Source organism: Varanus komodoensis, unplaced genomic scaffold, assembly GCF_004798865.1.
Source record: "Varanus komodoensis strain SLA01 unplaced genomic scaffold, ASM479886v1 scaffold46_1, whole genome shotgun sequence".
In the NCBI taxonomy this organism is placed as follows: Eukaryota; Metazoa; Chordata; class Lepidosauria; order Squamata; family Varanidae; genus Varanus; species Varanus komodoensis.
This window is the reverse complement of record NW_025336043.1, coordinates 45,913-110,808: the sequence shown is the minus strand read 5'-3', so window position 1 is coordinate 110,808 and position 64,896 is coordinate 45,913. Positions and strand designations below refer to the sequence as shown.

The 64,896-nt window shown below is 50.3% G+C and overlaps 3 protein-coding genes across 12 annotated transcripts in view; 2 read left to right on the top strand and 1 right to left on the bottom strand.

The window, feature by feature from the left end:
• Window positions 1-4,285: 4,285 nt before the first annotated feature.
• On the top strand, window positions 4,286-31,354 carry TP53BP1 (tumor protein p53 binding protein 1). Of its 8 annotated transcripts, XM_044444857.1 has the most exons (24): window positions 4,286-4,314; window positions 5,098-5,259; window positions 7,750-7,807; window positions 8,792-8,976; window positions 11,047-11,152; window positions 11,600-11,691; window positions 12,024-12,154; window positions 14,834-15,962; window positions 16,345-16,464; window positions 16,813-17,040; window positions 17,420-17,465; window positions 17,995-18,087; window positions 19,225-19,663; window positions 20,236-20,388; window positions 23,064-23,341; window positions 24,203-24,379; window positions 24,513-24,922; window positions 25,050-25,241; window positions 25,538-25,735; window positions 26,112-26,306; window positions 28,581-28,675; window positions 30,183-30,382; window positions 30,547-30,692; window positions 31,022-31,354. In XM_044444857.1, the coding sequence occupies exons 2-24, from the start codon at window positions 5,196-5,198 to the stop codon at window positions 31,204-31,206; spliced, it is 4,920 nt and encodes a 1,639-aa protein (XP_044300792.1). In that variant the 5' UTR covers window positions 4,286-4,314; window positions 5,098-5,195; the 3' UTR covers window positions 31,207-31,354. The 8 variants fall into 8 exon arrangements, 7 of the variants coding, with proteins under 7 accessions (XP_044300792.1, XP_044300796.1, XP_044300795.1 ...); XM_044444856.1 differs by lacking the exon at window positions 4,286-4,314 and having other exon boundaries at window positions 4,611-5,259; window positions 12,027-12,154; XM_044444855.1 differs by lacking the exon at window positions 4,286-4,314 and having other exon boundaries at window positions 4,612-5,259.
• A 2,065-nt stretch (window positions 31,355-33,419) lies between these two features.
• Window positions 33,420-50,844, bottom strand: TUBGCP4 (tubulin gamma complex associated protein 4). Of its 3 annotated transcripts, none has more exons than XM_044444897.1 (18): window positions 50,711-50,841; window positions 50,424-50,609; window positions 49,946-50,050; window positions 47,919-47,972; window positions 44,730-44,786; window positions 44,101-44,180; window positions 43,664-43,764; window positions 42,348-42,431; window positions 40,904-41,028; window positions 40,615-40,665; window positions 39,611-39,716; window positions 39,145-39,252; window positions 38,673-38,811; window positions 38,335-38,512; window positions 37,937-38,071; window positions 36,746-36,862; window positions 33,979-34,118; window positions 33,420-33,635 (listed from the first exon to the last, which is right to left on the bottom strand). In XM_044444897.1, exons 1-18 carry the CDS (start codon window positions 50,789-50,791, stop codon window positions 33,620-33,622), a joined length of 1,863 nt encoding a protein of 620 aa, XP_044300832.1. In that variant the 5' UTR covers window positions 50,792-50,841; the 3' UTR covers window positions 33,420-33,619. The 3 variants fall into 3 exon arrangements, with proteins under 3 accessions (XP_044300832.1, XP_044300830.1, XP_044300831.1); XM_044444895.1 differs by having other exon boundaries at window positions 42,266-42,431; window positions 43,563-43,764; window positions 50,711-50,840; XM_044444896.1 differs by lacking the exon at window positions 36,746-36,862 and having other exon boundaries at window positions 42,266-42,431; window positions 43,563-43,764; window positions 50,711-50,844.
• A 1,979-nt stretch (window positions 50,845-52,823) lies between these two features.
• The window catches only part of IQGAP1 (IQ motif containing GTPase activating protein 1), a 50,999-nt gene continuing 38,926 nt past the window's right edge, over window positions 52,824-64,896 (top strand). Inside the window, exons 1-2 of the mRNA XM_044444823.1 lie at window positions 52,824-52,975; window positions 54,767-54,866. Of these exons, the coding sequence (XP_044300758.1) occupies window positions 52,921-52,975; window positions 54,767-54,866 (155 nt within the window). The 5' untranslated portion in view covers window positions 52,824-52,920. The remainder of the gene's footprint in view (window positions 52,976-54,766; window positions 54,867-64,896) is intronic.

The following is a 64,896-nucleotide window of genomic DNA, read 5'->3' as shown; positions in this document are numbered from 1 at the left end:
CGGCCCGGCGCCGCCCACCGGCCGCGCCGCCCGGCACCAGAGCGCGCGGCCGAGGGGCGGCCTCGGACGGGCCCTCCCGGTCCTGCCTCGGCTCCCGGGAAGTTACCCGTCCAGGCGCCGCCTCTGGCGGGCCCGGCCTGCCCTCCGCGCGCTCCGGCTGCCGTCGCAATGCGGAGGCGCGAGGCGAGGCGAGGCGCGGCCGGCCTGCCTGGCCTCGAAAGCAGCTGGGGCGGACACTGCAGCGCGCGGGGAGCGGCGCGGCGCGGCGCGGCCCCTCGGCCGGGAAGCCCACCGCGCTCGGGGCCGTGGAGCGCGGCCGCTCCGGCGCTGCCCGGCAGGCCGCCCTTGAAAGGCGCTGGTCCCAAGACGAGGGGGAGCCGTTCTCCACCGGTGGCCGTGAATCTGCAGGCGCCCGGTCCTGGGATCGAGCGCGACGAGGCCCTCTCGCCAGACTCCTCGGCGGAAAAGAGGGGCGGGGGCCCCAGACCCCAGTTCTGCTTCCGACCACCCCAGATAGCAGGACGCACCATGCAGATGCCGTGTACGTGGTGGCACCTTCAGCCCAATCATTTCTTTTGAGGCTGGGCACTGCTATGTGATACCCCGAATGGCTGAAATGTGTGGAAATGATTGAAAATTTAGGCTGTGCTCGTGTTGTTACGCCAGATCATTCCTGAACACTTCTCTTACTTTCCCCATGGCAGTATAAAGGGATATAACAACTTGATTGTTGCGTCCTTTGTGAGAATAATTGTTTATCAAATTAGTGTGGGAGTTTTGCTATTACAAACCAAGGATGGTTTAAATGTACCAGGAATAAAAACCTCAATTTCTAAGGGTTAAAAACCTTTAGTTTCCCAGGACACATATTAAATCTACATTTGAGTGCCAGGAGGGGTCTATTCCAGGGTTTGCCTAGCCAGGCACCACGCCCCATGAGAAAGCACAGCCGCTTTCAGGAAAGGCCTGCATGCCAGATACCCTGTGTGCCCAATTGAGACTGGAGTCTGCCTCCAAATGCCCTCCCAGGGGGAGGCTTGGCTGGTGGCACCAAGACGGAGAGGTGTCTCTGTGGTAGCCCCCTAATTATGGAAGAAGTTCCCCACTGAGGCCCACCTGCTAACAACCCTGTCTTGGACGCCCAATTAGGAGCATCCCCTATGACAAGGCATTTAATCAGCTCCACATCAGATTTGGGGTGTCATGTCTTACAGGCCTTGTGATTTTATTTGTGTTAGCTGTTGTAGCAGTTTAAATCTGGTTTTTAAATTTTGCAGCATAATTTTACAATGTTTTTACTGTTATCTGCATTTGTATATATTTTTTTATATGCTGGTGTAAACTACCCAGAGAGCTTTGGCTATTAAGTGGTACAGAAACAAAATGAATCCTCCTCCCAAGGGGGACAGGTTCAAAATGCTGGCTGTGTAGTAGGAAGAGTGAGGGCTGGAAAGCGAGGCACAGGAGGTACAGAGAAGGTGGCAGGGGGAGAAATTAGGAAGTAAAGTAGAAGGGAAATTTGAAGGAAGGAACTGGTATGTCTGAGAATTGGAGGTACAGGCAGGTTTGAGGGTGGAGATCAGAAGAAGGGACTAAATGTATCTGCACCATACTCCTCCTAAACCATAGGGTTGTTCATTAGCAGGCACAAGAGAAACAACAGAGTCACTATTTTCTTTCCTTTAGTTTAGTAGTATGGAGTTCAAAAGTTTAGGGTTTTTGTTTATGAGAGCCAGCTTTCCCACTGTACAACAGGAGGATAGAAACACAGATTCAGTAACGATTCAGTAACTATTCATAGGCACATGAGATGATACAGATCACAATTCAGAAGTCATGGCACTTAAGCTGTGAAGTTATAAATAGTTAACTTGAAAGCTGATAGCCCATGGCTTCGAAGGAACAGCCCAGAAGCAGGTACATAGTCAGAGACTTAACTCTTAGAAATCTGGGTGCTTCCAATAGCAAAGGAGGTTTCAAAGTTGTGAAAATAGCAGGGCCAAAGAAACACAGAAGGACAGGCAAAAAACAAAAGGTGACAGGAATGGGGTCAGAATCCCAAATACAACTTTTCAGCAATTATCATGTAGAGACAAAAACAACTATTACAATGGCGAAAGAAACAGAAGAGAACAACAGAAGAGGAGTCCCCTTCCAGTAGATCCAAGAAATCAAAGGGAAATTCAAACCTAGGTGGAAGGAATATACAGAACTATACAGAAGATATTAAAAGATGACAGACTCCTTTGTGCAGAACCTTATGAAGAAGAGCCTACAATATTAGAAAGTGAAGTTAAGGCTGTTCTGAAAGCATATGCAAAGAATAAAGCACCCGGAGTAGATAAGATAGCAATAGAACTATTCCAAACTGCTGAAAACGAATCAGTCCAAATCCTAACAAAAATGTGTCAACAAATATGGAAAGCAAATCAATGAGTATGGAGAAATGGAATGGTTTCCCACGGGCCAAGGTGTCAGACAAGGGTATATTTAATTTCCCTGTCTGTTCAATTTGTATGCAGACCATAAGGAAAACTGGATTAGGATCAGAAGGAGGAGTAATCATTGGTGGAAGGCACCACAATAATTTAAGATAGATGAGAGTGAAAGAAGTGCAGAAGCATGACTGCAGCTGAATATTAAGAGAAAAAAATGACTTCAGAAGTATGGAACTTTACAAGGAAGACACTGAAACTGTGAAGGATTTTGCATACCTTGACTCAGTCATCATTAGTTCAAATGGAGACTGCAACTGAGAAATTCAAAGATGTCTGAGATTTGGAGGGGCAACAGTGAAGGGACTAGAAAAGAGCATTAAGTGAGATGGCAGTGTGGTACAGTGATTAGGAGCACAGGTCTGGGACTCAGGCAATCCAGGTTCTAGTCCTGCCCAGCCATAGTGGCAACTGGATGACTTTGGGTCAGTCAGAGCCTCTCAGCCCAACTTATCTCACAGAACAGGAGGAAGAGAGTGGTATAAGCCACTTTGGGTTCTTTAACAGAAAAAGGTGAAATATAAATCTAGTAAACAAACAAATAAAAAAGTGTGGTGACATTTTCCTGGAAACCATGTTCTGCAACTGCTGTAACTTTAGCATGGGAACACAGTCTGTGTTCATGTTCAAAGAGCCAGAAGGCTTTGCTGCATTTTTGTAGTTAGAAGGTTTATATTGCAGCTTGCCATGGAGGATCAAAGAGCCAGAAGAGACCTCAGATATCATCTAGCCCGGCACCATTCCCATAGCAAGCGCTGCACCGCAGGGTCCGTCTGTTGTCCGCTTAAATACCACCAATGAAGGTGAGTCCGCCATCTTGCAATGGGGAACAGTACTCTAAGGGGAACAGTTCCTTCTGTTACGAAGTTTCTCCCTGCAGAAAGCTGGAATCGGCTTCCTTCCACTTTCCATTCACCGATTCTTTGTCCTGCCCTCAGGAGTCTGCCCCATCTTTGCCGTATGGCCCCCTGGGTATCGCAAGGCAGCGATCGCGTCTCCCCCGGCTTCTCCTGTCAGGGCTTCGCCATGGTGCTCCATCCAGCGACTCCAGCTCTGAAGCCGCCACTGAATCCTGCGGGGGGGGGCAGAGGGGGTCTCCTGCGCGCCGCCGTCTCGGGTCCCGCTGGCAGCGCAGGCTGCACCGTCACATCCAGGCAGGCGCGAGCAGGGCCCCGGCGAGCTGCCTCTCATGCCGGCCTGTCTTGCAGGGCCGCCGTGCGAGTCGCGCGTGACGCCACTTCCGGGCACGCCCCGGGGCGCCGGAACCCGGGGGGGCGGGCTGGGCGCGCTCCGCCTGGCGCGTGCGCCGTGTGCGTGGCGGCGCCGTCGCGATCGCTCCCGCTCCCGCTGCCGTCCCTCCGGAGACATGGAGCCCTCCGCCAGCCCGCTCGAGCTGGGCTTCTCGGCGCCGACGCCCTGCCTCATCGTGGAGGACTCGCAGCCGGAGCCGGGCTCCCCCGGGAGCGCCGGCCCGCCGATCCTGCCCGGCCTCGGCGCTGTCGAGGGGGCGCAGGCCGCCCCACAAAGCGGCTCGGCGGAGCCTCGCGGAGGCCTGGCGGAGGCCGGGCCCGCCGAAGCCGCGCGCTGCCCGGGCTGGGCGCCAGTGCTCCCCAGCCCGGTCCTGGCGCAGCTGCCGCCGCCCGCCGCGCGCAGCAGCAGGTGGGTCGCCGCCGCCGCCGGGGGGGGGCAGCCCCGCCGGCGCCGGGGGGGGGCGGGCCCGCCGGGCCGCGCCGCGCAAGGCTGACTCGGGCGCGCGGCGCCTCTTGTTCTTGCAGGGCGGCGGCGGCGGACGCCCGCGAAGGCTCGCTTCAGGCCGAAGGTGAGGTGCTGCGGGCCGGGACTCGCCCTCGGGGCCGGGGGGGGCGCGGCCGCGGCGGGGGATGCCAGGCCGCTGGTCGGGCTCGCGGGGCGCCGGAGCCCCTTCCGCCCGGTTGTTCGTCGGATCAGTGCACCTCGGCCTGCGTGTTGCCGCTGGACGGGGTGCCGCCGCCGCCTGCCCCGCCCCGCCCCGCCTTCCCTTGCCAGGCGCAGGTGGCTGTGCGCACCCTAAAGACGGTGCCGGGGGTCGGGAAGGGCCGGATGCGCGCTGGAGCTGTATCCGTCCTGCCCGGGAGTTGGTTGTGGGGCCTGTTCTAGGTGAGGCTGCCCCCTCCCGACAGCAGGGCCTTAGCGGGCCTAGCGTTTCCCTCGGAAGCTCTGAATGATTATGAATACCTGTAGGGCACAGGACCAAAACACAGTGCGCTACTTCAGAGACTAAAATTATACGTGCCCATTTTTCCACAGCCTGAGAAGACAGTATTTCTTAATTCACTTGGATTATTTTGGAAAGAGCTACTTTTGCTTCATCTCACTTTATGTATAAGGGAAAGCATGTTCTTGGTTGTCAGACCACAATTATGAAAGTGAGACTGGCACTGACACCATAATTGTTCTGTGCCAGTTCAAATCTTGAGTAGCAGACATTTTAGTTGGCGCTGTCTGTGCTATTTAAATTATATTGTAGTATTAATATGAAGGGGTCTCTTCACAGGTGAATGGTAGTTTAAATGCAATGGTATGTGATGATGTTAATGACAATGATCCCCTTTGTGGATGTTAGACTCAGGCACATCACAACTGGGCTTTGGCCTAGTGCTCTCCCAGAGCCAGGATCTAGAAGGAGATGTGACAGAACCTGATGCAGGCCACCTGAAGCAGATGCAACCCCCAGTAGTTAACACTGGCTTGGAGCAAGAGGAGGAGGAACAGGACTCTAAAGATGGTGCGTTCTCTGTGCAGAGGGTCGCTTGCTTACCAGTTTGAGGCAGGATGGGATGCTGTTTGTTCATGTAAAGCATTTTATGCTGTTCTTCAGGTGAAAAAAGAGTCCCAGAGCAGGTAAATACCACTTAATAGCAGCTTTTGAGCAGAACTAGTGCTTTCAAAACAAAGGCCAGAAGTGAGTGGTAGTCCCGTTTGTGAGATTCATTTCATAAACAAGCATTTTTTGTTTATGCACCATTTCATAAACAAGCATTTCCACCAGTTTTTGATAGCTTTGGGAAGGGCAGGTTCCCATTGCCTCGTGGTAGGTCCCACTGGTGTGCAGATAGTATTGGATGCTAGCCCATGCTTCTCTTATCAGTATACAGGCTTTTTGCATAAGGAATACACAACAGTTTCTAAATAAATGAGCATGATTTGTTGATTCTCCCTCAGCACTTTCTGTTTTGGGGGGCATTGCAGTAATACTGATTACTGGCATTTCTTTCCCTGTGAAAGCAACAGAAGAGGGGCCCATTCAGTTGCGTATAAGCAGATTTCAGAGGATGAAAATGCTAGGTAAATAATAAACCATTTTAAAAGAAATTATTTTTAGAGTTTGGCCAAGTTATACTGTGGGGGAATACAGTAAGTTGTTTCACCAGTCCAACATATCCATCTTCTTTAGTAAAATGCTGATTATTCTGGATAGGCAAAGTTGTTTTCTCCCTCTGGAATTGTACCCTTCCAAACAATATGTTTTGAGGAGTTCAGAGGAATTGTTTTTAGTCTTTGCACGGCACGACTACCCTTTCCAGAAACGTCCAAACAAATATCAATTGGCTGAGGCCTGGAACCCTGCTCTCTGTTCATTAAAGCATCTTTTAAGAAAGGAAGTTGATGGAGAGCATGGGGTATACCATGCTTTAGGTATTAGCTGGATAATGTGCTTTATAGACACAACTGGAGGGTTTTCATTTTTCTGTCATTATTCTCTCAAAAATATAGCAGAAATACTATACATATTTTACTTACCTAATACAGACTTTATAATTAAAAAGATGTTCTGTCTAATGTCTCTGAGTACATTGCAGTTGGGAAAGGCGTTCCATCAAGTATTGTGGTCCCAAGCTTGAATGGGCTTGGAAGTATTTAGGGAGCCAGTGCAAGTGACCCAAAATAGGTGTTGTTTGTTTGGATCTTCTGGTTCCTTGTATTAATGTGGCTGCTTCATTTTGTCCAAGCTGTAGCTTCTGAACAGTCTTCAAGGGCTGCCCCACATAGAGTCCACTGCAGTAATCTACTGTAGAGATGACCAAAGCATTGATTACTGAAACCAGGAAGATCTTCTTAAGGTTCAGCTGGAATCTGGCTTCCCATAATTTGAACCCATAAACTTTGACCATACCCTTTCTTAAAGAGGCATTGATTATTTCCCTGGTGCAGCTACCTTTCCCTCCCTGCTAGCTTCTATTAGTCAAGAGGGGCAAGCATCCAGTATGGACACAATAGCACGTACCTGTCCAAGCTCCTTGTCAACATGCTCATTCGCTGTACTCTGAAGATCTCACCTGACTGATCTGCAATAACAGTGGAATCTAAATCCTGGCAGTTGCAAGAGGTTTTATCCTGGAAGTGCCTAGCAAATACACTGTAGCAGGCCTTAGATGTCCATGGGACCATTATGCAGTAGGCCTCAGATGATCCTAGAAAGCGATGCTGGCAGCAAAGAGGATTGACTAGAGCATGGGTCCTCAAACTTGCTGGGGGCGCATGCGCAGCTTGCTCATGTTTTGGACTAGCTCGGAGAAAACGATCTCCTCACAAGCAAGCTGGCGTCTCGCCCCATGCACCCCCCCATCCCTGCCTCGTGTGCACATGTGTGTGCCCCGCTCCTTCACCGGCCCGCCCCCCCGCCCCCGCCAGCACCGCCTTGGCGGCCCGCGCCCACCATTGGCACCTGTCAACTGGCCTCCTTTAGAAAAAGTTTGAGGACCCCGGACTGGAGGTTAGTAAAATACTGTTTTTTGCCACCCTCACTGCCATGAAATGTATCTGCTTATAGGCACTTGATTGCATCCTCTAGGAACTTCCCTCCATCTGCTTTAAAGCCATCTCCTTGTTTTGTTTCATTACTTTCAGGAAACGGTGCGGTCATTACCTGCCTGGGTTGTGATGCCCTTACCTGACTAGTATGCCGTGTATCACCATTTGTCTTATGTTAGGCTAACTCAGAGCTCCCACAATAGTGTGTCCACTTTTTAGTTTTTTAGAACCCCTTTTCAGCCAAGATGGTAAACATGCAAACTCAAGTACAACAAAAGTGGTTGATGTTCAAGCAATGGAGTCTATGTTTATTTACATCCTTAAGGTGAAAGGTGTGACGGTGGTGTAGAGGTGTAGATTAATTTTTAAGAGGGATACAGATAGCTCCAGGTCTGGGCGAAGGTCTAGGCAATGGGTGAAGACAAGCACCAGTTCCTGATTATTTTTCTGTTTATACCTACAGTTGAAGATGTAACAGCACAGTGTGAAGAGGCAAGATCGGAGAATGCCTGTTCTGAAACGTAAATATTTACTTGATCAATTGTTAAGTCTGAGTCAGCAGAAGAGACCAAAACATCTTGGCCTCAATGACAAGGTGTTGCGGCAAAAAGCAAATAAAGCATGCACGTGCATTCAATACTTGTCTGAGGAAGATAGGTCTGAGGATTATAGCTCCCAGGATTATAGCTTTATCTGATGAGTCTGGATCTGTCTGACCTTAGAAAGTGTTCCTAGAATAACTGCTTTTCATTCTCAACAGTACCAGCTTGGTTAATGAGCAGTTTCAAGGGAGTTACTGGAGAGTAGGTGGCTTCCTACAGAAGTGGTAGTATTGGAAAAAATGATTTTGAGTTTACTACTAATTCTTGTACACTGTTCTGAGAGCTAGTTGCTGACTGAATGGTTTATAAAAGCTTTCAGTAAATAAACAAATAACACAAAGACCAACAAAAAACCAGAAGCAGGAAACCACTTGGGAAAGTGATCGGTCAGTTGCATGATAATGGAGTTAAAGGTATGCTGAAGAAAGATTAGGAAATTGCAAGAAAGCTGAATGAAATGTTTGGCTCTGACTACACCATTTAAGTTAGATAGCTGTATCATACACAAGAAAGGAGTTTGAGGTAGTGATGTGCATAGCTATGACAAGAGATGACATTCTGGACCTAATTGGGAAATTGAAAACAATCACATCAACAGATGCAGGTGGTGTCCATCTGAAAGTTTGTAAGGGTCTTTCCACGGGGAAGGATCAAGCCATCCTTGGTTACTCCTCAGAACGTCTAGACAGCGCCTCCGTGTCAGAGGCAGCCTGCCTCCGGGTGCCAGCTTCTAGGAGGACAAGTGGAAGGGGTTGTCCTCGCAGGCTCCTCATGGGAGTCTGGTCTGGACTAGACCTGCCTTCACTTGCTGGCAAAGGTACTGCGTGGCCTGTTGACTCACTGGGAGATTCCTAGCTTACGTTCATGCTGTGCTGTATGTGCCACTCATGCTGCTGTTCCCAGGTCAGAGGCTGTGACCAGCGCCTTCCCTAGAACTCCACAGTTTCATAAAGGACCTGCCAGAAGCCCACCTTCCCCCTGCCATCCTGATAGAATCCCAGAAGTGAAGGATCCCGCAAGCTGGCATTCACAGGATCCTGAGTTCTTATCTACTCAGGAGGATATGTTTGGCCAGAGCAGCGCAACAGGTGAAGACGGACTGCATGACGCTGTGATGTCTGCCTTTTGTTTCCTACAGATAGAAGGAGAATGGCTTGCTGCAGTTTTACTCTTCTAGATATTCATGGAACAATGAATGTTGTTCCTTGAGAGAATTTAGTCATTCATACAGGCTTTCTGTGCAAGCCAAAAGATGGGTGGGTTGAAGAGGGAAAAGGTGGAATTCGGTGATGCTGATGAAGTCATTTTTTACCCAAATATGTTTCAGAATATCCATCCACACATCCCTCTTAATGCTGTTCTTGCTACTGTTGCATATATTTGTTTTTAATACCGCAATTTTCACCTCTTCTGCTCATGCCTTTGACTTTCATTATCTAGTAAAATGGATCGCCAGTGCTGAATGAAGTCACACGGGGCATTGAGAATCTGCTTTGGCTTCTTAATGGCTATTTCATCAGTGGTGCTATTGACTCTCTTAAAGCATCTTGAGAGTTCAGGGTTGCAGGAAAATCAGCTACCCACCACCAGAGCGTCTTAGCAATGTTGTGCAGCAGGAAGCAGTCCTCTGTTGTGGTCTCCAGGCACCTCACGTGGGGCAGTATGCCTGGGCAGAGCCTGATCTTCCAATGAGTTCATAGCTGAGAGATTTTGGTGGGAATTCCTCCTCTACCCTAGTAATTGGTCTCTATAGGAGGCGTTCCTCCTGTTCCTTCAGTTTTTCTTTGACCGTCTTTTCTGATGCCTCAGGAAGTTCTTGAGCTCTATTTGTCTTTGTCTCTCTTTATTTTTTCTCCTTGAAAATCTTACTCCATCTACCCACTTACTTTTTTCCATTCTGTGTTCTAGTTTGCTAGTCTGTCGCCCATTTACCTTCCTTCCTTCCACCAACTGCCCCCCCCCCCGGTCCTCTCATGCCCTCTGCCCATGTCCACCATATTCTTTTGTTTCCTGCTTTCCTCTTAGATTTCTGATGGCATTCAAAGTGTCTTCAAAAATGTACGAGGTGGAGCAGCAAACTCCCATCCTCTCTGACTGTTTTGCCTGGATGAGGGGCACCTTGCCAGTTCATACCCTCGTGGCCAGGCCCTCACTTTGCCCTGCCCTACCTGTCTTACCCTGCCTGGCTTTCTTACCCTGCCTGCCATGCCTTCTTGTTCCTGAATCCTGCCTGCTATCCTGTCCCAAGGTACCTACTGCTTGCTTTAACATCTTACTGGCCTTGCCCAGGAGCATCTGGTTCCTGACCTGGACCTGCTGTACGTCGGTGACTTGGACTTCTGTATCAGGAGTTGGGGAGTGTATCTGACTGTACCTCCTGCTCAGCAGTTGTCCCATCTCCTTTCTCTCCCTAGGCAGCTGCAGGCACCTGAGACCCTGTCCTTTCATTATATTAACTATATTGTTGTGGATATCAGTAATGCCACTGTATTTGTATACATTGTAATGTAATAAAATTTCTGTGAAAAGAGAAGAAAGGACACCCTCTGTCACCTCAGAGAGTGACTAGCACGTGAGTGGAGCAGACCATTTTCCTGGCTTACGAGCTACTAGTCTATAGCTCTCTGTGCGACCGAGAGTGGTTGTCTGTGCATTTACGCAGCCCACCCTCTGGCCCCTCTTCAGTGTCATCCTAATCCTACTTTCCTGTACTGAGACTGGGCTAGACTAAGGTTGAGGTCAGTCACAAAGGCAGTCTTGAAGGAATTAAGGGAATGCGTGGAAATGCTGATGTACCAAGCGCTGGAGTGGGGAGGAGTTTCTGCCAAAACTCTCGGCTATGAAATCTTCCTGACATCTGGCTTTACGGTGGCACGGAGCCCAAACCTGTGAGTGCAAGATGACTACTTGGAGAGTGACAGTTGCGCGTAAGCAGCCTGCCTTTTTTCTAGACGTGGAGATTGCACCAGACAGAGGTGCTCCTCAGGTTTAAGCAGGTGCAACAGGATGTGTGAGTTACCTTAAGGTTTAGAGAGAAGACAACTGAAGCCAGGATACACATGTCTAAGGCAGATAAAGTGTCTTGTGGATTGCTTGATGAAAGTGTATAGTAGCTCTCCTATTGAATTTTGCTAACCTCTTGTTTTGAATTGTTGTAGAGGGTTGCAGTGTTACCTCCAGAGAGGAAGAAGAAAGTTCTTCGGTATCTACGCCTGCTGATCCCCTACATGTTCTTCATCTCTCTGGACAGGGCCCGCCTTCCACGTAAGCGAGCAATTTGCTTAGATTGCTGGTGTTACCTACCCCGCAAAGTCACTGATGCTTCACCTCCAAAAGCCTCGCCTCTTGACTTCACGAACAGAGTCAGTTGCACAATTCTTTATCCATGTAGTGATGGCCTTCTTAAATGTATCTGCCCTTTGGAAGAATTGTTCCTTGGCAGGTCGGGGGTGGGGGCTGCTTTCCTTCTGCGCTCCTTGACGCTGGTTACGTTTCTTCTATTCCCTTTCTTTGCATTTCTCAAAGAGAAGCCCTTGTTATTCTTAAGGAGATACAGCATTTAAGCTGCATGGAGGCCAGATCTGTTTTCATATCTCTGCCGTTAATTTGCACAGATAGATTTGCTCAAGTGGAAGTTACTTTTCTGCTGTGAAGTTGTGCAGACAAAAGGAGCGGCCTATTTTCTATCTTTCTGATTACTTTACCTCATAGGTGTCCTTCAGCTCATGCTGCATCATCTCCTGGGGTCTTTCAACCTGTGCCTCTCATCATTCCAAGAAGTCCAACAAACGAGGAAGCAGAAGGTATCTCATCCTGTGTGCTGGGAACTGTTGGTTGGCCAAGTCTTAGTATTAACTGTGGGAGCTCAGTAATGAAGATACTCTCATTCCTTTCCTCTTAGTTCTTAGGGAGGCATGCCCTTTTCTTGAGAGCTGAAATAGAAGTGTAGAGACCCAGTCAGCACCATATTCATGGACTAGTAGAGTTGGGAGGAGCGTATAGGGTCACTGAGTCCACCCATTTGCCCGATGCAGGACCCCCCTCTTTTCCCTGTGGGATATCCCAGCAGTGGGAATAACTCGGCCCTCTTAGCGGAGGAGGCAATCTTCTGCTCTCCCATTATCCTCTGTTGCAGCAGGAAAGCAGGAAGAGGACTCCGTGGCAAGCTGTGCTCCAGGACAGGTGCAGGCACCCGCAGCTGTCTTTCAGGAGGCGCCAGCGTTTGCGCCAACACTGATCGTACCATCACAACCCGAGTTTTCCCATGTGAGTAGTCAGAAGGTGCTCAGCACAGAGACTGGCTTCTTGGGGGGCTATTTTGGGATGCATGTAGGTCATGGGGGGCACAACCTTGGCAGTTCAGGGATCTTGTCTGAGCTCAGATGTGGATCTTTACAATCCAGTGAGTCAAAGTATGACCAGTGTAAGAGATTTGACAGATTCAGTAATCGAATGAAACTAATCAATTAGTTAATTGGCATACAATGCCTAAAAATAATACCGTCACTTAGGAAAAATAGAAACTTGGATAGATATCACTAGCTAAAATATATCAATGCTCAGAGAAGGTAACAAGAAAATATAAATGATTAAGAATGACATAAGAATGCTATTGAATGGTATTAGCAAATAAATAAATAAATAATCAAAGCAATTCAAATAGTAATCTTAGCCCTATAGCATTCTCCAATCCGTGGCTTGAATATTATTAGACTATCCTGATGTGATAGTGAAAGTCATACCTACCAATTTAGTGTAGATATCTGCTGCATGTTGCTTCCCCTTTGGCGTGTTAGTAGATATGAACTGTTCTTTTTTAACTAACCTTTTATTGTAAGTTTCAATAAAGCAAGAACAAAATGCAAAACAATTGAGTCAGCAGTGTGATGTGGTTGTTAAGAGGGCAAACACCACCCTTGGTTGCTTAGCCAGAAGTGTGGCTTCTAGATCAAGAGAGGGATTACTACCACTCTATACGACTCTGGTGCGCGCACAACTGGAGTATTGTGTTCAGTTTTGAGCCCCTCCTTACAGGAAGGATATAGCCAGGTTTAGGTCAGTGCCACAAAGTTGGTGGCCGGTTTGCAGGGGATGCCACTGAGGGCTAGACTGAGGGAACTGGGTCTCTTCAGCCTGGAGAAGAGGAGATTCAGAGGGGATCTGTTGGCGACATGCAGGTATGTGAGGGGTTGTCACATGGAGGTGGGTAGAGACCTGTTTTCCCCTGCAGAGGAAGGCAGGACGCGCTCCAAGGGAGCCAAGCTCAGGGAACCCAGGTACCATTTAGATGCCAGGAAGCATTTCCTGACATTTAGGACCCCGAGGGTATGGAATGGGCTTCCACAGGAGGTGGTTGAGGGTGAGGGTGTTCAAAGATAGGCTAGACATGCACATGGTGGGCATGTCATGAGCGGAGCTGTCTGGAGCCAGGGGTCAGACTAGATGGCCTAGGAGGCCCCTTCTGTTTCTATGTTTGTAATATGGAGTATTACAGTTTTCTTACGTTAGATCTGCACAGTTCATTAAGTTATATAGATATGTAGCACGTACACAAGGGAATACCCCCCAAAAACAGGAATTTATTTAAAACGTGGGTATTTATTTTTACATATTCAGTACAACTTCAATAACCTTCAGAGTATTCTCTGATGCGATTCACCAATTGAGATGTTTTTTCCACTGCTCAAAACAGGTTTTGAGCTCATCGATTTTGATGCCTTTTAGTGCTTCTGCTGTTTTTAGTTGCACCTTTTACACATCGGCAAAATGGTTCCCTTTGAGGACTTTTTTCATCTGGGGAAACAAAAAAAAGTCACATAGGTGAGGTTGGGTGAATAGGGAGGGTGGGACACAGGGGCCATCCCGTTTTTGGTCAGAAACTGCTGAACACTCAGCTGAACAAAATGTCATCACCGCACATCGTTCGTGCAAATCAGCCATCGTGTATCGGCAAACATGTTGAAAAAGTCTCCCAAAAACCTCAGTGAACCCAAACGCAGCCTCTCACGGCGACCCAGCTGGGTGCACGGATGCAGATGGGTTGCTGTGCCTCCTGGTAATTTTGTGCAGTTGGAGAAATGGCAAACTGACCCTCATGATTGCTCATCCATTTACTTAAGGGTAAAGCAATTTGGTCCTTAAAATGTTTTTGTAGGAGGCTTAGGTGATCATTCGGCCTTGTATCAGCAGCTCGCTTAGCCTCCCATTAACAGACTATGAATTAATTGTGCCCTCATTATTTTAAGACTATTCATGTACCTTGGCAAAAATTTAATTTTTAAAATGCTTTTTATTTAACAAAGAAATAGTAAAATGCCAGAGACTAGTACACCTTGGTGAATTTGTAAATTGCAAGTCCAAAGGAATGGGAACATGATCTAAAATTACTAACTTTAAATCTTACAGTATTTACTTAAGTATTAATCTTTATTTTGATTTTTATATACCACCGCATTCCGTTAGGTTCTGGGCAGTTTACAAGAGATTTAAGCCAACAGCAATTAAAAAAGCAAGCATAATATGTAAAACCAGTTGGGGAACTAATCTAGGAAGGGCTGTCAGAAGAGAGACATGTTACTGCCCTCTGAAAGGGGCAGCCTGGGTATCTGATGCATCTCTCTCTGCAGGCCACTCCATGGTTTAGGGACAACCACTGTGAAGGCCCTTTAGGTGGTAGACAGAGGTAAGCTTCAGAAGATTATCTCCAGAGGCCTCAGTGGGTGAGGCAGAATGTGTGGTGCCCCGGAAGGTATTTTGGAGCTGAGACAGGAAGGGCTTTAAAGGTAATTGCCAGCACCTTGTACTGCATCTGGAATCATGCTGGCTTCCAGTACAGAGACTTTAGTCCTCCTGGCCTGTGCCAGGCTCTGTACCTGTAAGTGAGGGTGGCGGTAGCAGGCCTGGAGCATTTACATTCTGGACTGGCTTTTCTTTTTCTTGTTTCAGGATACCTTTCTCCCAACCCTGAGCTTGGAGGAAAGGACCAAGGCACAAGCAGAGAAAGGGGACCTTTCTGATGCTCGCCTGCCATCAGATGGCTCTCAGGTGCCCGAGGCAGCAGCGGTGGCCCCTTTCACGCAGGCCGTTTCTCCATTGCACTCGGGCGAGGCATGTGCTTTGGCACTGTCTGCGAGTGGATACAGCCAGTCCACGGAAGGGGAGGCTAGGGTGGCACATCCTGAGCAACTGACGGCAGCACCTCGCGGGGCCTCGGCGGAGAAGCTCTGCTCGGCTGACCACTGTGACAGGCAGCAGTTCGGTGAAGACCGCCGGTCCACGTCTGGGCAGCCAGCAACAGGTGCCTTCAGTCGCCAGGCTGGAGCGAGCGAGACCCTCAGAAATGAGGATGAGCTGCTGGCCAAGAGAGCCTCGCGGCCAGACTGCACAGCCGTTCCAGAGACGCCTCGTGAGGAACAAGAAGAAGCTACGTTGCCAAGCGGTGAAGAGTCTTCCTTTCACCTGCTGCGTTCTCAGGACAGAGCGGCAGTGCAGCAGATGGAACCGTGTGCAGCCAGGAGGGAAACTCAAGACGTGCCCCAGGAATCTGGAGAGCCAGTACCCGTGGAGCCCGCAAGCCTGCAGGGCGACTCCAGGGGCGATGCAGCGGAGGCCAGTCTGGAAGGGCACAGCAGGTCCCCGAGGGCCAGTCCTGCAGTGGTGCTGGAGCTGCCTGAGACCCAGCCCGAGTGGGAGTGCAGCAGGCGCCAGCAGCGGATGGGGCAGGGAAGCTGGCCCACGGGCGGGGAAGCAGTCTGGCCGGAGAAGAGCCCGCCTCTGCTGCCCTCGGGAGGAGAGGCAGATTCGCTGAGGGCGCTGGAGAAGAGGCACGCGGTGCTGCAGCAGCAGGGCGAGGCGGGGCCAGGCCCCCTTCGAGGGAGGCCGCCGATCCCCGGAAGCGAAGCAGCCGTGCCGGGGAGCCTGCCTATGTCTTACAAGGGAGGAGCGACCGTGCGCCAGGCGGCCCGTCTGGGGGCCGCGGAGAACCAGGGGGAGAGACCGCAGCAGCCAGTGGGGCTGCGGGGAGAGGCGCTGCTCTGCCAAGGGGCCCCTCCCACAGTGGCCGGCTTGCCCACGGGTGAGTTTCCTGGATCTGCCGGGGCCGGGGGTGCCGTAAGTGGGGCAACTGAGGCTTTTCCTCTGTCAGCCGTTTCTGTGACGCAGGACTGGGCAACACTGGGGTTGCCTGCCCCCCAGCTGCCAGTGCTGACTTGGTGGGGGTGGCAAAAAGGGTGGCTTTTGCTATAGATGAGGTGGGTGGGGAGCTGTCTTCCACCTCCTCACAGGCCGAGCCGCCAGCGTGGCAGCATGCAGGGATCCAGACAGGCCCTGGCTGCTGCCCAGTCCCCTCTGTGCCTGCCCAGGGCTTGTGGGGCGGCGGCTGCTGTGCTCAGAGTGCCCAAGAGCCAAGTGTGGCGAACTCCTGTGCTGAGCTCACCCTTGCTTGTGTCTTGCTACAGAAAGCCCCCGTCTTTTCCCCTTGGTGAAGGAGCGGGGTGATGCTCAGCCCTTGACAACCACCACTCCGCCTTTCATTGATCAGCTCAAGAAAGGGCCGAGACGACACAGCACTCCTATTGGTAGGTGGGAGATGAGGTCATGTCCTGTGCACCTCTGCTTTCCTTGGGAAAGGTGAGGGCTATAAGCTGGATGGCGGAGCACAGAGTTTCTGGGTGGAGGGAATGGAGCAGCTCCAAGAGAGATGCTTCTGCTAGCTGGCAGCTTGAAAACCAGCCCAAAGCCAGCTCGAACTTCCAAAGGTGGTGAAAAGAGCCCATCTTGGATTTGAAGCACTGCAGGATTAGGGGCCAAAGCATTTGCTGCCGCTGCTGCAGGGCCTAAGCCTGCTTCAGGGATGGGGAGATGCCTTCAGCGTTGTGAGAAACGGGGATGGCCACGGTGACAGCGGCACCCGCCTTTTCTTGCAGTGGCTGGAAGTTGTCCAGACAGCACCATCACAACCAGTGATGTCACAGCAGAGGACGCCGGTGACGGCACCGTGGAGAGCACTTTGGCTTCTGCCGAGATGGAGGAGGAGGCTCACGGGGGGAGGCTCGCGGTTGCTCGGGAGGAGGAAGGGAAGCTCTCGCTGCGGATGAGCCTCGTCATGCCTGTTTCTGAGGAGAGTGACGAGTCTGTGCCCTTCAGCCTGGAGAGTAAGTGCGTGCCTGTGGAGGAGGCCTCACTTTCCCGGGAACATTGCTCCAAAGAGAGCTGTTTTTGTCTTTGACCAGCAACCCCTTCATTCTCATGATACTTTTTTGCTGCCTGGGGCAGGGCGGGGGGAGCTGGGGAAACTTGGATTTGAAGGGCTTGTTGGGACAAGTAAGGTTGCTTGCCCATGAGAATGATTGAACGTAACCTCTCCCCAAACACATGGAGCTCCTGAGCTTGAGCAGTTTGAGGAGACCACCTGCTAAGGAAATGAGAAGGGGGCAAGTCTGCCCAATGACTCTGTTCCAGGGCTGAAGGAGGGCAGTGGGTGGAGGGCAGGTGCATCAACTGCCTCCTTATGCCCCTGTTCTTGCTCCTCAGAGCCTGCAGTCAGTGAGAAGAGCCCCGTCACAAGAACTTTTTCCAGGTAACGGATGCTTCTGGTATTTAATAAAAAGTGCCTCGTGGTAGAGATGGCAAAGATCATGCAGTGGGAAGGGCCTTCACTGCCATCTTCCTACCGAACAATGTAGGTCTGTTCTATTAGACTCCCAGGATCTCTGCATGTCTTGGGGAAGATAACCTGTTTTGGGAAAGGATGAAGGGTTGCAGCCAAGCAGAGGGGGAAGGGGCGCAGCCTCCGCCTCAGGACCGAGGCATGCAGGAAGGGAGGGGAAGGCGATGTGGTTGGGAACCTTGGTTGACCGAAAGGGCTCTTAGCCGCAGGTTTTCTCGACCCTGGAGAGACCTGCTGGAGCTGGTCCACTGCAGCTGTTGTATAGCAGGAGCCCTGCAGGAATGGAACCTGGCCCCCACCGCCAGTTGAGCCAGAGCTTTTGCATGTGCCTGGGTTGTTTGTGAGTCCCCGAATCCTGGCCAAGTTGCCTGGCTGTGGGCACTGCTTCTCATATGGGATGGAATGATTCCCTCTAAATCTTGTTCATGTTTGCCTGCAGCTCTCGAAAGATGACATCTGTGTTTTCTCATGTCTGTGAAGCCCAGCATGAAGACAAGGGCCAAGATCCTGAGCTCTCTCATTTATCATTGAGGCAAGTCTGCAGATGGCTGCCTGGGCAAGGCCTTTGGTTGCCTCTTTGTGCTCCTTGCAGCTTCCCCATCGTTCACTCCATGCGTACGACCTGCTTATACTAAAGGACTTTGTGAGCGGTGTACAAAAATGGCTTTGTACAGAAGGCAAAATTACCCTCTTGGGAATACTGGCTGGAAAAGATATGTTTTTAGTAGGTGCTGAAAATCCAGATGGGTTGTTTATGGGCAGATCGTAATGCGAAATATGGAACTCCAGACTCAACCCTGAGTGGGCTATTTGGGAAGAGGTCAAGGGGAAGTTAGGGGTAAAGTGGAAATTATAAACAAAATTATAAACCAGCCCATTTCTAAGCCAAAGTTAGCTTTTCGGGATGGATGGAAATACACTTTTCTCTCAACAACTGGTGGCAAGTTGCCCAAATGGCGAGAGATGGTTTAGTCCCAAGTCATGATTAGAACATGAATGCTGCTGGATGCGAATTTTATTTTTAATGCAGCCACCCCCTGAAAGTCGAACCTCAGAAGAGCTCCGCCGAAGGGAGCGAGTGCTACGAGTAGCGATGCGCTGTTGCCCTTGTCCTGCTTCAGACAAATAGTTCTTGCGGTGTGGCCGGCGGGGACCTGGGTGGTGGTGCAGGGAGCAAGTGGGGAACGGGGAGGGGAAGGGCAGGCGGTGCACCGGCAGGCTTTGCTGTGCGGACGCGTTGGGCTGTCGCTGGCGTTAGAAGGGGGAAGAGCCCCTTCCCTGCTGCTCCTGCAGCAAAGGTGAGCGGGTGCCGTTCGCAGGCAAACAGCTAAGTGTGGATCACTGGAAACCGGCCGGAGGCCAGCAGCGGAGGTGGCACGCCTGTTCCACGGTGCTGCTTCGGATTGCTGCGTGTGAGCAGTTGCTTTCAGAGAAGACTGAGCAGTCCTGGAAGAGAGGTCTGTGCATGCTGAATAATGCTAGCGGAGTACCTTTTTACTCGGAGAGCTAATTGCGGGGGCTCAACAGTGAAAGGCCAGCACCTCCATGCTCTGCTGCACACCTCTTCAACAGCCCGCTGCTTGCTAGTGGAAACAGGATGCTGGACTATGTGGTTGTTGTTTGGCCTGATCCAGCTGGCCAGCCCTTACGTCCTTCCGATTGGTTTCAGGAGTGACCCGTTTGATTTCCCACCTTCGAAGGAGGAAGAGGAGGAGGAGAAGCTGCCAGCTGGAACTGTGCAGAGCCGAGAGAGGCCTGCGTCATCGGATTGCAAACCTGTTGGGGACTCCGGGCTGAGTGCGGAGAGATCAGTGGGCTGCACAGAGGAGGAAGAGGCCATGGAGCTGGGCACTGTGTGGACGGCCCCAGAGAAGCCCAATTCACTTCTTACTGCAGAAGGGAGTGATCAAGGCCCCGTGGCAAAGGCTGGCTCCAGGAGCAGGGGTGTCCAGACGGGCGGAGAGCTGCTTCAGGGCCTGGCAGCCTTCATGACAGCGGCCACACAGACAACCTCTCGCAGCCAGGTAGAAGCAGGAACCAGCATGTTCGGGGTGTGGCCTGAGCAGCAGCATGCGAACGTGCAAACAGAAGACCCCGCCTGGAAGCCGGTAAGTTCTCCTGGGAATGCCGCAGAAGCCTTGCCCGAGCCAGTGAGCGGAGGCTGGGCCTAGGTTGCCCACGGGAGGAGGAGCAGGGTGCCTTTCTGGAGGCACACTCTCTGTGGCCGGCCTGGCCCCAGCTCCCTGTGCAATTGCTGTGGTGGCTGAGCCAGTACTACTGGCACTGTGTCATTATAAAGTTTTAAAACAAATTAGTAAACTCTAGGAATTTATTACGCCAGTATGTTCTTTTGAAGCAAAGGTGGCAGAATAAAGCACATGGATTTGAAATCCAACAATAAGCTCACGCCTGGAGGCTTATGCAGTCTTAGGTGCATTTCTGCTGAATGCAGGATTCTGTGGACCTGCTTACCATGTTGCTGCAATTGCAGCATCACATTCCAAAATGGGCAGTGCTCAGAATGTTCTCCTTCCCATCTAGGAGTGCTATAATTTTGGTACAAATTAGGTTCGATGAAGCATTTTACTAGACATAACTCACCTAGCATATCTTGAACACTGACTGAGGCTTACTGGGTTATTCTTCTGTGTGAATCTGTTGGGATTTCTCTTTTCTTCAGAGTGGGGAAGAATTTGATTTGCCTCACCCACCTGCAGGCAGAGTTCTGCGGCGTCATATGCGAACAATTCGTGAAGTGCGCACTGTTGTGACACGGGTCATCACAGATGTCTACTACAAGGATGGGGTAGAAGTGGATCGCAGGGTGGTTGAGGTAAGGCGCCCTCCTGACAGCCTCCCGGTGAGGATTTCTACACGTTGAACGTTCCTTCTGCCACGGTGCCAGCGATGACAAATGCTTAGAATTGCTACTCCTTGAGAACCTTATTTGGTGCTCCGATCAAACATTGGTGCTGCCATATTTCAGTGTTTTGAGGTGGTCCTCATTCAGAGGTGGCAGTGCCACATCTGGCTTTGAAGTGGAAGAGCTGGGCTGCTGTTCACTCCTCCCTTTTTGAGACAAACCTGCACACACACCCAGGGATGGAGAGAGGCGGCTGTCTAGGCCCGACACTGCTGCTTAGTTCTTTCCTCTGCTTTGGACTAGGAAAGAGATCTGCCCTTCATATCCTGCCTTCTTGGGTTTTATCCTCTCTCTTGCAGCTGCTTATCCATATTCTCTCACCAAAAATACTAAAATCTCTGTGTTCTGTTAATCATCCTTTTCTCTTTACTGCTGTTCCTCTTCTCTTGTTACTCATGGCTCTGGGGGAAATGAACTTTTCCTCCCTTGTCACTAGCCCCCCCCCCCACTGATCAACAAATCAGGTGCAGAAACAAAGGGGAAACTGCTCTAGCCACTGAAGGCACTCTTGCAGGGAGCACCCACATTGGGCCAAGTAAGGAGCCACATCCTGCTGGACCCTGTCCAGCTGTACCTTGGATGCCTCTAGTGTGGGAGAGCCCTCCTTAGGTCATTCATACTGCTCTGGAATTTTTTGCTAATCTCTAACCGGAATCTGGCTTCCTGTAACCTGCTATTCTGTGTTTTGCAGTCTGGGATGGTCGAGAAGAGATCCTGTCCTTCCTCTGTGTGACGACCTCTTAAGCACCTGTAGAGAGCTATCATGTCTCCCTTCAGTCTTCTCTTCCCAAGGCTAAACTTGCCCGGTTCTTTCAGCCTCTCTGTATAGGGCTTTGTTTCCAGTCCCTGGACCATCCTTGTTGCCCTCCTCTGAACCATTTCATCAGGCTTCCATGTAGCCCGGAGTACCTGACCCTGCTCAATCTTGGAAGCTAAGCAGGGTCAGGCCTGGTTGGAATCTGGGTTGCTGACCTGAGTACATGATTCTGTGATTATCGTTGTAAACCTTCCAGAGAGCTTCAGCTACAGGCGGTATAGAGATGCAATAATAATGATTTCCAGCTTGTCTGCATCTTTCCTAAACAGTGCTGCCCAGAACTAGGTGCAGTACTCCGGATCAGCCCTAATCAGTGCTGAGTAAAGAGGAACACGATGATACCTGGCATGATGTGGAAATGATACTTCTGTTAATGCAGCCCAAAATAGCACCTGCCCTTTCTGCAGCCACATCACACGGCTGACCCAAATTCCTCTTGGGAGCTACGACAGCTCCAAGATCCTTCTCACTTGCAGTATCATTGAGCCATCTTGTAGCAATGCGTTTGGTTTCTTTTTCCTAGGTGCAGAACTTGGCACTTGTCCCTGTTGAATGACATTCTGTTATTTTCAGCCTGGTGCTCCACCCTATCAAGATTACCTTGACTCTTTCTGTCTTCTAGGGTATTAGCTCTTCCAACCTATTATAGTCATCTGCAGATTTGATAATCATTCCCTGCGCTTCCTCATTCCAAATAATTAATAAACATGCTGAAGAGCACTGGGCCTGACTGAACCCTGTGGCACCCCGCTTGTTGCTTCCTCCAGTTGGAGAAGGTGCCATTGATGAGCACGGTTTGATTCCGCTTCTGCAGCCAGCTGTGCAACCTGACAGTTGTTTGATCTAGCTCTCTTGTAGCTAGTTAAAAGTGACAGCTAGGCTATCATTTGGCACTTTGTCAAAAGCTTTGCTCAAGTCAAGCTATACTATTCCCACAGTCCACAAGGGAGGTTGCGCAATTAAAAAATTTAGTCAGATTAGTCTGGCCGGATTTGTTCTTGAGAAATCAATGCAGAGAAATCACTGCATTGTTTTCAGGGTGTTTGCAGATAGATGCTTATAATCTACTCCAGAGTTTTCCCAGGGATTGATATCAGACTTACTGGTGTGTAGCTCCCAGGTTCTTTCTTTCCTTTCTTGAAGACGGGGACAGCCTTAGCCCTTCTTCGGTCACCAGGCACTTCCTTGTCCTCTCAGATTTTTTCACAGATAATAGACAGCACTTCTGAGAGTTTTTCTGCAAGCTGCTTTATGACTCCAGAAGGAGTTCACTGGGTCCTGGAGATTTCAGCCTAATGAGATGACCCTGAACAGTTTGCCTGCTGGTCTCAAGCTGCCTTCCTGCTCCTTCAGCTTGTATTTCAGGAAGGTCGTAGATCCTCCTTAGGGAGGAGATTGAGCCAAAGTGGAAATTGAGCACTTTTGTGTTTTATTTGTCGTTTGCTAGCCTTGCACCATCCACACTGAGCAGTTGAGCCCCCATTTCTTTCTGATGGCATCAGGGACCCATTTCCTGTGATTGTGCCTGAGGGCGGCCTTCTGGCTGCCCATCGCAGCCCTGGCTAATCTCCGCTCGTGCCTAGCGTGAGCCCTCCTGGTGCCACCCTGGCGATTCCTTGCTGCCTGCTTGCGCTGCGGTGGACTTTCAGGGGGCTTAGCGTAGCGTTGGAACTTGGACACTGCTTCTTGAGCAGCCTGCCCTGCGGGCCTGGCCTAGTCTTGCCGGAGCCGTTTGTTTCTCCCGCGTTTAACGCTGTTTCCCTTTCAGGAGAGTGAGGAGCCCGTAGTGGAATGCCAGCAGTGTGAGTTGGAGGTCTCTCCTTCCCACACAAGGAGCTCCTCGTTAGCCTCTGGAGACCTCGGAGACATCAGCTCCTTCTCATCTAAGGCCTCGGGACTCCAACATACCTCCAGTGGAGGAAGCAGCGGTCTGTTGGCTGCTCACAGTGCTGCCAGTTCTGGCCTAGGAAGTGGGCCACCCAGAGGGGGAGCTGGCCAAGGAACGGCATCTGGAGACGGCGTCTTGCTTCCTGGGAGAAAGCCAAGGTAGGCCTGGGCCTCTGGTGGTAAGTGAAAACGTGGATGGCGGATTCCTAGGCAACGCCTGGTCTGGACTTGAGGAGAGGGCATTTCATGTTCTCTGGCGTTTGAATTTGAGAGGGGAATACAGTTCCTCTTGAAAAGGGTCTTGTACTTTTCACTTTGCGGTATCTGAATGTGGATTCCAACATTTCATACTGCAGCGCCCCGTTATCCACGTGGGTCAATTCCAAGCCCCCGAGGAGGCCTGAAAATACAGATAACAGCAAACACTGTCCTGCACCCACACGCTTATTTTTTCACGATGGAAGGCAGATTTGTTCTTAGCATGCATCCTGGCAACCTCAGCATGCGGTTATCTTTTCTTGTTAAATTGAGAACTTTCACTTGAAGGAGGCACTTTACGACTTCTCTTTTGGAGCAAGGTTAACCACAGGGGTAACTGAACTGGCAGATATAGGGGTTGTGCTGTCCTGGAAGCTTCTGTTATGCTAAAATCTCACATAGAAAGCATGTAACATGCTCACTGGAGACTTGTTTTTGGTGCCATGTAGGTTCCAAATGTTTGCAAAACATTTTAAGGCCAACATTATGTAACGTTGCCTCAAACTGAGGGGAAGTTATATCAAAGTGTTCTAGTGTCTCAGCAGGAGATTTTCATGGGTATTGCAATTTAAACTCCAGGGTTAGGTTTGGTTTTGTTGTTTTGGTTTTTGGCTTTTTAAATAGGTTCATCCCCATAGCTGCATGTAATGAGCCTGTGAAAGTTCGAGACTTGCGTAGCGTCTTCAGTGACAGGGCACTGAAGAAGGGCAGTGATGTGGCCGGGGGGCTGTGCAGGGACTGAGCTGACTTTTTGTTTCCCAGCCCCAAGAAGGCGGGTGGCCAGCCCTGCTTCCCAGCCCAGATGGACCATGCACCAGTTGCCGTGTGTGAGGATGAGGAAGAGCAAGGCCTGAGCAACCAGAAGGGCTGGAGTGTCCCTCTTACTCCTCGTGGACGAGGGAGAAGAGGCCGTCCCATTTCACGGTCGACGGGAACAAGGTAGCACACTGAGGATCGGTTTGAAAATGAAGGAGCACATGCAGGAGGGTTCGGGGCTGGGCGAGCAAGAGGGACACGGGGCACTGGGAGCCCGGCAGGCTTCCCTCAGCAGTTGCTTTTCGTGATTCTGCAGGGGCGGACTGCCGGCGATGGCGGATCTTGCAGCGGCCACTTCATCTGAGGAGAAACGTTCTGCGCACCTGACAGGTCCCCGTGAGGGACGGGAGCAGGCCACCACCTCGTTGCGCCGCAGCAGCTCCCCCGAAATCCCCCTGCAAGAGCGGCTGGGCCTTTCGGAGAGCACAGAGCTCTCCTCCTCCTCCGGGAACAGCCTTGTGGGCCTCCGCGTGGTGGCCAAATGGTCTTCGAACGGCTACTTCTACTCGGGAACCATCACACAGGATGTCGGCAGCACCAAGTACAAGCTGCTCTTTGATGATGGCTATGAGTGTGACGTTCTGGGCCGAGATATCCTGCTGTGTGACCCCCTCCCCCTGGAAACAGAAGTGACCGCCCTCTCCGAAGATGAGTACTTCAGTGCAGGTAGGCCTGCCTTGTCCCGGGAGAAATCACGGTGCCCGTCGGGGCTGTGTGGGGGAAGAACTGTGTCGGGAGCAAACCCAGCAGCCTGGTGTGTGAGTTGCTCTGTCCCCGTTTGTCCCTGATGCAGGGGTGGTGAAGGGTCACCGGAAGGAGTCTGGGGAACTCTTCTACTGCATTGAGAAGGACGGGCAGCGGAAGTGGTACAGGCGGACAGCAGTCATCTTGTCCCTGGAGCAAGGCAATCGGCTCCGGGAGCAATTTGGGCTCGGCCCCTATGAGCCCCTCACTCCACTGAATAAGGCAGCGGATATCAGCCTAGGTAAGATGTCCGGAGGCGGCAGCACTGGGGCCAAGGTGGCTCTGGCTGGCTCTGGGATGAGGTGACCTCAGAGCAGCACACGTTGTCAGGGCTTCTGCCCCCTGTGCTTTCTAATGAGCAGAGCAGCCTGGAATGTTGCCTGAAAAGGTGTGTCCAGTCACCTTTCCAGTTTGTTGCTTTGCTTCTCCCGCCCTGTGGAAAAGTGGGTTTGGGGACTGTACAGGGCCGTGTCTCTGCTGGAAGGATGCAGCCCACAAAGGTAGGGGGCTGACTTGTCCTCTGCCTGGTGAGCCTAGATAACCTTGTGGAAGGAAAGCGGAAGAGACGCAACCTTGGCTCCCCAAGCACTTCCAGGAGCGCGGGACCCCTTCGCAAGCGCTCTGAAAGTCCCACAGCACCCCACAGATCGCCGCTGTCTGGCAAGAGGAAGCTGGCCATCTCTGATGAGGAGAGGTCCCCAGGCAAGCGCAGGCGACCGGCTCCTTCCAAGGCAGGCAAGTGTTGGCTTGCCCCGGCTGGGCGGCGGGGCTCTCTCTCTCACACAGCTTCCCTCTCTGGGGCTTGCTGCGTTTTTGTCTGAGTTCCCTTCGGTGGTTATCCTGGCTTCTCAGGTGACTTGGGTAAGCTGAAAAGCAAATGGCACCAAGTCATCTACCTTCTGTTGTGCGACATCCTCTTGAGATGCCCTCCGGCAATTTCAAGAAAGGCAAGGAGCACCCTAGTGCAGTATTCTGTACCTGGAAGAGATCTGGCTCTGCCGCAGTCTCCTGAGAGAAATGCCACGCTGAAACTGCTCGTGCTCCGTCGGGGCTTGCTGTGAGGAGTGTGGCCGTCACAGGCTTGTCCCTTCCTTCCTGCTCACCCTAACAGGCACCAGGGAGATGGAGGACCCACCGAGCAGCAGAGGGGACTCTGGAAATCTCCTGGCGGTTGAGGACCGGTGGGGACCTTTGCCCCTCAACAAGACCCTTTTTTTAGGCTATGCCTTCCTTCTCACAATGGCAAGCCCTGCGGATAAACTTCCCAGTTGCCGGAAAATTGCCGTGAACAACGAAGAGGAAGAAGGTGAGAGCTCCACAGCTCATGGTAGTGTGTGCTGAAGAAAAGTTGCAGAGCTGACAGTGACCAGAGAAACAAAAGCTGAAGAAGGAAGAAGGAGAGTTCAGGAAAGGGGCAGAAGGGGCAGTTAACTGAGGAAAGAAGGATCTGCTTTCACAGGACGTAGGGCGGGGGATGGGTGTTCTGGGACTCCTGCCTCAGCCGGGCCCTTTGGTTACCAGCTCAGGTGCAATCAAGAGGCACAGCTGCTGGCAGCATCCCCGGAAGGCTGCTCTGGTCCACAGGAGTGGGTGAGTCCTCCCCCCACGCTGTCTTAGGGCTTGGCCAACCCACCGGAAAGCTGGCCAGGCCCAGGAATTCGGGCAGCAAAGCCCTGGCTAGGCCTTTGTGGGAGACACCAGCCAGGGGTGCAGCCTCAGCAGTGGCTCATTGTTCCAGGCAATCCAGTCTCCCCACTCCAGCCCCATGCATAAGCCAAGACCTACCGGAGTGCTTCCTGTAAGGCCAAGAAGCCCCCTCCAGGATTGCCTTCCTCAGTTGGAAAAGGCTTCACATCTCAGATGTCTGGAGGTAGGTTGTCCCACCTGCTGTTTCCTGGAAACTGTTCAGCAAGGATGCTCCCTGGAATTTAGACAGATTCCCAGGGACAGGTTCTTCAGGATTCATCAGCTCAGGGACACCTCCAGTCACCTGAGGATGCTCACAACCATCAACCACCTGCTTCATATCTGGGGCAGAGAGAAGGTCCTTCAGAAGGAGCTGGTACAGGGAGGTCTTCTCAGTTCTCTTCACTGAGGCACAGCACAGAGGGGCCCATTCTTCCCTGGACCTCCAGAGGGTGAACTGTTACCTTGGGAAGCAGAAGTTCAGGATGGAAACCCTCAGGTCCATAAGAGAATCCCCCAGGAAAGGCGATTTCCTGACTTGACAGAAGCTTACCCACATATATTCATTCGCCTGGCCCACCACCGATTCCAGCACTTTGGATAAGCTAGGAGACAGTACTGGTTCAAGCCTCTCGTCGAAGGTTGTGAAATCTGGCTTCCCACATCCTGTCCAAGAAGACAATGAGTCTCGGGGATCTGACAGAACTCATGGACATGATGGTCTCCTGCCAGGACTCTGCCTTGGGCAGAGCTCCACTCCAGGCCCCTCCAATGCGAAATCATGCTGAAGCTCAAACAAGTGGCTATCCTCCCAGGGGAGGCCTTTCCCTGCTTCTTTGCTGGTAGTTACAGCCCACCTGGCAGGAGCTGATCTCATTCTAGACCCAGCCTGGATTCCCTTAATGATGGATGCCTGTCTTTCTGGCTGGGGAGCTGTTTTCTTTTTTTAAAGTAAATTTTATTATTATTTTCTACAAACTGAAAAAAAACTAAAAAACATCAGTCATCAGAGATATCAGACCTACTGGGCAGCCCCCTATATATAGGGGACACAGGACTCCAGGCAAGGCCTCACTAGTGCCAAAGTAAAGGGGAACTAGCACTTCATGGGATTTGGAAGTGATACTTCTAGAATGTAGCCCAAAATAGCATTTGCCTTTATTGTAGCCACATCACATGTTTGACTCGTATTCGGTTTGTGATCTATGACTATTCCAAGATCCTCCTCACTTGCAGTAGTGCTGGGCCAAGCATTCCCCATCTTGCAACAATACGTTTGGTTTCTTTTTGCTAGGTGCAGAACTTGGCCTTTGTCCCTATTAAACGTCATTCTGTTGTAAGCCCAATGTGCCAGTCTATCAAGATGACTTTAAATTGTTACTGCTTTCCAGGCTGTCAGCCATCCCATCCAAAGTTATTTCATCTGCAAATCTGATAAGTGTCTCCTGTGCTTCCTCGTTATCCAAATCTTTAACAAAAATGTTGAACGGCACTGGGCCAAAAGACGTTGGCAGTGATGATGCTGACACGGCTGCGGCGCTTAGATTACCGTATTGCAAGTGTTGGCATCGCTTTTAGTGTCAGATGAGGCTTGGAAAATCTCAGCCTTACTTATCTCACAGGCTGGTTGTGAAATAGGCAGAGAAGCCTTGAGTTGAAGAACGGTGAGAGAGTATAAATAAATAGATAAATAATCTCAAGATTCCATCCCTTAAGACTAGGCAATATGTCACATTTTAAATTACATAAGTAGATGGTGATGCTGATTTTCAAGGAAAGTTCTGGGTTTGTGGGATTCTTTTACAACTCTTTTGGGAGGGGAATTCATGAGGGTATTCATCCCTACACACATTTTGGAAAAGTCAAGTGCTCTTACATTTCTCCCTGTTTTCAGAATTTTTGGACAGAGCACCTTTCGACAAACACTATTTGGAACTGCAGCTACAAACTGGAGGTGGTTTTATCCTGGAGGACTTCAATGAAAGTCAGGTGGGACTTCTGGCAAACCTGGGCTGGGGTGTGGGAGAAGGCTGAGAAAGTCATCATGCTGGAACCCCATAAAAGGGTCTCTTGACCAGGTCAGTGGATACCCAGCGGGGCAGAGTGGATACTTGCCGCAATTGTATTGGTTTTAAAGAATTATTTTTTCCCCAAATTACAAATGAGAAGTCTGAGGTGGGTGGGCTAAGCTCTAGTAAGCCAGCTCCTGATACCCCCATCCGTCACTGGTCACCAGTTCTTTGTGCTGACTTTCCCCAGAGTTTTCAGTTTCTTGCTTCAAGGAGCCACTAGTGTGGAAGGCTGTGTAGTTCCCTAAGGTTAGAGAATTTGGCCTGAGGCAAAAGAAGTCCTAGAAGTTTCTAACAGCAACAGTGTCTGAATCTCAAAGAACTGTCACTAAGCACTCTTTTGGAAACCCTTAAGTAAATGTAAGTAATCCCTTATATACAAAATATCCCTTTACTTGTTCACTGTTTCTAGAGTTGGTGCTTCTCTCACACACAAAGTTTTAAAGTATAGTGGTACCTTGGCTCACAAACTTAATCCGTTCCATGACTCTGGTTGTGACCCAAATTGGTTGTGACCCAAGTCAAATTTCTCCATAAGGTTCAATGTAAATAAGGATAATCCATTTTGTAACTATTTTTTTTTAAATCAGAAAAATTTGAAACAGAGTGCCAAAGAACAACAAAGTAACCAAGTCCTGTACAGTACAGTGGAGAACACTAACCTGGGGGGGGGGAGGTTATTGTTTTGAGGGAGAGACCCCCTCCATAAGACTCTCCATGGGGAGATCGCTTTCAGGGGTTTCCTCTCTTCTTTGTCTCTTAGCTGCAGGGTCAATTTTGGTGAAGAATCTGTCTATAGTCACTTGTTTTTTCCTGCACTGCATAACCCTCCGGAAATGAGAGACCACGTTATCGTTCATCAGATTCAACACTCTGTTTGTTACAGTTTTGTTGGGGTGGTGCTTCTCAAAGAAATCCTGGCATGGGCACGCTCCTGCAGGAAAGATGGGTGCAGCACAGCACAGCCGCAATCACGCACATCTTCCCTGCATGAATGTGACAGCGATCGTGGCCATCTCCCCACTCATGGGGTTGGGGAGACGGCCACAATCGTGCTGGTTGGGGTGTGGCGGGAGATGGCTGCGATCTTGGTCACCACCCAATGCGGAGTTTGTGACCCAAGTAAAAATGTTCATGAAATTTTTGTTAGTGACCTGATTTGGTCGTGAACCAAGGCGTTTGTGAGCCGAGGTACCACTGTATTCAGTTGGTGGCAGTAACGGGGAGAGAAAATCCCCACTGTTGTGCTTTTTGCTCTTTCTCTGCTGCTGGTTCTAGTTTTTATGATGATTCAACACATTGCACTGGCGTTTTAATTTCTGTAAACCTTCAAAAGAGATCAATCAAGAATATCTTGAGGTAGCCAGGGCTTGGGGTGTTTCTGAAGCCAAATAACACCGCCCCTCTCTTCTCCTCCTTTTATTCAGTGCAGTGTGGCTTCTCAGTGTCTTCTGATAGCCGATCAGCACTGCCGCACCCGGAAATACTTCCTATGCCTTGCGCGAGGAATACCGTGTGTGTCTCATGTTTGGGTCCATGACAGTTGCCATGCGAACCAGCTCCTGAACTACCGGAATTACTTGTTGCCAGCAGGTTACAGCCTGCATGAGCAGAGACTGCTGGAGTGGTGAGTGCACTGATTTGGATGAGAGACGGAGGCTTCTTGTCATGGTGGGTCTTGGAAGAGCCAAGCCCCCAAGAGCAGGGAAAGGATAGGGGGAAGGTGTGGGTGTGAAACCTATTGAGTTGCAGTGAAGCTATAGGTCACCCGCCACTTGTGATTCTTTTTAGGCACCCCCGAAAGAACCCTTTCCATAAATTGAAGGTGCTTCTAGTGTCTGATGAGCCACAAAACTTCTTGGAACTCTGGTCAGAGATACTTATGATCGGGGGAGCGGCTTCTGTTAAGCAGCAAGCATCAGCCTCATGGAACAAAGGTACAAGCCCCCAGAAGCCTCCTGTGGGGCTTCACCACCGTCAGGGATAAAACAAAGTTCTGGAATGCTGTAGGGAGGGACTTGCACCTGCCCCCTACAGAAGATGGGGCTGATGTGGTGGTAACTCTGAGGCTGGGTTTTATGTTTTTAAGAGGTAGCTTTTGGAGGCTGCCAAGAGGCTGGATGAAGTAGGGAATTGGGCACATTCACTCAAACCCATCCTTTGTCTGGTGCTGCCACCCATCTCCTCTGAAAGTGGAACTGAGCGCTTGGTGAACAAGTGGCAGGAAATCCTGGTCCCACAACGGCATTCTGGTTTCTTCTTTTAGATGTGAGCGTGGGTGTGTTTGATGTGGTGGTGACCGACACTTCCTGCCCACCTGCAATCTTGAGATGTGCTGCAGCATTGCAGCTGCCAGTGGTAACCCAGGAGTGGGTGATTCAGAGCCTCATTGCTGGGGAGAGAGTCGGATTCAAGCACCCAAGGTATCAGCAAGACCAGATTCCTCGTTGACTCTTCCTTTTTGCTTTGTGGAAACTGTCATCAGATTTTAATTTTTTTTTTTTTTTTTGTAACTTGACATGTGCATGAAGTGCTTGTATATAATTTTAACTTCTGGACTTTTATGATACAATTAATAAATGTCAATTTTCTTGTTGTACCTGTCGTAGTTGTTACCATGCCATCTGTGAAGAGGCAGAGAGGCTCACCCGTCTTCCCTTGGCGTCCAGCAGAGGGGCCAAATGTGACGGTGCCTGGCCAGGAGTGCGTTTGGGCAAAACCAGGCCCAGGACCCGGGGCACACACAGCTGCGTGGGATTATCAGTGGGGCAGAAATAGGGGGTGGAAGAGAACAAGAGAGACGCAAAGGAGCTGGGAGAAGAAAAAGGCAGGAAATGAGGCTTTAGTTGCAGAGGCCTGGAACTGGCCAGCTTTGCCTGCTGGAGAGTCCCAAGAGATGGACAGCCTGACAGAAGTGGCTAGGGGGTAGCCTGCGCCCGGGACTCCCCAGTGCCTGCCGCCCGTGGTGACGCTGCTCCTTACCCTACATCCAGGAAGGAGGAAGGGTTCAGGCCAGGCGAGGGACTAGACCATGGGTCCTCAAACTATGGCCCGGGGGCTGGATCCGGCCCGCCATGCCCGCTTGGACCCGCCGCATGACGCTCGCGACCATGCGCGCACCCACTGCTGCCTACCTTGCCCTGTTTGCGGGGAGGCAGCAGTTTGCTCACTCCAAGAAAACCATCTCCAAGTGAGCAAGCCGCTGCCTCGTGCACCCGCCTTGTGGTGTGTGCCCTCCCCGCCCCCCGCCTCAGCATGCGCGCCTGCATGTGTCACCCTCGCCCCCGCCCCACGGACACCGCTGGCACCACCTTTCCAGCCCACACCCAGCACTGGCACCTTTCAGCTGGCCCCCTGGTGAGAAAGTTTGAGGACCCCTGGACTAGACGCTTCAGGAAGCACAGCTGTGATGGGAAACTGTGAGCTGCAGTAAAGTAGTCTGGTGAACAAGCTCGCTTTCTTGATGAGTCTTGCATGAAAGTTAGGGAACAAGGTGCTTTCAACATGCTTCCTGATCCCGCTACACCATCTCAAAAGGAATCCAGGAAAATTCCTCCTGAATAATGGAAGAATTTTTCAAGAATCCCATTAATTCTCATATGTGTTAGAATTTTTATTTCTGGCAAAAAGAGGAAAATGGTCCAGGGTTTGCAATTCTCTGTGGCGTGTACAATATCAGAAGCTAGCTTTGCTGCGGCTGTACTAAGCACGCGTGCTCGTTTGTCATTGATAGCAACTCTCCCCCCACCCCAGAAATTCCCAAGCCTCAATGCTTGCAAACCTTTCCTGCATCTTGTGGGAATGATGAAGGCCACTATGTAATTGGGCTTTAAGTCTAATTGGCGGACGGGACTCGTCACGCACCGATTTCCCATCCTGCTCTTCAGCAGTACAAGAACATCTAGCGCACTCTGCTCTTTGGCATCTCCCTTTTACGTGTTGTACCGTGTCAGCACATGGCCTAAGGCTAAGGGTCAACTCACTGCTATGGCACCAAAGTCATCCAACATCCCTCTTGAAGAAATGTGCTCGGAGGTGATTTTTGGCCACATAAAAGTGGATGATTCCCTTTACCAAGGGAACTTCTTGGCTTTGGCTTGCTGAAGTTCCCGGGAAACCTCTCGGCTCTTTCCTTTGCTGATGTTCCCTTTATTTGCGGAATAAAGACCTTGCTCCTTTTGCTTGCTCTGAGAAACCTCGGCTGCGGTGTCTTACTGGGAGGAGCACATCAGAAACAAGCCCCTGCTCTTGCAATGAGGTGGCGCTGGAGGTAAGGCAGCAGCCACAGGCAACAACACATACGGCTGCTCCCCAGACGAAAAGGCAGGCATGAGCAGAGGGCAAGTGGGCAGCCCCACAAGCAAAGCCAATTTTGGCTTGGTAACAGAGAATACGAAGTTACAAAGCGACAATTCCAGCAAAAGTGCTTCTCAGTAAACAGCCACGTGGCTCTCTTCGATTAGGAAAAGCCCTCCATTTGGTTTTGCCTGTACAACGCAGCTTCATTCATACAAAGACCGCCTGAGGGGAAATGCCAAATGGCTGGGCTACCACCACAGCTACGACAGCAAAAGCAAGCGGAGTGGGTTGACCCGTGGAACACTGAGCGCCTATTTTTGCACTTTGCTTCTGGGAAAAGAGCGTAAGGAAATCAGCACAAGAAATGTGTTTCATAAGCTTTAATGTGACTGGGAAGGAAAAAGTGTGTGTGCCATGGCTGAAATGGAAGAGAACAGGCCACAGTTGTTTTGGTAATCAAAATACTTGCCAGCTGTCCCATCTCCACCCTCCTGCAGTAATAGTGATGTCTTGGCCAAGTCCCTGGAACTGCTAGCAACAGCTTCCATGGCTGGACTGAACTATCCTATTCTAATCCAACACTGCAGAGAAAGAAGAGAAAGTTAATTACAGAAATGCCACAATTCTACAGAATTCATTTAGGAAAACCAGCCAGAGGACTGTAGACCTGTCACCAAGTTGGACTGTTAAAAAGGTATACAAGCCAGGTGTATTTATATACTTTATCCTGGGCCTCAGAAAGGACCCCTCCCACCAGCACAGTGGTTAATAAACAAAAGCATAAGATTACATGAAAACGGTCAAAGCAGGTCAAGGCAGGGCCCCAAATAAACCTCCCTGTGCAAGGAACTGACAGTTCCTCTGGCAAATCAGCGTTGCCGAAAGTAGAAGCACCTCTGGCGGGGTGCCTGCTCTGTCTCCTACCTGCCCAAAGTGCCTCCAGCTTGCGTGTAGTACTTGTTGTAGTCCAGGCGTAGCAGCAGCTGAGCCAGGTCTGAGTTGATCTGGTGGTTGTGAACACTGGAGAGGATCTTGAACAGAAGCGAGGACTGGCAGCTGAAGCCCTGCGAAAGCCGACAGCCATGAATCGCACGTGCGGGAGGGGAGGGGAGGGGAGGGGAGAGGCCCAGCATCCAGAGTGAAGCGCGTGAGTTTCACAGTGCCACACGATCCGTAGAAGGGTATCTTATGTTTTGCCTTAGTTTTCTACATGCTATTTTGTGCTCCTGTTTGGGGGCGAACCATCGGTCTTCAGTAGACTGAGGAAATGGCTGGCACTCTGCCTTCTTATACTGTGTGGGGGGGTGCGGAGTTCCTGGCAAAACCATTAAGCTTTTAAATCTTCCTGGCTACAGGCACTGCGCAGGCACAGCATCCATATGTGTGAATGCACAGATGGCCACTTGAAGAAGGACAGTTACAGGTGAGCAACCTGCCTTTCTGAGGCAGCATCAGGTCTCCCTCTGCTGGCCAGAGACCAGAATAACAGCCCTGGAGGTTGCAGAACCAGGTCCACAGTCAATCAAAGCCACCTGGGATGTTACAAGCCCCACCTGGGAGCCCTGTGGGAGGAGCTATATAAGAACCCTCCAGATGCAGCCTTAGCAGTAAAGGGTCTTGATGCTGCTGGAGCTCCCTGTGCCTTCTGGAAACTCTGCCTGTTGTCTAGTTCCTGCCTCTGGCCCAGGCCCAGGCTCAGCTTCACCTGCTCCGGTCCCAGGTATCTGCTTCTCCTTGGCTTGTTTCTCTAGCTTTCAACTCCTGACTGACATTGCCTGCTCTGTTGTATTCAGACTGACCTACCTTGCACTTCTGTTACCCACCTTGATCTCTGGACTGCCTGGCTGCGATTTGGAATGGGCCTGTATATTGTATTGGGTGTCTGGGTCGTGGTGTCCCAACCTGATTCTTAGCTGCCCATGCCCCAGACACTCCTCCTTCCGAAACTGCATTGAACCTTGTGAAGGTTCAAGACCCTCCCCTTTTATTAATACATACTCAATACACAGGCTCCAAATATCATAACAATTATTCTTATTTATCAAGCCTTTTTCACTTTAATATTACAAGTTAACTTATCATTAATAACTGTATTCCAAACTTCTCTATACTAGAAATTATCTTCTCAATTAATCACTTACTAGGCAATTGTATTTTATTTTCCAATTCTTTGCTATCATTAATCTAACAACTGTAAATAAATTTGTTATTAATTCTGTAATAGTTCATCCCCATTGTTCTCTACCAAATATTGGCAAAAATGTGGCTCTCAGCTATGACTGCTTGGCAGCGTATGCAACTGAAACATTATTTTTTCCACTCTAGGTTTTGTACTGCTACTTCAATGTCAGAACTGTCTGTTTATTGGAAGTACTAAATGAGGCTCAACAGCTACATTTTATGTTGATAAATATTTGACATAAATGCAATTCATGTGATACATATTTATTATTGATGAATAAATATAACACATAAGCTCCTAATCAAGACTGTAATAATGAATGGAGCACCCCATCTTGCCCAGTCAATGGGGCACTTCATTATCACCTATTTCATAGAAGGTGGGGTCATGAAGGTTACACTACACATGACCTCACCCCCCCAAAAAAGTTGCTCAGAATATACTGCATACCTCAAAACATCTTTTTGATTGGAGCTTAATTACATCAAGCAATTGTTGGAAGAACAATGCTGCTAATGCGTCTCTTCTTCACATGTTATGGCGGCGTCCATTGGCAGCGTCTCTTTTGGGAGGCGGCAATAATTTGGATAAATCTTATGATGGAAACTTCTTTAATACTGAGCATACATGTTTGTTTGAATTACCTTCCCATCTCTTGGATTTAATGCTAGGTCAGCCTAAATAGATTTTCCTTAACCTAATAGATTCGGGCTTTAAGGAAGTTTTTGAATGGATAAATACCTGGAAATTTGGCATGCCTTGACATGTACACATGATTATTGGCAATACTGCATGGGGACGCAATGGGTTGGACACAACTGCACAACTAACAACAACTAGTATGACATGTTATATGCTGATATAGAACATGCATGCAATTAGTGTTATGGAACTGCTTACATTTTCAAAAAGTAAATGTTACAGTTTTGTTCCTTTTTAGACTGGGACTTGGGAGACCAAGGCTTCTAGTCTCCACTCAGCCATGAAGCTCACGGGGTGGCTTGGCCAGTCACTGGCTCTTGGCCTAACCTGGGGCTGTTGTGGTGACAACAGGAAGAGGAGGGTGACCATGTAAGCCCCACTGGATTCCTTGCAAGAGGGGAAAAGGCAGGACAGAAATGTAGTAATAAAATGAATAATACAAGCAAAGGGAAGAGAGGAAGAAGGCACCTCTTCATTCCTTAGCAACTGTCCTTTCCTTTCACTCCCCCCTTGGGAACTGCTGGTCTAGAAAAGGAAGCAGTGGCTGCTGATGGGCCCAATTCCTCATGTCCCCGGGTGCCTTTCCCAGCCAGGCAATCTCTGATGGTAGCCAGAATTGGAAAGAGGCAGCATTCTGCCTGTTTCCGGTGATCACAGCTAAATGAATCAACCTCCCAACAGAAGTGCCCCCGCCTCATTTAGCTTCTCAAGGAACTCCTTGCTAAGGCTCCAAAATTGCCTCCTGAGGGAATCATCCTCCAAGAACCCCGATGTCTCATAACCTTAGGCAAGAGGGAGGAAACACACCTTGGCCAGGATGCTCAGCTGCAGGGTGCCTCGCTCATCCAGGGGCCCCCGGTTCTGGCTGACCAGTGAGCAGAAGCTGTGGCAGAGATCCAGGATTTCATTCAAGCAGTGGAAAGCCTGTGCAGCAGAGTAGCAGGAGGGACATTAAAAAGCCCGATGCAGCCTGCCCAGCACCAGCGGATCGCAGTAGTCCTGGCTTCAACTTTTGGAATCTCAGCAATGCTAGCATTCAGCCTGGGATATACAGTGGTACCTTGGCTCACGAACACCTCAGTTCACAACCAAATCGGGTGACGATCGTGAGCATGCCTGCCTTCCCTGCACGGGCGCAATCGCAGTTGCGATTGTGCCCACGATTGCACCCATCTCCCCCACAGCACATCCGTGCCCACCTCCCCCCAGCGTGCCCACAATTGCACCCATATGCCCCCCGCACAATTGCTGAGGGAGGGGGAGATGGCTGCGATCTTTGTTGTTCTTTGTCACTTTGCTTCAAATTTTTGTGAGTAAAAAGAGATAGTTATGCAGTGGATTAACCTTATTTACATTGAACCTTATGGGGAAATTTGACTTGGCTCACGACCAATTTGGGTCATGACCAGCATCCTGGAACAGGTTAAGGTTGTGAGCCAAGGTACCACTGTATTTTCAGGCATGTTTACTCAAAACTTTGTGTTTACTCAAAAGTGTGTGTCAGTTTAATTGCCTTCCATAAAGCACCAAGGGAGTGTGCAGAAATCTATTTTGTTTATACACAAGACAGGAGTTGCCAAAAGCCCAGTACTTTTAAGTATTAAGCTGGTTTAAATAAGAGTTCCAAGAATATGCTGCACATGCCACAATATACAGCACTTTGGGGAAGGACTTGGCTGGCTCTCTTCTCCCCCAACAGATCCCACCTAGCAGTTAGGGAGAATTCTGCCCCTTATCCAACCCCCCAAACAGAAAGAAGAGAGACATGCTTGGATTTCACTCTACATCAAAGTGCATGAAGGATCTGGGTTGTTCAAACCAACTAAGCCAGCCACCTTCCTGGTGGTCTGGTTTTAAGAATGGGCCCTTCATGCCCCACTTGTATTGAAGGTAGGAGTGTGCCTTTAGCCTGCTCCAACAAAGTAACTTTGAAGTCCCTGTGCCACCAAGTGGAAGGGTTCCCTATTGACTGGGGTTGGTGGAGTAGGAGGTACTCACTGGTTTCAGCAGGATGAATGACTGAGCCAGGAGATTGCTCAGGAAATGGTCGTGTGCCAGTCGGATGCTCTCAAAGTCACGCGTGGCATTGATCTGCTGCAGTAGCTGTGAAAACTGAGATTCCAGGACGTCCACCTGAGAGCAAGCAGACCAGAAAACTCTTTTCCCGCTGCAAGGAATTAGGGTAGCCGGAGGATGTCTGCAGGAGCAGCAGTTACTGCTCTGAACTTCCGTCACTGTAGTCAGTACTTGCAGGAAGAAAAGCCTGAGGTCTGAGGCAAATGGCCACAGCGTGAACGGAGCCGAACTGCTGCTCCGCCTTGCCAGGGCAAGCCTCGCCTGCACCTGCCCGCCAGTGTTCTCCAGAGACGGACTGCACTGGATGGCAGCACCCTCACCTGCAGATAGTACTGCAAATTATCCACCAGAAAGGTCATATGATGGCGCAGGCGCCACTTGATGGCGTCCGTCCTGCTGGACTGCAGGCACTTGCCTCGCGTTTGCAGGGCCCAGCAGTGCTGCAGCTCTGCCTGGACGCGCCGGACACTCAGCAGGTACTTGAAGACCACATTGTACCTGCAGGCGAGACGAAAATGAGCAGCCCACGACTGGCCAGACCCTGAGACTAGATGAGCGGCACGCAGGCAAGTGAACGCCTGCTTCCAGAGCTCAGCCAGGGAAGGCCATTGCTGCGCAAATGCCCCAGCACGGGGGTGCGTGCAAACAGAGCGCTCACTTTTCCAAGACGGCAGGAGTGAAGAGGATGTGCAAGGGCCACTGCACCTTGTAGGAGAGCCCCAGCGCAGCCCAGCCCGACGTGGGGGATTCATGGGGAGACAGTTCCCGGGAAGGAGCTTCGCGAGACTGAGAAGCATCTGGAAAGGAAGCCCACGGAACGCCGTGAGGGTCAGGCAGGATGCAGGTGGGAAGCAGAGCACAGCAGAGCACACTGGACTCTGTGACACGGGGACTAAACCCCAAACGACCTCTCTGTCGCTCTGCCCTCACGGACCTGGGGCAAGTCGCCCTTTTTCAAAAGGGGATCTGACACTGATGGCAGATGGCCTGCCCTGGGGCATCCAGGCAGCCCTCGGCACCAGGCGGGGCTTTGGACCACAGTGCCTGCCACCCCGAGCTCCTACCACAGGCCGTGTTGAGGGCCAGCGGGACTCGCACTAGCGGGGGGACTCCGCGGCACCAGCGCCCACCTCGGTGCTCCTTCCCATGGTAGTGGATGGTCAGATGGAGGAGAGGCAGCAAGTTGTCATCATCCAGCAGCACTTTGTGGGCCGACTGCTGGAACGCCACGTTCACATCTGCGGGAAACAGCAGTGCCACCGGAGGAGTGTTGCGTGTGCGCACCAGCCAAACGAGGAACAGCGTCTTGCAACCCTCCCTCCTCAGCCCTGTTCCAAGGCTTGTGCAGCAGCAGCAGCAGGTTACTGAGGCACGTCACAACACATGTATTTGCTGGAGGCAGTAGTGCTCCTTTGGCACAAAGGACTGGGCAATGGGGAGCATGCCTGCGTGGCTGGTGAAAGCTCTGCTCCACCGCCCCGTGCAGTAGCTGCTCCTCACTCAGGCCAGGCAACCCGCGGCAGAACCCGGGGAGGCACAGGGCTCCGCTCCGCCATTTCTCAGGAGACAGGGCTGTTTCTGGCACCAAAGACTCACCATGCTCAGTCACTGCAGTGGGGGGTGACTTTAGCATATGTTGTGCAGTATCAATGAAGGCCTGAAACAGTTCTCCTCTCCCCAGGAGGTAAAAATCTTTAATTATCTAGAATGAAAGGAAGCATTGAAACATAAATCAAAATGCAAAGATATTGCTAGCAAGCTTGTTTCACTTGCTAGACCTAACATTGTCCTGAAAAAGGTGGGTTCACAGACTCATAGAACTGTAGAGTTAGAAGGGGCCAAGAAGGCCACTGGGTCAATCCCCTGCTCAATACAAGAGTACCAGCTGAATCACGCCTCTCAGAGGGCTGTCCAGCTGCATTCCAAATGCCTTCAGTGTGGGAGAGCCCAGTACCTCCCTTTGTCAGTGGTTCCACTGTCATACTGGTCAAACAATAAGGAAGTTCTTCCTGATGTTCAGCTGGAATCTGGATTCCTGTAACTTGAGTGCGTTATTCCATGTCCTGCACTCTGGTATGATGAAGAAGAGATCATCATTTTTCTGTGTGTGACAATCTTTCAAAGACTTGAAGAGTTCTATTCTCTCTGTCTTCTCACGGGTAAACATGCACAATTCTTAGAACCTTTCCTCATGGGGTTTTTTTCCCAGTCTCTGGATCATCCTTGTTGTTCTCCTCGGAACCCTTTGCAGATTTTCTATATCTTTCTTAAACTGTGGTGGAACTAATGCAGCTCAATATAGCATTTGTCCTGTTTGCAACCACATCACATGTCAGACTTGTATTCAATTTGTGCACTGCAACAATTCCAGGAATCTTCTCGCTTGCCCAATTGTTGAGCCGAGCATCTCCCACCTCGTAACCGTGAATTTGGTTCCCCTTTCCTAGATGGAGAACTTGACATTTGCCTCAACTGAATTTCCTTCTTTTGTTTTCAATGCAGCACTCTAGCCTATCAGGGTCACTCTGAATTTTATCAGTCTTTCAGCTGATCCACCCAATTTTGTGTCACCTGAATAACCTTCCCATTGTAACATTTACCTTTAGCTGTCCTATCAAATCTGATTCTTCCACCATCAGCTTCCACAGGTGCTTCAAAGAGAAAAAAAAAGCCTGTCAGCATCAAGATTCAGGAATCATGGCCACCTATAAAGGCACCTCCTCTCACCTAGAGAAGATAAAACGCACTGACTCACACAGCCAGACCTTCACCCACCAGTTCTTATTGGAAGAAACCAGGCTGGCTGGTTCTTGGTTAAGGTTGGTGGGTGGTTCTCTGCCACTATCCCTCAAAACAGTTGAGCAGGAAAGGTTCTAAAGCACTACTGACCTCAGCTACAGTGCTCCGTATCCAGTCAACCACTGACTCAAAATCCATCAAATTGAAAACAAGATGTTGCTTGAGACGATGCAACTCAGCAGCAAAGATGTCCTCTTGATTCTTCAAGATGGAGCCTGCAGAGAGGAAAGAGTGGCCCAAACTGAGCTTTTCCTGGTACAAGACAAAGTGACCTAGTTTGCACAATCAAAGTAAGTATGGCCTTGTTAAATTGTGGTACTTCTGGGCACAACTGATAATCACCAGCTTGATGAGTCCTGTTGTATTGTTCAGATTCAGAGCACATGGCTTACTGGTAGGGAAAACAACTCTGCACCATTACTACCACATCACACTTCCTTAGGATACTGAAAATTTGCTTAAGCCAAGTTTTACCCTCATCTTGACTTTGATCGGTCAATAGCAGATTGTGACTGTCCTGTTCCTTTTGTTGCTTGACACATTTATTTTGACTCGGATGCTCTTAGAGGAGGAGGAGCCTGATGGCCTCATATTTCTGTGCAGGAATAAGTACTGTTGCCTGCACTTGCTATCTTCCAGTCATGGAAGTCATCCCTCAAGTTTCAGTAATACCTAACAGGTTGCACTTGTCTCCTTGTGTTGAAAGAGTTCAAGTTCATCCTGTTTCCTGTGCTCTGGGCATTCGTGTATAGACTTTTTTTCCTACATTTTTCCTCCTGGCTTTTTTCCTACATTATTGCCAAGACTACTTTGGGCTGCTCCTAAAGCTCTTCTGTTACTATTAGTAGCCAACAAGAAATCCCACTTTTTGATTGGTTAACCTCTGTGGTAGGCTTTGGGAATGATGTGGACTTAATATATCTTGACTTCAGCAAAGCTTTGGACAAAGTTGCATGATATCCTGATTAGCAACCTAGCTAGAAAAGGGCACACTGCATACTCACAGCTGGCTGCAGAGGTGAGGTTCCCTTGCTGTTGTTTTAAACTATTAAGATTCCCTCCCTCTCCAGAATGAGGAGAGAAGCTGCCATCAGGAGACAGAGTGTAACAACTCAGGGAATTTAAGAGGACTGGAGATGTTGAAGAGGACTTGCATTTATCATAATCAAGATTACCCCTGGGGGACAGATTTGGGGGGTGACCTGGGCAGCAGTGAGGCACAGAGGAAACATTCTGTTACGAGCAAGGCGCAGGTTCCTGCACCCAGGAATACAGAACTGTAGGCCCAGGGGTCAAATCCGGCCCTCCGGGGGTCCTCTATCTCCCCTCTCCTTTACCTCGCCCAGCTTCCTACAACTATTATTTGGTGGCTTGCTAATGGTAAGCCAAAGCAACATCAATCCCAAAGTACTAAATACCCCGTGGAGAAGGAATTAAACCAAAGTGACCTGCCTTTTTTGCTAAGGCTCACATTCTGACTCTCAAACATCTGGACAGACTCGCCCACAAAGAGGATTTTCTCAGCAACACGTACAGGGATGTAGGAGGGCAACATTTCTATCCGTAGAGAGAACTGCTTTGGAGAAGGGGCCAACATATTCTCCTCTTCGATCAATCTCTGTTAAGACAAGGACCAGTGGAAGGATAGTAGTGAGACAGGACGATGGAGAAAATCTAAATAGAAAACCATGTCAAAATCCCTTTTCTGAAGAGCTTTGGGCAGGTGGAAGGTATGGCGTTGGGGGATTAAGTAGCCAGCAAAGGAGAAGAAGGGGTAACTGTTGTCCCCTCTTCTACTTATTTCCCCATTCAGCGGATGCCTGGCAGCTGTACAAACCTCCTCTCAGACTTGGTGGGTCTGCTGTTGAATACCAGGTTGATCCTACACACACACAAAATATTTTATTTTTATTTAATTATACATTATGTGATTTTATCTTGTGCAATTTTATCAAGATATTTTAAATTGTACTGGTTTTATTTAACATTATTTTTTGGCATTTATTCATGTAATGGCTGCCAAACCCATTCTCAGAGGTGGCGGGGTCATCTGTCCAGTCGGATGACATTAAGCCTGACCTGGGTGGGGTTGCACTCTCCCTTATGGATGGGGTTTGTAGCTGGGAGGTGCTCCTGGACCCTAAACTGCCACTAGAGTCACAGGCTGACTCGGAGGCCTGGAGGACCTTCTCTTTGCTTAGGTTAGTTTTGCAACAGTGAGTTATGCTCTGGTGACCACTATTTTAAAAAGTTCTATTTTGTCTGCATCACTTACTGCATTTTACTGATGCTGTGCCTTGGATTAATTTGTGGGTTCCTTGTGGGTCTACTGTTGCTATTTTAGGATTGTTTTTCTATTGCTGTGTCATTTTTTTATTTTAATGTATTGTTTTATTTGTGTATTGTTTTTATTTGTGCGCTTTGATTATGCGAACTACCCAGAGACTCACCTTGACTAACAGACGGCATAGTAAATCAGTCAATCAATCAATCAATCCCCCCTCCCACCCCGGCCATCTTGGAGATTAGCCATGTTGCTTATCAGGAGGGCAATGGGGGTGATGGAATGGACAGGGCCAAGCGAAGGAGGAGGGAAAAGTGAATCTTTCCAGACTGTCAGAAGCACAGCAAAACACAGTGGGAATCTCAAGGGTTTAAAAGATATCTCATTTGGCCTTGGATTGCCTAACAGTTAAAGAACAGTGCTAAGCAGATCCACTGGAATAAGATGAGAGCATCAAAACCTCACCATATCCTGCAATTCTCGCAGCTGTTTTCCTGTCAGCCCCCCAATGCCCAGATCCTCCTCCTCCTCCTCGGGCTGGGCAGGAACGATCCCTGAAGACGGACCTGGTTTAATGAAGAACTCCTCGTGCTGGTCCAAGAGCAGTCCATGCAGCATCCAGGCGGAGAGCTGCTTGTACATGACGGCATGGCACATTGCCAAGACCCTGGAGAGACAGGTGAGGCACAGGGACAGCAGTGGGGATGGTGGTGGGTGGGAAGGGGAGCTGGCATCAGCCCGAGGCCAGGAAAGGGAGCCAACGTGCAGATGATCTGCCTGCAGCAGCCCTGGAATCCTGGCAGCATAAGCTGCAGCCACACTGAAGTCAGCACAGCAGAGCTCCAGAAGGTCAAGTGCTGTAGAACAGTGTGCTGGGGCTTCAGGGGGACTGGTTTATTGGGGGACAGAGTCCTTGGACCTACAATCTTGTGCTTCTGTCCCGAGACTGAAATGACTCCCACCAAGCTCTCCTGAAGCTGGAAACTCAACAGGAGTATCTTACTTTTCCAGAGCATGCCGCACAGGTGGCAGGCCACCACGGCTGTGTCTGTTGACAATCTCCAAGATCTGACAGCCATGAATCTGCAATGGAAACAACGTGACATTTCACATTCAAGTGGCCCCCAGTGCCAGCTGATATCTGCACTCTGCAAAGACCAGATGCCTCCCCACTTTCACATTAACTCAGGAGGAGGAGGAGAACTGTATCAAGCTCCTCAGCCAGAGATCAATACCATTCCTAGCCACTCTACTTTTCTGTGAATTGTGACAACAGATCTCGGATCCACATCACCGAATGTGCACCCATCTGATCTCTGGGAGTCTCCCCTCCACAGTGCACTGCAGCTCACTCCATTCACTCAGTTCAGCAGGGTCCCCGACCTTCTGAATAACATTTTCTGTGGGCTGGAGGGGCTGCCCAAGGGAGAAGAGAGCAGGAAGTCAGCTTCCATCCCTTGACTGCACGTGCAGTTGAATCCAAACCATCTTGTTTGCATTTCTCTTCTCCAGTGAGATAACACCACCACCATCTCTGTCACTAGCAAAATATGTAACACTGTACTAAGCTGATAAAGGCCTCTGTGAAAAGAAGCAGCCACTGCCAATGGTAACCAAGGCACCCAGCCATACCTTCTGGGTCTTTATCTGCTCCACCACAATCATCAATGAGGGGAAAAGGAGTTGGAACTGCAAAACAAGAAGTGGAATATAAGGACGGGTTTCCTAGTTGGGACTGGGTTGTTGGGGAGAGAACATTTTGATAATCAGATGGCAAATATTCTCAAATGAATCGCTCTTTCCACTTGCCCAAGTATATAAAAGCATTCTGTGTGAGAGTGCCTCCCACAGTTTCAGAAAGTAATACAGCAAAAGAGAACAGGTTTGGAACCAAACAAATCTGCCAACCAACAAGACAGGAACTGCTGACCAATAATGCAGCTCACATGCAGGTAGAAACAGAACAAGAACACAATTAAGAGCATGGGTCCTCAAACTATGGCTCACAGGCCGGATATGGCCTGACATGGTCATTTACCTGGCCCGCCTCAAAGCTTTTGGACCCAACTTGGAGAAAATGATCTCCGAATGAGTCCAAAAGCTCTGAGCTGGTACAGGTGTTCTCTGAAACTCTTTCAGTTTTGGAGACTAGCAGAGAGCTGGCGCATGCGCCAAATTGTAACAGCTCCCTTCAACTGTGCATGTGCTGGATCTTCCCCCTATTGCATGCGTATGTTGGCTCTGAATTCAGAGCGGGAGTATGGAGCGGGAATACAGAAGAGAGGAGGGCAGTGGGGAGAGGGGGAGAGAGAGAGAGAGAGACAGACAGACGAAGACACTAAAAAAAAAGAAGGTAAGAAAAATATAACGTTTAAAATCTATTTTTCACTATGTGAGCCACGTCCCCAGGCTGCAGGTCAAGCTGCAGCCGCAGCTCCCACACCTCCGCCGCAGCCTTATCTGGGCAAGCCGCCACCGCCGTCGAGCAGCTGCCATGCTTCTTCCCCCCATGGTGAGGAGGCAGGAGGCACCCCACTCAGCCAGCCATGATCCTGTCCCTCACCTTGGAAAGCAGCCATTTCCTCCCTCCTTGCGGCCCTCTCTCGGCTGGGGTAGCTGCCCTGCATTCAGATCTCCAGCCTCCCACTCCCGTTCCTCCTCCCAGAGCCGGGCGAGCGCCTGTGAAGAGACCTTCCTCCGGCTCGGAAGTGGGGAGGTGGCAAGGAGCCGGGAAGGCCTCGACCCTGGAGGCAAGCGCCCCCTCATGGCTCCCCCTCATGTCATGCTCTCCCTTTCAGCGGGCAGCGTGGCATCATCTTGGGCTGTTGCTGCAGCCCGCGCAAGTGGAGCAAACATTTTTTATTAATTTTTAAACAATTTTTAATTTTAATTTTAACTGATTTTTAATGTGCAGTGTGCATAGGAATTCATATTTTTTTCAAACTATAGTGCATCCCCCCCAACAGTCTGAGGGACAGTGAACTGGCCCCATTTTAAAAGTCTGAGTACCCCTGATTTAGGGGCATCCCCAGGACTCCACTACTCTAGTCTGGATGCTAAGACTCCCTTAGAAGCAAGCAGGCTCCCCACAGCAAGCAGCACTAATGAGGGTAAGCAAGAGACCGTGCATCCACTGCAGACTTATCCTAGGAAGCCCTGTGATCTGTTTTTCTATAGCGGAAGAAAGAATCGTGCATCATGTGCCTGACATCTTGGATGCAAAAAGTATTGTAGATAAGCTCCGCCTCAAGTGTACCAGAACTGCACCCTTCAGCAATGTCTGAAAACATCTGTGGCACAGGTGAATGCCTGAAAGGCAGTAGTTTCTGGTAGTGCTCCCCACAACAGGCAAAGCAAAGCTATTTTTGATGGACTGAGTGTATCAGGACATACAGGTATGTTTCTGTCAGATTGAGGGAGTCTGGGAAATCTCCCTGGTGCATGGTTTTCAAAATGGTCCTATTATTTTTTAATTAGATTTCAATCCCACCCATTAGCCAAAATGTTGGGAACAAGTCTTTCCCCATGCTTTACTGTTGGATTAACAGTGGTTTGTTTACTCCCTAAAGAGACCAGCACTCTTGATTCCCACACCGGTGTACAAACTATGCAGCGACCTGTGCTTTGTGCTGCAGAATGGAAGAGAATGATATGCTGCACAACCCATCAAGGTTAAATGCATTGCATGCAAACCAACTCCACAGGTTAATTATGGGTTAATCACGCAGTATAATTGTTAACTGTAATCTAAGAGCCTTTTCGTGTGTAATTAAACTAGTGGCTGGGTTCAGATTTCAGGTGGCAACCTGACAGGAGGCTGAATATTCAACATGGCTGCAACACACAGCCGCGATAAGTAACTCGCCACTGTGTGGATGGGCCCTGTGGGTAGGGAAGCTGCCTGACAGCTGCCTCCTGGCATCTCCCTTGCGCTAGAGGTGTGGCAGCCTCCTAAAAGCTCTTCCGCTAAGCCTGCAGGTGCTGTTCTCTCCACTTGTGAGCCATGACCTTGAAGAACATGCAGAATTATCTCCCTTGGAAGTAGTGGCTTTTGCCAGCATGGAGGCTGAGGAAAAGGCTCATCTTCAATGAGTGTTTAAAGGAAACCACCAAGAACTGGGCATGGAAAATACCCCCCCCCCCAATTTACACAGAGCACCTGAGGAGGAGCTGAGAAGTGTACTATTACACCCTATCTCAGATGGAGTCAGAGCTCCCTTCTGCCTCTGTGAGCTAGCTACTTCGAGCCTTTCTGCCTGCTCCCAAGTATCTTAGGTCAAAAGATTGTCTCGGTGAGTTGTGTCTCAGTACTCTTAGGGACCAACTGCCACCTGCCAAATCCCCTTGCAGAATTTGAGATGCATTGATGTTGTCAACAACAGAGAATGAGGGTTAAACTTGCTGGTCCTCCCTACCTCCACTGTCTGGGTCTTGGGTGCACCTAGACTGATGGATAATTTGCAGTAGATTAGCAAGGTTTTCTGGTCCTATTTAACATAAACAACAAAAACCTCCCCTGCCACTCCTATCTTAGGCTGCTAGAATCTCTGATCAATAGCATCTCAGATGTAGATTTGAAGTTGTATCTCACTGCATGGCACCATTTTGCATTTGACTTTGCAGGCGACTCTCCATCTTTCACTACTTTACCCCTGGCCCAAGTTCTAATTTTAAAAACTCATAATTGATCTGGAAGTCTGAAATCTGCCCATGCCATATCTAGGAAAGCTTCTTTTCAGAAAGGAGCTACAGAGAAAATCTCTATCACTGAGAGATGGCAACATCTCTAGCAGAAGGTAGCTATAAGCAGGCAGATCTCACCTGGTCCAGAGAATAGTTGACATGTGAGATGGTAAGGTGAGGATCAGCCAAGAACTGCAAAAAGCAAAGAAATAAAAGGTGTTGAAGGCCATAACAACTATTTGGGATGGTATCTCCAGAGCATAAGCAGGACAGAGCAGGGGTCAGGAAAATGGAGGCTTGTTAGCAGGAAAATAACATTTTACCCCTTGAAACTAAGTTTTGACCTGAAAAGATGAGCTAGCAAGGGAAAATATGCATATGGAAAAATCAAATTGTAAATGTCCTGCTGAAAGCTGTAATGCTACAGACCAAGGAGTGGCTTCCAACTACTAGTTTCCTACCATGGGAACTCCTGAAATCATAAATATCCAATGTCCCTCTGGTTCCACTGTATTATCTACTGAATTGGCTGCTGACAGTCCTAAGAACAAACTGTACAGAAGTATTATCATAAATTCTACCTCCAGCAGATAATCCATTCTTTTGCAAAAGCACAAAACAAATGTCACTGACCAACAAAATGACAGGATATATATATATCCATGTTTTTTCTTTTTCTTCTTGTATCTCATTCCCTTCCTTCTCCTCCAGACCCCAAAACTGCCGATTTTGTGTATCACAGAATAAGACTTTCACTAAAACTTTTCATTTTTAGATTATTTTTGATGAGAAGCAACATATACATGTAAATATGCATACCATGCAGTTTTGTCACTTGCTCTGGCACTGCTCCCTTGCCTCTTGAGAAGGTTCTGCACTTCATGAAAGCATTCTACTTCCTAGACTAAATGATCACACACACTTACTTCTGCATGTTTTATTCAAGTGGTGCTAATTCGAGCCACTTTTACAAGGAAGCCTGGCCTACCCCAGAAGAGATCCAGGATCATAATGCAAAACAATATGCAGTTCACCCATACATTTGAGCTAAATTTCCCTTGTCATTCACATTCTGATTCAGGAAGGCTTATTTCCTGAACATGGAGAAGTGGCTTGCAGATCTTTTTAGACACAAATACCCTAAGCAAACATGGAAAACTCTTCCTCCATCAAGACAGCTACTTTCTCAGAACTAGAGAGGCACATGGGAGTACTGTTGCTACTGAACAACTGAACCAACATGGGTTATTTATTTTAAAAAAGAATATTTCCTGCTAGACATTATAAATTTGCAATCTGGCCATGTATCATCATCTTGACACTGAGAGCATGAAAAGGAATTGATTTGGATACTTTATGAAATGAAAAGAAACTTTCCTTTTTGCATAGATGAACTGGTCTGTTTTCCTTTGCATGTTGATATATTTGCAACAGACAACTGGCAAACCATTTTGAATTAACTGGCACCATAACCTAAATAAACAAATGTGTATTGTTTTGTTGTTGTGGAAGGAGCTAGCCAAACATATCTAGACAATAGAATACAGTGGTACCTCGGCTCAAGAACTTAATCCGTTCCACGACTCTGGTCAAATTTCCCCGTAAGGTTCAATGTAAATAAGGTTAATCCGTTCTGTAAATATTTTTATCAAAAAATTTTTTCAAATTTTTATCAAATTTGAAACAAAGTAACAACAACAAAGTACAGTACAGTAGGGAACACTAACCTAGGTGGGGGGGGGAGGTTATTGTTTGGAGGGAGAGTCCAAACCATAATCGTGCAATAGCAATCGTGTTCTGGGGGGTGGGGGGGAGATGGCCACGATCATGCTCTTGCAGGGAAGACTGGTGTGATCATGCTTGTACAGGGAAGATGGCCATGATCGTGATCATGTTCATGCAGCAACATGGCTGTGATCGTGGTTGTCCCCCAATGCAGAGTTCTCGAACTGAGGCATTTGTGAGCCGAGGTACCACTGCAGAAGGTTTCTGATCACTTAAGAGGGCTACAGTTGCCCATCCCTTATGTAAGTGATTAACAGTGCAATCAGAAGCCAGTCCTGCTGTTTTCAATGTTGTTTACTCCTAGATAACTGTGCCTAGATACAAATTAATTGGCAACAGGGCATCAATTAGTTATGGAAACCTGCTTGCTCCTTCCTTACCTCCTGTTCCAAGTCAAGTAGTGCCTGCCGGTATGGCTCTAAGACCGTGTCCAGCCCAGTGCAGAAAGCCCGGAGATAAATCCCTTGCTGTGTGCTGTAAAGATCCTGAAACCAGGCCGAGGAAGAGTTAATAGCCAGAAACACAGGACGCCAAGCCCAGTGACCAGGGAAGACCCTGACCTCGGGATATGCTGCCCCCCATTCTTGCTGGGCCTGCACAGGAAAGAGCGGGAAGGGCACCCCGTGCTGCCAGTCCAAGAGATGGAGGCAGGGAGACGCTCCAATGCCTCCCGAGCCTCGCAGAGCACGGCCGCTGTCGGACGCGCCTCAGCCGGCTCTCTCGCTGCTGAGCAAGCTCACTGGGAGAGAAACTCGGCCCTCCGTCCCCCGCACTCGCTGCTGGAAGCAGGAGTGTCCCCGGAGGTGAGCCCGCGCCCAGGCACTCTGCACATGCTCCAGAAGGCCATCCACCACCCACCGGCGGCTGCGTCGGGGCGGCTAGGGGCGCGGTGCTGGAGGGCGGCAGCAGCGGCGGCTGGACGTGCTCGGCGAACTGCTCGATGAACTCGCTGAAGCGGACGTAGAAGGCGCCCAGGCGGCAAGCGCGGGCCAGCAGGCCGGCCTCGCTCGGATGCAGGAACGGGGGCAGCGCCTCCAGCGACACCTGCGGGACGGAGAGCGCGAGCGGGTCAGCGGGACGTCGAGAGGAGCGAGCGCCCCGCCCGCCCGCCCGCCCGCCAGCCAGCCAGCCAGCCAGCCGCCCACCTGCAGGCCCCCTCCGGCCCCGCTGACGACGAAGAGGCCGCCGGTGTAGCCGCGCAGCGCCAGGAGCAGCTCGTGGATCATGGCAGCGGGGGGCACGGGGGGCGCCGCGCGAGGGCTCACGGGACTCGGGCCGACCCGGGCAATGGGAAGCGGGCGCGCGGCGTGCACACGCAACTTCCGGGGCGGAGCACGCGCGGCCCCGTTGCCATGGGGACGGGGCGGGCTCGCTGGAGGGGATGAAGCCGTCTGACGGCGCGGGCGGAGCCAAGTCACCGAGGCGCCTCATTCGCTGCGAGCGGCGATTTGAGCGGAAACGTCCGCGGGAGACGGGCCTTCGCTGCGGGACGCCCCAGCACGCTGCCAGCCTCACCATGGCCTACACTGCAGGGCTGTCGTGAGCCACAACTCGGCGTCTGAAATGCGAGGAAATAACGAAGGGCTGCATTTGCAGCATGTTCTTAGGAGGACGCACATTCTTTTCGTGAGAAATAAGGCCTGGACTAGGAAGAACCAAAAGGAGCAACTTTGCTTTTCTGTTCTTTACCATTAAAATGTTCCTGAGGCCACAATGAAAACTTCTCATGCAAAACAGGACAGAAATACAGGCTTTGAAAAGACATATCCTCAACAGAAAAGGGGCTGAGAGGAAGGAAAAAGCAAAGTCACGTTCTGGCTCTTAGTTGCAGAATGATCAGGATGCCGGAGGGCAGTCGGATGGCCCCTGTGTGGCTGGACTGGAAAGGCATTCGCTCCGATGTGGCATCAGGACACTTCTTAGTTTTTTGCTCTCCAGACTGGAAGTATCTGCAGAGACGGGCAAGCTGCTCCCTGTCAAAGGCGCGCTGCAGCAGGCCTCCAAATGGCACTGTGTCCTGACCTTTCCTAAGAGTGGCTGCTGCTTGTCCAGGGTGGGATGCCAGCCTTCAGAGGCCTTGCCAGAGCCTCGTCTCTCCCACTGCACCAGAATGATACCAGCATGACTGGTGTCCTTGCCGCACTTCCTCACAGCAGCATAATATTGCAAGGTGGATGGGGATGAGGCTTGGTTGGATTCCCAGTCAACAAGCCTCCATACCACCTATGCCTTCATCTCCTTAAACCCTCTTTCAGCCCAGATCCAGCACTTGTAAGCAGAAACCTGGCACTCCATTGACATGAGCGCAGACATTAGTCACACCTGAATTAGAAAGGGCAGGAGCTCCTTCCTTAACCTCACTTTTGTCTGGTGGCTGGCGCTTTACCTACCCTGAAAGAGACTGCATTGGCTCTGACAGTTATCCTCACCTGGTGCCTTCCAGATGAGATGACCTACATCCCTACTAATTCCACAGCCAGCTCTACTTACTAGGATTATGGGAATTGTGGTTGAACACATCTGGTAGGGGACAGCTGGTATATAAAGCATCATATGGAACCAGGAAGTTGTCCCTACGCACAAACATGGACGTCATTTAAATCCTTTTCTATTCCTAATGGCTCAGAGGATATTTGGTTCCAAAAGTAGTGAGCCTACACACATCCCTGAAGCGCACCTGCCTGGAGGAAGTGCAGAGTACCTCCCTATCTGTGCAATTCCAGACAAGCTTGACTACTTCCAGTGCGTCCCCCCCCCCCTCCGCGTCCTACAGTTGTGATTTGACAGTGGTAGAGGCGTGTTTACATCAACTTCAGGAAGGGTCCGAAGCGCGTGTCTGCGTACACCCCCGACCCCATCTGAGGCAATGTGCGAAACTCACGCATTGCTCTGCAGAGATGCAGGCAGCTGAAGCAGACGCCCTCCAAAAGCAGTGCTTCCAAGCGCGGCGAAGCGGAGCGGGCGGCGAGGGAAACGAAGGCTGGGGAGGCTCTGGGAAGCCGCCCCCGTCGCTTTTCTCCCGCCGCCGCCGCCGCCGCCGTGCCGCCTCGCCTCCTCGCGGGCCGGTGCCAGGGCGAGACGCGTTCCTGCCTTGGCGCCCTTCCCGCGGCGCCCCCGAGGCAGCGCGAGGATAGGAGGCCGGGGAAGCGCCCCGCTCGGCCGCCACCGCCCCAGGAAGGCGAGTGGCCGCTCCCTCCTCCTCCTCCTCCTGCGCTCGCCGCCGCCCAGCGCGCGGGTCCGCCCCCCCTTCCGTTCTTTCTTCCTCCTTTGCAGACGGCGCAGCACTTAGGTTTGCTCAGCAGCCGCAGGCTGAGCGGGATCATCATCGCCGCCGCTGCCGCCTCGGCTCGCCCTCATGTCTGCCGCGGAGGAAACCGACGGGGCGGGCGTGGCCCGTCCCCACTACGGCTGTGAGTTGCGGGCGGGCGCCTGGGGAGGGAGCCGTGGCGGCGCTGGCGAGGCTGCTGCGGCCCTGCTGGCTGGGCGGGCGGCGATCCGGGCTGCAGCCCCACCGCTCTGTTCCTCTCCTGCCGGCCTGCAGAGGAACGGCGGCCGCGGAGGGCCGGGTTCGCGTCGGGCTCGCGGAGCGGCCGCCGCCCTTTGCGGATGCGCCATGCGGACGAGCTGGTCAAGTCGTGCGCTCGGGCTGCTGGCGCCGATCGCTCCTTCGCGGCAGCGTCTCGGCGGCCCCTTCACCATCGCTGCCCCGGGCCGGTGATGCGGCGGCAGGGGAAGGAGCGGCGGCGGCTTCTCCCGAGGGCCGACTGGGCCCCCGGCCGCCGCCTCGCCATGCCCACAACATGGCTGGCGGGGGCGCGTCTCGCTCGTGAGCGGACCGTGCTCCGCGCGTCTGCGGCTCACGAGAGCGCGTTCGCCTCCCGCCCGTGCGGCGCTGAGAGGAGCGCCCGCCCGCCAGCCAGCCAGCCCGCGGGGGAAGTCGCGCGGAGCGGCGGGGATGCGCAGCGCCCCGCCCCGCCGGCGCCCTTCCGCGCAGGTGACGTGTGCGTGTTGCCCGGCCGCGAGCGAGGAGGGCGCTCCTCGTGGGGCGGGCGAGCCCTTCCGCCGCGCTGCCCCCTTCCGCTGCTCGGATGCTCGGCGGATGGGCGTAGCGCCGGGCGCGCTGGCTGGCAGGGCGGCCGTCGGGCGATGCCTGGGTGGGCGGGCTGCTAACGGCGGCGGCAAAATGGGCCGTCCCTGGCCACGGCGGGCTGCCCTGGGGGAGCGCCGGCGCTGGATGGCCGGAGGCCTGCCGGCCAGAGGGCGTGAGGGGCCGCCGTGCCCTGCCGCTGAGGCACCCTTCCGAGCCCAGTCGGGGCTGCCCGTGACTTGCCGCTGCGCTCTGCGACTGCCTCCACAGCCCTTGGCCAGGGCTGGGGGACCCACTTAAAGGGAGTGAGCCTTGTGCTTCCTCGCTGCAGCCCCAACCTGGCCTTAGCCCCACTTTTGCATACCTGCACAACTGTAAGCTGGTCTCAGGTACACCCCCGAGCTGAAATAGGGGGGGATGTGTGCCAGGCCCTCTGCGGGGAGCTCCAAGCAGTGTGTCTGTGTGGCCCCTCCTGCCCTTACAGCAACCCTGCAAGGTCGGGCAGACTGTGGGATTGGACTTTCCAAAGTCTCCGTGAGCCCTGAGATTCAGGAGGGATTGGCACTTGAGGCACTCTCTTTACTGCATGGTTGATCATTCCCCAACCTCTGCCCTACCCAGCATGGTTAACAGGAGCATTGGAAGTTGTTCTCCAAAACATCCGAAGAGCACCAGATTAAGCAAGGCTGTTCTAGACTGTCCAGTTTTTTCCTGCTTTGCTTTTTAGCGGGGGGGGGGGGGGCAGTTTGTCAGGGTTGGTTTTGTGTGAAAGATGGCAAGAGGGAGTGGACTTTTGAGTGTGGGCACATGGGAGTGTGGGACTGTGAAGGTTAAGCAACCAGCACAGGGGAGCTGGCCTGTTCCTCCTCCCTTTAGGGTGGGGCACAATATACCCCAAGGTGCGCCACCCCATGAGCAGCTCCTGCCTGGCCCCCTCCTAGGTTCTTTTCCCTCTGTCCCCACCATTGAGCACGGGTATCCGTTAAGCACGGCCTCCTCTTCTGCAAGGACTGGGTGGCAACAGCAGTCGCTTCTTGAGCTGCTTGCTCCAGGCCTTCCTGAGCTTCGCATGCCATGCTTTCCCTGGCCTGACCTTGTGCCCATCTTCTTGCAGCTGTCCTGGATAATGAGAGGATGACAGCCGAAGAGATGGATGAGCGAAGACGGCAGAATGTGGCCTATGAATATCTCTGCCACCTGGAGGAAGCCAAGAGGTAAGATCCCTGGGAAGGGGGATGTGTAAGGGCACCACAACATCCACGGAAGAATGTTCTGGCACAGTGTAAGAGATTTCCCTGGTGTGTTTTCTTGCCTGATGTGCCGATTAGAAAATGTGCGCGCTGTGGCTGCAGACCAGTTATGCCATTTTCCTGTCTGTCACCATTGTCTCTAAGATTTTGCTACTTTCACTGGCAGCTCCCATTTATTTTTTTATAGCTTTTGTATGCCGTCCTATTGTACAAGATCTCAATTACTTTTTTCAGGGTTTTTTATTCTCCTTCTGCTTGAAATTTAGCCTCTCTGCCGTCATACTTGCCCTTGCCCTTGCCCTTTCCTCTGCAGTGTGAGGGTAAAACTGAAGCTTGTGCCATTATTTAGAGGTTATATGGTTGAAAATCCTTAGCTTTAGATCTGACAAAACCTACACAACTTCTTGCAGTGCTTATCTTCCATTGGGAGCACAATCTGGGTGCATGATCAAGAGGAAAAATAAGCAGTGTGATTGCTCAACCACTACCAAATCAGATTTGAGGATTTGTACTGCATTTCTTATAAATGGTGAAGGTTTGATTCAGTTGAGCTGAATAAACCTGTTACAAAGGCAAGTCTAGGCAAGTTTACTCATAAAGTGTGTGGAAACGGTAGTTGGTGTGAAATGTGGCCAGAAACATTTCAGGTGTCTGCTTTTGGGATCTTATTATGCTAACCCTGTTCCATTTGTACGGGCTTCCTTTCTGTTTCCATGCTCAGTTTGAGGTGCTGGTTGTCACAACACCTTAAATGGCTCTGGAGCAGTTTATCTGAAGGTCTCCCGCCTCCCACACAAACTATCCATCTGTTGCCATGGTCCTCACGGGCCCTGTTCTGTATTTCATTTCTCAGTGAAGGGGTAATGCAGGTTTGGGAATTCTTGGTGCTAGCGCCTCAGTTGTACCGTGCCCTCCTGAGGGAGTTTGGCTGTCCCCTTGGTTGCTAGTCCTAAGCAGGCTGTCAAGAAGCTTTATTTCTTTGGGCTTTTGGTAGGTTTTCACTGGATGTGAGTGGCACTGGCTTCACTTTTGCCTCTTTCCATGTTGCTTTGAGTGTTCTCAATGTTTATGGCATCAGGAGTATGTTTTTATTGTTGTAAACTGCCTTGGGACTTTTTTGTAGGGAGGGAGGGTGAAAGGCAGTATATGAATACTGCTATTAAATGAAGGAAACGCGGGACTAACAATCAACTTGTTTCTCCTGCTGGTTTGCGCGCTCCACCTTGTTTCTTCCATAAACAGTCCATCATGTTATCCCAGTGTAGAGAACCAGCTGCAGCATGTCCTGTCGGGTGGGGAGGGTGACTCTTCCACCCACCTGAGAGGTCCCTTTGAAGGTGCTCCCCCTCCTTATGTTGTCAGGAAGTCCTTCCTGCAGGGTGGGGGCCATGGGGAGGCAGAGCATCCAGGAGACCTTTTCTGTCCGACTTGCAAATATGGTCAGCTCCAGCTCTTCTGAGTCTCCAGCATCAGATATTTGCATAACAAGCAGGCATCCATGAAGCCAGTGGCTTGTAAAATACTCTCTTTGCAAATATTCTCTTGCTAAGTTTTGTCTTGGAACACAGGAGTTCTTTTACTGCATCAGACTACACATCTGTCTAGCTAGTCTTGCCTCTTCGACCATGCCCGCCAGAGCTTCTGCAGGACCGTTTCTCGCCCCTACCTGAAAGTACTGCTGGGAATTAAATCTGGCCCCTTCCATGTGAAAGCAGGCATTCCGAGTGAGGCCTTGCAGGGTACCCGTGAGCACCTGAGCCTTGCGTCCTTAGTTTACTGGGAGCTGAGTGAGCTGAGAGTCAGAGTTCAAGACCTGAGTAAGAACGCCGGTCTCCCCTCAGTGCCACTGGGCTGATGTGGTGGAAGAGGGTTGCTCAGCATTTTGCTTTCCAAATACTCCTTTGATTAGAAAAGCATAAAGGAAAAAAGGCTCCTTTGCACCGGTGGAGAGGATTTTGGGAAGTGCTGGTCCCAGTCCAGCTCAGGAGCCCATGCTCTTATTCTACAGCCAGGCTGGGCAACACAGTGACTGTACTCCCCCTCCCTTGCCTTTTTTGCAGCCCCCTGCTTCCCCCAGTGCTGAGCAGTTAACATTTGGCAGCAAGGTATTGATGGTGGGCAACCTCTGTCTGTAAGTAGAAATTCACAGTTTGCTGCCAAAATTGGGTGGCACAGAAGATGCAAAAGTGGACTGCACTAAACGAAATAGTTCTTTTTTCCCCTTCTGCTGTGCCACTGACTTTTGGGAGAGGGACAGGTGTGCCCCGCAAATGCTGGAAAGTTCCTGCCCTTGCTTTAGAATAATGTAAGAGGGAGTGCTGTATTCCTTAGAGCAAAGGAATGCTGGAGCTAAAAGATCAAAGAAAAATGGTGGTGAACAATAGCGGTGAAGACATCGTTACTGTAAAGCAAGGCATTTTTTTTATCTTGGAAAAGTCCTTCTTAAAAAAGAAAGAATGGAAATGAATTGCCTCAGAATTATTGGAGTGCTACCAATCTCATATACCTCCCAAACAATAAGTTTTACAAACCACTTACATATGTAGCAAGTGATTAGGAAAAGCTGCACCTATTGAATTTCATACCTATTGGTGTGTTGAATTTCTGTCTCAATCCAAACTGGACCAATATCAATTTTTATACAGAATTTAAAATCCTTACTTGGTGCATGATAACCAATCCCTTCTGCTGCAAGAAGCAGTTAGACAACCCACAGACCTCAAGATAATGGCCTGGGATCCAAGGCTGTCAGGATAATCTGCATTTACCTAAGGAATTCTGGGAAGTGAGAGGAGGTCACTGCAAACAGCAAAGAAGTCAGCTTTATGCTCACTGGCTCAAGTCAGCAGTCCGCATGCCCAGCTGCATGGAAGAATCAGTAAACGGACCCTTTTCCCTTCTTCTGTAGCATCAGAGGTTGGAAAGGAGCCTCTTGTGGGAGTGACCTGCACAGGGTGGGCAGGGTTTGTGTTCCTGCCTGAGACTAACATGGGGTGCACCTGCAGTGAATACACACTGGTTGCATTATGAGAAGAAAAGTGGGAGAGCTTGAACAGTGAGTGCCCACCCTCCAAGGAGTAAGAGGAAGTGAAAAGTTCCTAGACAAAACCGGGGTAAATGCAGGAACACCAAGAACCACCAGAGATGGAAGAGCAGCGACAGTTTGAAGCAAGTACAAAGAATGCTGAGCTGAGGGAAGCCCAAGAAGAGGAAACGTGATGGAGAAGGGCAGCAGTCAGGAGCAGAAGAATCAGAAGTTGTTCTTCGCTGGTGGAACCACTAGAGTAGAAGCAAAAATGGGGCATAGCCATGCACGAATTTGGGAAGGCTGATTTGAATAAACTCAAGACAATGAGAAGCAAGATCCCATGGCAAGTGACCCTAAGGAAAAGAGGCGTCCAAGTAGGGTGGAGGGTTTTTAAAGGAAATTTTAAAGATATGCAATAAGAATTCCAACAAAAATGAAAGAAACCAGACAACAGAAGAAGCAAATGTGACTCCACAAAATTTTGAGTTGACCTAAAGCAGTCAGTCTGCAAACACCTTTTATTTTTATTTATGTTTATGTTTACACTTGTGTGCCACCAGCTATTCTGACAAGGATCTCTAGGTGGCTTACAACAGTAATCAAAACACAGATCTTAAAATCAATGAAACAGTAAAAACATCATAATAAAACAGCAACAATATCATAGTGGCTATTTAAAACCAATGGTGGGTTAAAAAGGCAAATGTATATGTCAATAGCGTTGAATGAGTTAAAATCAGTTGTTAAAATACCTAGTAAAGATAAATGTTTTCTCCTGGTGCTGAAAAGAGAATGGCATTGGTGCAAGACACCATTCTGGGGAGCCTTTTCCATAAATGGGGAGGCTTCTCAACCTTTTGGCTAAGATCAAGTGTGTAGTATACAACTGTTGTTATATGGGCCCATGAACTGATGCCTGTTACTAAATGCGGGGCCCGTTTGGGACCAGCTGAATTTGCTGTACCATCTGGAAAGGCTGCCCCACATCAAGTGCATTGTAGTAGTCTAATCTGGATGTTACCAGAGCATGAATAAATGTGGCCAGGCTCCGTCTAACTAGGGACGGGCAAAGCTGATACATTAGCTGCAGATGAAGGAAGGCGCCCCAGGCCACCTGGGCCTCCAGAGATAGTCCTGGGTCCCGCAGCATCCTTAAGCTGATAACCTTGCCTTTTAGGGGGAGTGTAGCCCCATCTAGGACAAGGTACAAAGCCCTAAACGGCTTGGGTCCTGGCTACCTGAACGAGCGCTTACGTCCGTATATGCCCGACCGCCCTTTGAGATCTGCGGGAGAGTCCCTTCTCCGGGAACCCTCCATGAAAGAAATTAGGAGAGTAAGTACCCGGAGGAGGGCTTTCTCTGCGGTGGCGCCCAACCTATGGAATTCACTCCCCAAAGAGGTCCGCCTGGCACCGTCGTTACTGGTTTTTCGGCGCCAGGTAAAGACCTTTTTATTTAAACATCATTTCAATTGTTAAAACATATGATCTGGCCGGGGCAACTTCTTCTTCCTTCTCTTTCTCCTCCTATATTTTTATTTTATACTGTTAATTTTAATTTTGTATTTGTAAATCAATGTATTTTTTTGTATTTTTATATTTAATGGTAATTTATTATGTACTATTGTATTTCAATGTATTTTATCATGTTGTAAGCCGCCCCGAGGTTTCGGCAAGGGGCGGCATAGAAATGTTATAATAATAATAATAATAATAATAATAATAATAATAATAATAATAAAAAGGTAGTGGCACTCCCATCTGTCAGACAATCCATTCTCCAGCAGCACTTCCATCTTGCCTGGACTGAGTTTCTATTTACTGACCCTCATCCACTCCATTATTGAGCTCAGACACAGGTTCAGCACAGAGATGGCCTCACCTAGTTTAGATGTAAACCAGAGGTAGAAGTTTTGTTTTTGTTTTCATTTTTTCAAAAGCAACAGTTTTCAAACCTTGAAAATAATGCAGTGATTACTAGAAGCCAGTGTAGATTTTTTCAAGAACAAATCCTGCCAGTCTAATTTGATTTTATTTTTGATTGAGCATGCTTCCTTGGGAATGGCGTGAACATAATATATCTTGATTCAGCAAATCTTTTGGCAAAGTGCCACCTGATACTCTGATCGGGAAATTAGTGAAGACTGGGCTAGATGGAACAATTATCAGGCGGGTCCACAGTTGTCCACAGAATCAGACTCAAGGAGTGCTCATCAGTGGAGTGCTTGTTCCTCCTCAGTCTGAGGAGCGTTAACAAGTGGGGTACCACATGGTTCAGTCTGGGGCATGGGGTTATCAATTATTCGTTAATAATTTGGATGAAAAAGTGCAGGGAACAGTTAACAGCTTTGCTGATGATAAAGACTGGGTGGTTTAGCTAACACCCTCAAAGACAGAAAGATTCGAGGTGATCTTGATAGGTTGGAGGGCTTGACTGAAAACAACAAAATGATATTTGGTAGGGACAAATGCCAAGTTCTGCACCTAGGAAAAAGAAACCAAATGCATTGTTACAAGATAGGAGATCCTTGGCTCAACAGTACTGCAAGCGAGAAGGATCTTGGCACTGATGTAAATCACAAGCTGAATACCAGTCAACAATGTGTTGTGGTTGGAGAAAGGGCAAATATGAATTTCGCCTGGAGAAGGGAAAGCTGAGGGGAGATATGATGGCACTTGTCAAGTACTTGAAATGTTGTCACAGAGAGGAGGGCCAGGAACTCTTCTAGACCATGGGTCCTCAAACTACAGTCCGGGGGCCAGATCTGGCCTGCCATGGCTATTTATCCGGCCCACCTCGGAGGTTTTCAATGCGCCTTGCACATGCACCGCCGCCCACCTTGCCCCTAGTGCGGGGAGGTGGCGGCTTGCTTGCGAGGAGATCGTTTTGGACTCGCTCGGAGAAAATGATCTCCAAGCGAGCAAGCTGTTGCATCGCGCGCCCGCCGCTGCATCACGGTGCGTGCCCACCCCCTGCCTCGCCTCGCCTCGCCTCCCCTTGCTGCGCGCGCCTCAGCATGCGTGCACCCCGCTCCCGTGCTGGGCCGCGCCCAGCCCTGGTGAAAAAGTTTGAGGACCCCTGTTCTAGACTGTCCCACAGAATAACAGGCTCAAGTTATTCTGACTCCTCAGAATCAGGAACACAGATTCTGCCTTAGCTTTGGGAAGAACTTTCTGGTAGTTAGACCAATATGACAATGGCATCAGTGACCTAGGGAGGTGCTGGGCTCTCCCACAACAGAGGCATTTAAAGCTGCTGCCTGAGAGGGGTGGTTTCACTCGGAGTTCTGTATCGAGCAGGCAGTGGACACAATGGCCTTCTTGTCCCTTCCAGCTCTATTATTTCATGATTTTGTGACAACAGACGAAAACAGTGTAGCTCCACAAAAAGCTTTGAGTGGACTTAAAGACAAAAAAGGAAATAAGGAAGTAGAAGACAGCCAGGCTACAAAAGGAAACTGCAGACAGGTGGCACAGAAGCTCAGGAATGACATCAGGAAATAGGAGTTAACATGAGGTGGCAGTTTATTTTGTGAACGGCAAACTGTATGTGCAGCAGAGCTAGTGGCAAGGCAATGGGCAGCACATTAAGGTGCTCAGAGGGAGCAGCTGAGGAAAGTCGGGGGTGACTTGGCAGTGCATTTCCGGCCAGAGGAGAGATGGAGGACCACAGCAGTACCATGACCTGAGCTGTGCCCATGTCGCTCGGAGTGCTTCTCTTTCGAGCTCTTTGAACCCAATCTTACAGTTATCCTCTCTGTATTTCTCAAACATTCCAAGTTGGCTACAGTTTTGGAATTCTTTGTGTCCTGATATGTAAAGCAATTCCTGCGTAGAAATGCCAAACTCTCCCATAGTCTTGGCAGGGCCAGGTTGGGAGCTGAGAACTGCTTTGTGCACCAGGAGGTTAAATTTATCCATCCTCAGAAGCTCTAGCAGGGGCATACGATGCCGTGACTAAGATAAGCTGCCGTGGCAAAGATGCTTCGCTGCAGATTGGAGCTTTTCATTGTGCTTGCATTTCCAGCTGTGCAAACCTGGAACGTGCATTCACAGCACAGGACAGAACTGGTCTAGAATTCCACAAACGGACCTTGCAGCCTCTCCTCCGGAGCAGTGTAACATGCCAGCCATGCTTGCTGTTGTCTTTCTGTTCCACTCTCAAGGGAGGAGAGAGCATGCAGACCAAAAGGTGGGGAGAGTAACACCTCCCAGAAGTGCTGCCAATCACAATCGGTTTGGTGCTGTGGTCACTAGAAAAGGCTTACATGGAGTCGGAAGGACACACTGGCTAATTTATGTGCTGTGTGTGGGGGGCAGGCTAGTGTCGTGCCTGAAGCCCCGACAGAGACAGCACCTCACGAGGAGGTCTTGTGCGTGGGACCCTGTATCCAAAAGCCAACCCCGCAACCTAGCTTGGGGGTGGCTGAGCAGATAGCGGCATTCCAAAGACCTCAACAGAAGGGCTTATCTATAGAGTTGTAAATCTTGTAGACAAGTAGCAATAAAGGACTTTAGTTTTATTGCTCGTGAACGTGTGGGTTGTTTACATGTTGAGCTGCACCTCGACAGCTAGGTGGAGAGGTGTCTCCCTGAATTCTTTCCCATCAGGGTGGCTGCAGCTGCCCACTAATAGCCTCTGCAGACTCCAAAACCTGTGTGCACAAAGCTCAGTGCAGCATATTCTCTGAACAGTGTCGTCTCCCTCACCACCTCTTTCCCTGCCCAACCCTCATCTCACTTCCCCTCTTGGAAAGCTGGATGTCAAATTACTGGCATATCCCGTGGAAGAGGGTTGTACTTCTGCCCTGGCTACTTACTGCTCTGCGCACGCCCCTCCCCTCCATATCTCAGGTGCCTCTCACTACTGTGTTCCATGGTTTTCAACTGGGGGCTCTGAGAATGCCGCTGACAAAGCTAAATAAATCCCAGCAACGTTTTAAATAGCTCCTAGTGGAATCTGGAGAACGACTCTACCTGGTTCCCCTCACCCCACAGCTGCTAAAACGTGATGCTAGCTCAATATTTTTTCTAGTTCTGACCACTAGCCTTGCGTGGTGTGGAGAACGAGGAAGAGGCAAGACAGCCTCCCTCTTTCCTGCTTGTGTGGCACATTCTCATGTGGCTTCATACCTGCTTGACAAGCAGGGGAGTTCCAGCAAGCGCCTGGGCTTGTTTCTGGGGGAGGATCCAGGTGTTGGCGGCTGGCAGTGGCTGGGCCGCACACCTGGGGAGGATCTTCTCGGTTGTGCAGTGCAAGAATGTTGCATGTCCAGGCAGTGGGATACGCCTCCTCCTTCCTCCTAGTCTCAGTGCACTTTGCCTTCTCACATGGACACAAGACTCCCGAGTTGCCAGCTGCTGGGATATATGTGCACGGAAGTCTCTTTTGGCTTGGTTGTGTATAGCTGATTGTCACATCGTCACTCCTGCCTGCCAAAAATGTCTGGCATGGTGGCATGAGGAGGGTGGCATGGAGCCAGGCTAATCGTGTTGTCGGTGCATTAGCCCTTGAGGGCTGTGGAGCATTTCCTTCCTTTGCTTCCTTGGACATCTTGAAGAGAGGCCTGTCTGTTTAGAAGCTGCCTCTTTCAGCCATGGGTGGAAAGGAGGTTCAGGCATGTCGTATAAAAGGAACTCTTTTCATAGTAAGCGACTTGCTTGAGCAAGCTGCCCCCTTTTCTTTGCTCTGTTGCGTAACAAGGAAGAGGGAAGATACGCGTCACTTCCTAGAGATAGGGAATGACCATCTAACTGCTCTCACTAGGTTCACACTTGTTCCATGGTTATTTGAGGGCTAAACAACCTTCAAATAACCCGTGACTCACAAGATCACATGATGTGACAAGCCATGGTGTGCCCCTGTTGTGAGTTGCATATTCTAAGTGGCAGCCAGCATTCATCTCAGAGCCCCACAGGTGAATAAACCAGTTGTGACCTTACACATGTGCAAATCCACACACTGTGTTCTCTTTAGACCCTGTGAAGCCGGGTGAGCAGTGGTCCTTTTGGGTAGTGGAGCGCTTCACCTTCTCCCCTTCAGCTGGATTATGAGGAACATCAAGGAAATCTTGGTGTCTTTTTTTATTAAGCAGAAAGTGCTTAGATTTTTTTAGCGGGCAGTACGAGAGTGGATGTTGTTAAATTAAATGAATAAGAAAAGGAATGTGTGGGATGTTTTGCCTTCCCTTGCAGCCTACAGCTTAGCTTGCTTGCTTGGGTCATCTGGAGCAGTTGCTGCGCAGAGCTCTTCTGCATCATGTCTGTTCCTTCATGTGGCTCATGGTGACAGAAATTACACAAGAAAGGTGGGATCTTGGACTTGTTCCTTTTGCTAGAGTCAGTTCTGCAGAAGGGCATCTGAGTGCAACATTATGGGTCATTCACTGCAGTGCGGTCATTGGGCATTGATTCCCCCAAACCTTGGCACCTCTCTGTGCATGTAAAAGATGGACATAGGATTCTTTGCGTAAAAAGGATGATTTCTTGTGAGATGGAGCATATGCTGGCCTGCCTCCAAAGTGAGCTGCAGCTGAGATTGAGTTTGGGGGCAGGTGGACAAAAATCAGACGGGCCAGGAGCAGTTGTGGCGATGGGTGCAGGTGGGGTTCTGGTTGGGGCAGCAGTCTAGAAAAGGGACCAGGAGGCATGTGCTGGCTGGTGAGCTGGCTGAGCTGCATGGCCTTTCTGCTGCAGCATGGTAGGTCCCAGTTGCATTGGGGGGTCAGTTTCGGAGGTGTCCCCGTGCTGGCTGGAATGGCAACACAGAGCTGCCCTTGCCTCTGAGCCTGCTTCTGCCTGGCTCCCTGAAGACGCAGGGTGCTGGTGGTGCTACTGGAAACCGCGAGAAGCCTCTGAGTAGGACGAAAGAGGCAGCCTCCTCCCAGAGCCCCTTCCGGGGCCTGGATGCTTCTGTTCCTTCAGTCCTTCTGGAGCTCTTCCCATTCCATTTCTTGCCCCAGCTAGC

Bases quoted from the DNA above. Each gene is read 5' to 3' on its own strand.
- TP53BP1 (XM_044444855.1), top strand. From the start codon at position 5,091: ATGTTAGACTCAGGCACATCACAACTGGGCTTTGGCCTAGTGCTCTCC. The intron at 11,153-11,599 runs GTAAGCGAGCAA...TTTACCTCATAG, and splicing joins GGACAGGGCCCGCCTTCCAC to GTGTCCTTCAGCTCATGCTG. The intron at 17,041-17,419 runs GTAAGTGCGTGC...CTTGCTCCTCAG, and splicing joins TGTGCCCTTCAGCCTGGAGA to AGCCTGCAGTCAGTGAGAAG.
- TUBGCP4 (XM_044444895.1), bottom strand. From the start codon at position 50,791: ATGATCCACGAGCTGCTCCTGGCGCTGCGCGGCTACACCGGCGGCCTC. The intron at 44,787-47,918 runs GTGAGATCTGCC...CTTGTTTTGCAG, and splicing joins TCAACTATTCTCTGGACCAG to TTCCAACTCCTTTTCCCCTC. The intron at 44,181-44,729 runs GTATGGCTGGGT...TTTCCATTGCAG, and splicing joins AGCAGATAAAGACCCAGAAG to ATTCATGGCTGTCAGATCTT.